The sequence below is a fragment of the Chlorocebus sabaeus genome, chromosome 12 (genome assembly GCF_047675955.1).
Source record: "Chlorocebus sabaeus isolate Y175 chromosome 12, mChlSab1.0.hap1, whole genome shotgun sequence".
Taxonomy (NCBI): domain Eukaryota; kingdom Metazoa; phylum Chordata; class Mammalia; order Primates; family Cercopithecidae; genus Chlorocebus; species Chlorocebus sabaeus.
In genome coordinates this window covers 63,692,213-63,759,584 of record NC_132915.1, presented here as the reverse complement: position 1 = coordinate 63,759,584, position 67,372 = coordinate 63,692,213, and the positions used below count along the sequence as shown (strand labels likewise).

The following is a 67,372-nucleotide window of genomic DNA, read 5'->3' as shown; positions in this document are numbered from 1 at the left end:
TTCCTCAGGACTGGGGTGGTTTGTGTGAGTGGGTGGGGCATGAAGAGAAAGGGCATCAGTTTGCTGTGCTGAGACTGGAGGATATAGCCTTTCTGCTTTGGTACAAGGCAGCAGGGCGTTCGAATGCCTGGAGCTATCCTCTGATATGGATATGAGTGAACAACAGTCATCAGAATTATAGAGCTGCAGAGGCCCTCAGCAGTAATTGTTTATACAAACCCCTTATTTTACAGTTTTGGAAATTTATGGCTAAAGAGACTGTGATTCCCCAGATGTCACAGTGAAAGGGCAGAAGATAGGATCCAGATCGCCTGATTGCTGTTCACTCAGCCCAGGGCCTGTTGTTTTCTTCAGTCAATGTTTATTGAACATTGCCAGGGACTCATGTTGGCTCTGTGAATATGAGCACAAATGAAACAAAGTTGCTGCTCTCATGGAGCTTCTATTCTAATAAGGGGAGAAAGAAATCATATAGGGGGAGGGAGAAGTCAGGTAGTGATAACTGCCATAAAAAAAAAAAAAAAAAAAAAAAAGCATGGTAAATTTAGGGCAGGAAGGTAAGGCCTCTTTTTTTTTTTTTTTTTTTTTTGAGACACAGTCTCAGTCTGTCGCCCAGGCTGGAGTACAGTGGCATGATCTCAGCTCACTGCAACCTCCGCCTCCTGGGTTCAAGCGATTCTCCAGCCTCAGCCTCCTGAGTAGCTGGGATTACAGTTGCGCGCCACCACACCCAGCTAATTTTTGTATTTTTAGTAGAGATGGGGTTTCACCATGTTAGTCAGGCTGGTCTCGAACTCCTGACTTTGTGATCTACCCACCTTGGCCTCCCAAAATGCTGGGATTACAGGCATGAGCCACCGTGCCCAGTAGTAAGGCCTCTTGGTTGTACCCTGCTGCTTTCCCAGGGTGTATTGAGGCCTGGAACATCTTTGATCCTTCACCCTGAACTATTGTCCTCTGACCTTTGTAGGTAACTAAGGCCTGGCCTATGGTAGTGGCAGAAAGATAGGATAAGGTGGGGTTGCTAAGGGATATTTTTTTTCCTACAGTGTTCTATGTCTCTGTTTTCCTAGTAAGTTTTTATTAAGGCAAGTAGGCTCTTACATTGATACACTGTAATTTTGACAAGGGCATTGAAAATTTCCTTAATCCTGTTCTTTACACTAGGGAACCAGCAAGGAAGTCAGTCCTCTTGAAAAAGATGGTCTAGGGTGAGGTAAAGAGAAGGGAGCTTAGAGGGACTGTTACTTGCTTGTGTCTCCTAAGTCTAGGAATGAGGGACTGGGGGGAAGAGGAAGGAGCCTCTTTTTACCATCTAGTAATAGAATCTCAGGACCCTGGGGGGTCCACAACACAGGCAAGGCAGAAACAAGGACCTTGGTCTCTCTGTAGCCTCTGAACTGCAGAAGAATGGACTTTCCCTCTTTGGCTCTGATGTTTGCCTCCTACTTCTATGAAGGACCGGGAGAAAAAGCTTCCTAAGACCCAAATTATCTGACTTGCTGACAAGTGCAGAGGGCAGGGGAGACAGGACTATTGATTTTCTTAGGTTGCCTCTAGAGTACCCTCTAGAAAGTGTCTTTGAATGCTCAATCCTTGCAAAGGTTTCCATCCTGGTCATTTAAAGAGTAGGAGGACAAGGGTTAGGGATGCTGGTTCTGCTGCCATTTGATTTGACTGGGTCTGAACTGGGCTGGGGCCCAGTGACTCAGTGGGAGGGTGGATAGTTTTGAGGGAGCTGTGAGTCATGGGGTTAAGCTCTATCACAAAAGTTGGGCTCATTTCCCACATTCTGGGCAGAAGCCCTCCTATCCCACTTCCCTGTGTGCTCTGTCTCTTTGAACATGGGCCTGTGAGTAGAAAGAGTGCTAGCAGAAGGGATGGGGCAGCCTGATCTCAGAAAGGGAGTTTACAGGCACAAAGAATAATGTCCCTGAAATTAAAATGTATCCCTATCTTAGGAATCCGGGGGCTCCTCTAAAGAAGGCAGAGTAAGAGTGGGAAAAATACCACTTCTTAGCATGGAAGGAGATAGGGTCTCACCTCAGGCCTTTTTCGTCTCTGGCATGAAGGAAGCTTCCTGGGCTTCACTAGTTCTCCAGCTCTTAAGCTCTGGTTTGGAAGGTGGGGAAAGACAAATGGGAGTGAGGATATTTGGGGTCTGAGGTCTGGTATAGACAGCAGGCAGACTTTGAGGGTTGTCAAACTGTGTCTTTAAAGCCCTCGGGCTTCCTATTAATCGGCCTGGAAGGAGGAAGGGCGGGGGAGTAGGGTGGAGGGGTAAGATGTGGGAGGCCTACGCCTTTGAAAGGGTTAAATGGCGGGGCAGGGTGTTGCTTTGGACTCCAGCAGCTGACGGGTTAAAGAGACAGGCGGAGCGACCTTGGGTAGGCCTACCCCCTTGTGGGCCAATAGGCGTGTGCCTCTTGGAGGGGGCGTGCCTCGCACTTGAGGTTGCGAGGAGGCTGGCTTCCTATAGACCAATGAGCATGGTCGCTTTCCAGGGAGGGCGTAGCCTAAGGGGGGCGTGGCGGCCGTGGCTGCCGCGGCGCGGGTGGTGGGGCGCTGGGCGGGGCGGGCGGCCCCATCAGCTGGTAGGAAATGGCCTGTGAGTCAGAGGGGCAGCGGAGTCGGCGGCGCGGAGCCGGGGCGGCCCCGGGGAGGGACCGTCGCAGGGAGGGGCGCGGCAGCGGCTGGGGGTCTGCGGGCGCCAGGGCCCGCTAGTGTTGCACACGAAGCTGAGCAGCGAAGAGCCTAGCAGAGCAGGGCTCAGCCTGAGCCACCCTTTGTCTGGGTTGGGGGCCCGTGGAAGGGAGGACCGGGGATCCAAGGGGAGGGACCGGGACGGGACGGAAGGGCCCGGAGCAGCGGCCACCTCAGCGGAGCCGATTTGGGAGCGGGGTGAGTGTGCTAGAGGGAAAGAGCAAATCTCCGAAGCTCCAGTACAGTATGGGGCCTGTCCCAGGCTGTGGGGAGGAGAGGAGTGAGAAAGGACCTGGGAGGCTGCGCAGGGGGTAAGGGATCGTCCAGAACAAGGAGTCCAGGAGTCAGGTGAGTCTGCCCGGCTTAGTTTAGAGAAGCTGCTAAGATCTCCTCCCTCCCCTCTGAGGGTAGAGGGCTCTAGGCTGGGGGCCGAGGGGTTGCTAAGAGAATAAGGTCGACCTTCCTACCCACAGTGGTGGCCTGTGGGAACAGCCCCCCTAGCTTGTGTGGATGTATGTAGGGACAAAATAGAGAGCAGCTGGCAGCAGTTCTCTCCGCACAGGATGAGGGTGGAAAGCACATGGATAGGAATTCTTCCTGTCACTCTCCTTGATCATGGCATGGTAGAAATGGAAATCTTTAATACTGAAGGGAAGGGGAGAATGAGCCTCGAAGTTGATACCTATACCAATACCCACCTCACCCACCTCCCAGGCCTCAAAAGTGTCTGAAGGTACAGACGTATTCTGGGACTTGTTGTTTTTGCTGGCCTTGCTCCCTTGGCATGTTGGGAGCTGTAGTCCTTGCCAGCCACAGCCTGGCACAGCTGTTTGATGCCAGTTGCTGCCCACCCCCTGCACAAAGAGTGAGGTTTGGCTTACTCTGCCCTGCCCCCCTCCCCTGCAGTCCTGCCCCATGAGTCAGCTTGAAGCCATGGTCTAGAGCCAGACTGGCTGGGTGGCAGGGGAGTGAATCTTAGAGCGTCTTGTTGACAGGGTGGGAACTGAGAGGGCTCTGGGATTAATGAGCAGATGCCAGGTATGCTGGGGTCAAGTAGGGCATCATGTCATCCCCTGGCTTCCTCAGGGCAAGGGGTCAAGAGGGCAGCTGGGATGACCTGGAAGTGGTGGTGCTAAGGAAAAGGCCCTTCCTGAATCTGTGTGACTTGGGTGGAGGAAAGAAGGGGTAGAAATTAGTGCAGGTTGTACCTTCTGACAAAGTTGGTTACAGATAGGTTAGTGCAGGTTGCCATTGGTGTTCTGCCCTTTCCAGCCATCCCACCCACCACAGGGAACCAGGATTTTCTTGGGGATCCCAATTCTTAGGAGAATTTGGTGAAATGGGATAGTGGGGTACAATGATGGGAACTTGGTGTAGGACAGTTTTTCAGTCCCTAGGTACAAATCTCTCCTTTCTGCCTGCCCTCCCCCCTACCCCCCACCGCACCTCCACCTCTCTTCCTGATTCTCTCTTGTACAATTAATTCTCTATTTCTCTCATCTGGGAAATTTTTCTCTCCACTGTCAGGACTGCTGCCCAGATTTCTGGGACTTACATTCTACTTTTTTTGAGCCCTGCTGTGTGCTTACCCCTGTACTTGGGGTTGCATGGAGGGGTGAGACACAGATCTGTCCTCAGGAACTCTATGATCAGTCTAGAAGATGCCTTACCCACAGGAGTGAGCAGAACTGTTATTGAGTTTATAGGAAGTAGTAACACTGCCATAGGTGAGGTCTCAGAGGAGGGAGAGATGCTTATGGTCTGGGGTGGACAGAGCAGACTTTCTGGAGGAGATGGCATTTGGCCTATCCAAGGAGGAAGAGTCTTGGGTAGGCATTCAAAGGGTACTCCTTGAAGGGGAAAGGGCTCTGTGAATGTCAGACAACATAGGCTAATGTGCAAAGGAGAAGGCTGACCCTGGGGGCAGTTGGCTTTCAACTTGACATTCCCCTCACCCTAGTATGGGCTGGAATAGTTAGTGAAGACCATGTTATGCACCAGTGGTTTGGGGTTTTGGTGTTGGGTGTGTGAGCACTGGGGGAGGGGCGTGGAGAGGTACTCCCTAGTTGCTTCCAGCTGACTGACTGCTGAGGCCTTATCTCTAGTTTGCAGGGCCTTGCAGGAGGGCCCTGGAAAGTGCCTTCTGGCAGTGACCCATTCCCCTTCCCCCTCTTGTTTTTGGTCGGATTTGTTGCCTCTTGTTAAAGAGACAGGCTGCTTGCTGGAGGTAATTTGGAGTTCAGGGCTGAAGGGCCGGCTTTGAACTGACTTGAGGTTTGTACCTCTGAGGACCGCTGATGGGGTGTAACTGTGTGTGAGACCTCTGCCCTTAGTGCCCTAGGATGGCACTTGTCTCTTTGGAGATAGACATATAAGAAGCAGTTGTGCAATTTGGTGGCTTTGAGTACGACAGCTGAATTCTTCCCCTGGCCACCTCTTAGCTGGCATGGTCTTTTGGATCTTGGGGGTCTCTCATCCCTTCCTCCATGTAGGGCAGGAGTCCCCAAATGGTGGCCCTGACAAGTAGTTATTCTACATCAACTCACTTGTCACATCTTTATTATACTGAGCCAAGACCTGCCTCTCTGGCTCCTTAGATAGCCCAACTCTGCCATCTGGGCCCTGGACCCCAAACTTACCCTTTCTGTTCCTGAAGAGCCTCTCATATGGGAGAAGGATGTCCTGGGGTATACTATATTAGCCTACAATTGGTGACAGGCCTTACTGCTGGCTCCAGTGATCCTGGCTTATGTCTGTTCTTCCCTCCTCAGGGTCCTGCTGAGCTCAGGAGCTGCACGGAATGGTGGCAGTCACCTTGCCAGTGCAGCAGGCATGGATCAGACTGCAAGCTAGGGGCACAAGGCATCAGTTGGGAAGAGGGAACGCACAGCTAGGCTCGAGGCCTCTTCATCGGGGTAAGTACCAGGGAGAAGGTGGGGAAGAAGCCTGAGCTAAACCTGTCACCCTCTCAGGAGTTCTGAGAGTGGTCTCTATATTCCATTAGTCCATCCAGGGATTTGTACACATTCATCCCTGGGAACCCATCAAAGTCACCCCTTCAGGCAAGGAGAGGGTCTGAAACTCAGCTGGAAGGAAGAATACTCATTGATTCCCCTGACCACCTTTTCTTCTCTTCTCTTACACAGATGTCCCCAGCCCAGGCCCAGCATAAAGGCCGTGTTGGGGGGCCCCCCTGACCCAAGGGGGGCTTCATGCGCCACGTGCAGGCGGAGCCGTCTCCATCCTCAGAGCCAGAGGCTGGCCCTTCACAGCCTCCAGTCAGGCAGGGGGCCCTCCAGGGTGGCCTGCTCATGGGCTACAGCCCAGCAGGGGGGGCGACATCCCCCGGGGTCTACCAGGTATCCATCTTTTCCCCTCCGGCTGGTACCTCTGAGCCTCATAGGGCCCTGAAACGACAAGCCCCACCCACTGAGGGTCCCCGGGAGCTGAAGAGAGGCCCTGGGCTGGGGGCCAGAGAGGGACTACCCCCTGAAGAACCATCTACTGTGGGGCTCTTGGGCCCAGAGGGACTGGGGCTGGGACTAGGTGTGGCCAGCCAGCATTTCTCCCACCGTGGCCTCTGTGTTGTGGAACAGAGAAGTAGTGTCACCTCATCTTGGACTTTAGGGACCTGGAGTCCCCCCTGCCCCCCATCAAATGCTTCCTGCAATACTTTGCACACCAGAGACTGGGCCTCCCCAGATCCAGGGGGACAGGGGTCCCTGGGGGAGTCCCCAGGGCCAGCCCCTCCAGGCCAGCTGCACACACTTGACACTGATTTGCACAGTCTTGCACAAATAGGGGGCAAGAGCCCAGTGGCTGGGGTGGGCAATGGGGGTAGCCTCTGGCCTAGGGAGTCCCCTGGCACTGCCAATGGGCACAGTCCCGAGCACACACCCCCTGGCCCTGGACCTCCAGGCCCCTGCCCCACCAAGCGAAGGCTGCTTCCTGCTGGAGAAGCCCCAGATGTCAGCTCTGAGGAAGAGGGGCCAGCCCCCCAGAGGCGCCGGGGATCCCTGGGCCACCCTACTGCTGCCAACAGTTCTGATGCCAAAGCCACATCCTTCTGGAGCCACCTGCTGCCTGGGCCCAAAGAGCCTGTTTTGGTAAGCCAATAAAGGAGTTCATTTACTTTTTTTTTTTTTTTTTGAGATGGGGTCTCACTCCATCATTGCTGGAGTGCAGTGGCACAATCTCAGCTCAATCTCAGCTCACTGCAACCTCCTTCTCCCAGGCTCAAGCAATCCTCCAACTTCAGCTTCTCGAATATTTGGGACCACAGGCACATGACATTGCACCCAGCTAATTTTTGGTAGAAATGGGGTTTCGCCATGTTGCCCAGGCTGGTCTCAAACTCCTGAGCTCAAGTGATCCACCCACCTCGGCCTTCCAAAGTGCTGTGATTACAGGTGTGAGCCATTGCGCCTGTCCTTCATGTACTCTTACGTGGATATTTGTGTGGGTAAAGGTAGAGGCCCAGGGGGCGGGGTGTTCCTTTGAGAGTTTGTGATGAGCTTCTGCCCCAAAACATACGTGGCTTTCACCCTGTCTCTTTTCCCAATCATTTCTCTCCATAGGACCCAACAGACTGCAGTCCCATGGGGCGGAGGCTGAAAGGAGCCCGTCGCCTGAAGCTGTAAGTGACCAGCTTTTTGCTCTACCCTGTCCCTGAGAATGGGGACAGAAGTCTGTAATCTTTCCAGCATTGGAGTAGGGGACCCCAGGGCAGAAGCCCTAGATAGTGGCAAAGGGTGGAGTTCAAGGACATGAGCAGAAATCCCAGAATACCTCAAGCCAACCCCCTGTGTGTCCCTTCCTCTACCAGGAGCCCCCTTCGAAGCCTCCGGAAGGGGCCAGGCCTGCTGAGCCCCCCCAGTGCCTCCCCTGTTCCTACCCCTGCTGTCAGCCGTACCCTGCTGGGCAACTTTGAGGTAGATCCCCTCGGGCTTTGTGATTGTGGGGGTCCTGGGAGAGGTGGGATGGTGGAACGTGGCTTGGATGGATAAGGAAAAGAATTGGCATCTCTCTCATAATGTGTTTTCCCTACCCTGATCCCAGGAATCATTGCTGCGAGGACGTTTTGCACCATCTGGCCACATTGAGGGCTTCACAGCAGAAATTGGAGCTAGTGGGTCATACTGCCCCCAGCATGTCACGCTGCCTGTCACTGTCACATTCTTTGATGTTTCTGAGCAAAATGCCCCGGCTCCCTTCCTGGTATGCCTTGACTCCAACCCCAAAGTCAGCTCATCAGGAGGATAAGGAATTGGGGCGGGGCTGGGGGCAAGAGGTATTTTTTACTTACTCCTCACCTAGGAGTGAGTCAGGGCCAGGTGAGGAGAACTCTAGTGTAGGGCAGGGGCAGGTTCAGGGTGAGAGACTGTGGAGAGGGACATGTATTTAGGGCTCAGAGTTTTCCTAGTCCCCACCTTGACTGATGGCTCCCTGGCCTTCCCAGGGCATCGTGGATCTGAACCCCCTGGGGAGGAAGGGTTACAGCGTGCCCAAGGTGGGCACCGTCCAAGTGGTGAGTTTGCCCTGAGGGAGTGGGAGTGGGGAGAGAGGAAAGCAGCCCTCAGGCTGTACCAACCTTGACTGTCCTGTCCCCAGACCTTATTTAACCCCAACCAGACTGTGGTAAAGATGTTCCTCGTGACCTTTGACTTCTCGGACATGCCTGCTGCCCACATGACCTTCCTGCGCCATCGCCTCTTTTTGGTGCCTGTGGGTGAGGAGGGAAATGCTAACCCCACCCACCGCCTCCTCTGCTACTTGCTGCACCTCAGGTGAGGAGAGGGCTCAGGGATGGCTGGGGAGGCCCAGGTATCCCTTCCCTGAAGAGGATCTCTCCTTGCTTCGATACTGTTTGGATTCTTGCTTGGTTTATTTTTAAATTTTTATGTATGTGTGTATATATATGTATATATTTATTTATTTATTTATTTTTAGAGACAGAGTCTTGCTATGTTGCTCAGGCTGGTCTCCAACTCCTGGGCTCAAGCTGTCCTCCCACCTGGACCTCCCAAAGCACTGGAATTACAGGCATGAGCCACTGCGCCCAGCCTGGATTCTTACTTTGATAACATTGTCCTCCTCCAGGTTCCGGAGCTCCCGCTCAGGCCGCTTAAGCCTGCATGGAGATATCCGCCTGCTTTTTTCCCGCCGGAGCCTGGAGCTGGACACAGGGCTCCCTTACGAACTGCAGGCTGTGACCGAGGCCCCTCATAATCCACGTTATTCACCTTTGCCCTGATTGCCAGCACTCTGAATCCATGCGGCCTAACGACCTGCCCATCCTGCTCCATCTTAGAGAACACATATGGAGAGACAGCAAGAGACCCTTCAGGCTTGAATTAAAGCCCTCACCATGCTCTTGCCCAAACGGATTATTTGGGTGTTTAAAGCTTCTGATCCTTACTACACCCTGCCCTACTCGGGTACTCCATGTGCCTGTCCCCTCCCTTGGGTTTCCCAGGCCAGCTTAGGTAGGGAGGAACCAGAGCTACCCTGAGGTTGTCCCAAGTTCCCAGGCAAGTTATGCCAGCCTTGCCTCCCCATCCTGGGCAGGGGCCACTTATTATTTTATTTATTTTTAATTTATAATTTATTCAAATTGGATTGCCTTGGTAACCTCCCACACCTGATAATTGGCATCACTCCCCTCCCTTCCCACTCTCAGATATTGCTCCAACCTCAAGAGTTGAAGAGGCTTACGCCGGGGGTAGGAGGAGAACTGCTCTCCCTCAGCTGAGGGAAGAGGGGCTATTCCAGAGGGACTGAGTCAGTAGCCAAAGACTCAGCTTCCCCTGTCCTTCCCCTAGTCCCTTCACTTCCCCTACCCTCTGACCTATCTCTGAAAGCCAAGTTATGCGTTTGTGTGTGTACACAGGCTTGTCTTTGTGTGGTGTGTGTGTGTGAGAGAGTGTACATGTATGCACACACACAGGGGTTAACCACCCCTCACCTAGGGCTCCAGACTCCAGTTGTCCCTCTCCTCCTGCCTGTGTCTCCTTGCTTTGGGGTCCTGACTGAAGAAGGTGTCCAGGGGGCAGAGTCAGGGCCAAGCACTGGGGTGCCTCCACTCACCTGGCCAGACTCTGACCCACCTACCTCAGCTGGGGTGAGGGGCACCCCTCAAACTCAGTCATGTGGTTCCAAACTACCCCATTCCCCACTCCAGACTCTGACCCAGCCTCAGTCCTGACTCCTGAGGCTGGGCTGAGGGGAACAAGCATTTGCTGAAACTTGAAAAAACAAAGCAAATCAGAAACAGGAAAAAATTGTACCTGGTACTTTTTTTTAGAAAAAAAAAGATTAAAAAAGAAAGAATAAATTCTTGTTTGGAAACTTGAACTAAGCTCTACTTTTGTTGTTGTTGTTGTTGTTGTTGGGGAGAGGGTGCGAAGGGGGATAGAGGGCCTTCCTGGAGCTGGGACTCAGCCCTTTCTACCAGAGAGGAGGCAACAGGCCTGGGCCCATGAGGTCTTAGGCTAGTCCCTGCTGATTCCTGGGGCCTGGTCTTGCTCCTTTCGGAGGGGTTGGTGGGTAAAGTTGAGTCGTAGAAGCTGAATTCTGAATTGTAGATCAGGATTCTGATACTGGTTCTGTTAATGACTTTAGCCCTTCAGAACTTCAGTGCCCTCATATGTAAAATGGAGGGGACTACGGAGGTCTCTTGACTACCAGAACGTCAGGGATGTGTGCAAGGTGACGTGCTCCAGACAAGGTTGAACGCTGAGGCTGTTTGCTGGACTCGGTATTTAAGACCGGGGATACCAAACCTTGCTTGGAAAGAGAGGGAACGAGCTGTAGTGTCTTTGAGGAAAGAGGGGAGGGGAAAATCTCGTCCCAATCGCCAGGCAATGTTAGGCCCAGTTTCCATGGCAACGGGATTGGGGTCAGTCCCCAGTGGGAGTCCTGGGCACAACACCGCGGGACTACTATAGAATGTCACTATGGCAACCATGGCAACGAGTCAGCTCAATCCACTAGTCACTATGGTGACGGATGGGGGCGATTCTACGCTCTGGTGGGCAAACTGAGTCTCGGGTGAGGGTGAAGAATTCAGTGCGTGGTGTCCGAGTGATATGCACGCGAAAAATGGTTTGGCCATCAGGCCGGGGATCTTGGTCGCGAACAGCTAAACCCAGAGCAACCGCAGCCTTCGGCCTTCTCTTCAAGGTCTGTGTTTCCCAGGGAACAACTTGATGCGCTGTTCGACCAGGTAACGCTGATTGGGTGAGTGTTGAAAGGAGTAGGGAACGGCCGGAAGTACATTCGGGGGAGCGGAACTGCAAGAGGAAAGGCTCGGGTAGGCTTCTGGGAGCGACCGCTCCGCTCGTCTCGTTGGTTCCGGAGGTCGCTGCGGCGGTGGGAAATGCTGGCGCGCGCGGCGCGGGGCACTGGGGCCCTTTTGCTGAGGGTGAGAGCGAGGCAACCTATCCAGAGGGTCGGGACAGAGATCACCTGGGTCCTCCGCTGGGAAAGAGCGAACTTCCAACTTTCGGAGAGGACTGGGGTCAGAGGTCATGGTCCCCATGTGATTCTCTCTCCGAGGATCCAGAGGGTCGTGGTTTATGGAGATACCTTCAGGACCGAGGGGCGGCGTGTTTGGCCAGATGGGATCTCTGCTCACCCTCTTCTTTCTTTCAGGGCTCTCTGCAGGCTTCTGGTCGCGCTCCGCGCCGCGCCTCCTCTGGATTGCCCCGAAACACCGTGGTACTGTTCGTGCCGCAGCAGGAGGCCTGGGTGGTGGAGCGAATGGGCCGATTCCACCGGATCCTGGAGCCTGTGAGAACCTCTTCTGCCCATCCTGGGCCAGCCAGATGACCAATCCCTCACGACATGGAGTGTCAGGAGGACCTCTTTTGGGCCTGCCCGCACTGTTAGCTCCCGACTCTGTAGGCCAGACCTGACAGGGCCGAGGCTGCTGACCATCATCCCCATGTTACCACCTTTTCCTATGCATCTCACAGTCCCCATTCTTGGGAATCTCCTCTGCCCACTCAGCCCTACCTCTCAGTCTGCATTGAGATGGCTATTCTGCCGGCTCCGATTCTCATGACTCTCCCTTCCATTCGGGGGCCTAGTCTTGCATTCCTATTCTCTTGGGTTTTCTTACCAGTGACACTTCAGCCTTATGAGGACTTATTTCTTGGTAGCAGCTGCTGCTTTTCTGGGCATGTTCCATGTGTTGACTCCCTACATACTCCAGGACTAGCTTAGGTCTCAACCCAATAGTTCCCATCCTTCTGAGGACCCATGACTCCTCTTCCCAGGGTTTGAACATCCTCATCCCTGTGTTAGACCGGATCCGATATGTGCAGAGTCTCAAGGAAATTGTCATCAACGTGCCTGAGCAGTCGGCTGTGACTCTCGGTGAGGGGTTCAGGGTGACATGGGTGCTCTGAGGCTATTAGGATGTGGTTGCTGTAGAGCCAAAGCTTAGGAGAGAGAACTGGTTGGGACCTAGAGGCCTGACTTTCCTCCTTTTCTCTCCTGGTTCTACAGACAATGTAACTCTGCAAATTGATGGAGTCCTTTACCTGCGCATCATGGACCCTTACAAGGTATCTGCCCCCTACTTTATCTAGCCTTTTCAGTTGCCCTCTTCACTAAAATCTTGTGCCCAAGCTTCTTACACTATCCGTGTCCGTTTCAGGCAAGCTATGGTGTGGAGGACCCTGAGTATGCCGTCACCCAGCTAGCTCAAACAACCATGAGATCAGAGCTCGGCAAACTCTCTCTGGACAAAGTCTTCCGGGTAAGCAGATCTGAGCCAGAGTTAGGGTTTGAAGACACAAACCTGACACTCAATCTTTTCTGAAGGTCAAGATCAGTCCCAGGCCCTTCTCAGTGTAGGCCCTTGATAGGTAAGTTGAAGCTGTGGGGCTTATACCTCTGTTTTTCCAGGAACGGGAGTCCCTGAATGCCAGCATTGTGGATGCCATCAACCAAGCTGCTGACTGCTGGGGTATCCGTTGCCTCCGTTATGAGATCAAGGATATCCATGTGCCACCCCGGGTGAAAGAGTCTATGCAGATGCAGGTGGGAGCCAAGGAGGGGTAGGAAAAGGACCTCAGGGTGCTCCAGTCCCAGGAGGATCCAGACTTCCCTCCTGTTATGATGGGTAGAGTTGCAGGTCTGTATAACTTTCCCTTGGCTTGTTGATTGGGATTGTTGCGGGCTTCCAGGTGGAGGCAGAGCGGCGGAAACGGGCCACAGTTCTAGAGTCTGAGGGGACCCGAGAGTCGGCCATCAATGTGGCAGAGGGGAAGAAACAGGCCCAGATCCTGGCCTCCGAAGCAGAAAAGGCTGAACAGATAAATCAGGCAGCAGGTCAGGAGAGGGTAGAGGCTGAGGGAGGAGCAAGGCGTGGGCCTTTGAAGATTGGTGCTGGGGCAGAATCTTTGGGTACTTTGACTTCATGGGTCAAGCAAGCTCTGTCCCTTCTCTTGCAGGAGAGGCCAGTGCAGTTCTGGCGAAGGCCAAGGCTAAAGCTGAAGCTATTCGAATCCTGGCTGCAGCTCTGACACAACATGTGAGAGGCCCCTGGGTGGGAATGGGGGACAGGAATTGACAGTGGAAGGGGTTCTCTTATCTATGCCTAAGGAGAGTTCCTGCCTCTGTGGGCTCTGTTGAACCAGATTACATAGTCCTTTTTATTGTGAACTGCTTTCTTCATTCCCCATCCACCCCTTCTTCTCCGTATCTATAATCTCTGATTTTTATCCCCCTGTGGTCACAGAATGGAGATGCAGCAGCTTCACTGACTGTGGCCGAGCAGTATGTCAGCGCGTTCTCCAAACTGGCCAAGGACTCCAACACTATCCTACTGCCTTCCAATCCCGGCGATGTCACCAGCATGGTGGCTCAGGTTAGAGCTCTCTGAGGACCCAGCACAGAGCACCTGTGCCAGGGACGGAACTGAGACCCCACCACCGTCATCAACACTTAGATACCGTAAAGGTCTTCAGAATGCCTTGGCCCTAGACATCCCTTCATTCTTTGTGGAGATGGAATCTAAGAATGAAACATCTCCACTCAGTCCTGCAAATATGGAAGTTCTTGAGATACCTTTTTTTTGTAGATACCTGTGCTGGTATTCTGAGAGTCACTTTACTCTGATGGTTTGTAAGATTCCTAAAATCAACCCCAGAGCTTACAAGACAGGTTTGAGAGAGGGAGAAAGGAAAACTAACTCACTGGCCTCCATGCCATCTTTTCCCTTTTAGCCATTGGTGGGCTGGGCTGCACCTCTGTCAAGTGTCCTCATGGTACTCTCTCTGTTCCTCTCCTCAGGCCATGGGTGTCTATGGAGCCCTCACCAAACCCCCAGTGCCAGGGACTCCAGACTCGGTCTCCAGTGGGAACAGCAGAGATGTCCAGGGTACAGATGCAAGTCTTGATGAGGAACTTGATCGAGTCAAGATGAGTTAGTGGAGCTGGGCTTGGCCAGGGAGTCTGGGGATAAGGAAGCAGATTTTCCTGATTCTGGCTCTAGCTTCCCTGCCAAGATTTTGTTTTTTATTTTTTTATTTGAACTTTAGTCATGTAATAAACTCACCAGTGGCAAACCAAAACCTGTCCTCTTTGATTGGGGAATGAAGTTGGTAAAGTCACTAGCATTTTCCTTGGATCCAGTCCTGTCAGCATGATGCCTCCATGAACAAGAGTGAACTTCTTGTAAAGTGAAACTATATTTTTTGTCTTCAAGAGAAACTGTGGGATAGGGTGGAAGAGTTAAACCACATGTTCACTGAACTGCTGGCTGGGAAGTGAAGTCCCCTTCCTGCTAAGTGTGGGGCTGTACGTTTGAGGCAGGTGTGTGGGGTTTTTTCATGGGAAAGTACTACCCTGCACTGGCATACTTAAAGGGTTTTCAGGGACTGAGGGTACTCCTCATTCATTTATTCAAAAACATTAAATGTCTACCAAGTGCCAAGCTCATTACTAGACACTGGATTACAAAAATACTTGAAACCCAGTGGTCCCTGCTTTCACAGAATAGAAGGTCAGGTAGGGAAGACAGACAGGAAGCAGTGATAGAAAGTGATAAATGTGGCTGGGCGCAGTAGCTCACGCCTGTAATCCCAGCACTTTGGGAGGCCAAGGTGGGCGGATCATGAGGTCAGGAGATTGAGACCATCCTGGCCAACATGGTGAAACCCTGTCTACTAAAAATACAAAAATTAGCTGGGCATGGTAGCATGTGCCTGTAGTCTCAGCTGCTTGGGAGGCTGAGGCAGAAGAATTGCGTGAACCTGGGAGGTGGAGGCTGCAGTGAGCCGAGATCATGCCATTGCACTCCAGCCTGGTGACAAAGTGAGACTCTCTCAAAAAAAAAAAAAAAAAAAAAAAGGCGTGGTGGCTCACACCTGTAATCCCAGCACTTTGGGAGGCCGAGGCGGGCGGATCACAAGGTTAGGAGATCAAGACCGCGGTGAAACCCCGTCTCTACTAAAAAAAAAATACAAAATATTAGCTGGGTGCGGTAGGGGGCGCCTGTAGTCCCAGCTACTCAGGAGGCTGAGGCAGGAGAATGGCATGAACCCGGGAGGCGGAGTTTGCAGTGAGCCGAAATCATGCCACTGCACTCCAGCCTGGGGGACAGAGCGAGACTCCGTCCAAAAAATAAAAAAAAGTGATAAATGCTGTGGTAGAGGAAAGTTCTGGCTGAGGGATCTTGGTGGGAGGAGCATATCAGCTTATGAATAGCAGCGTTGCTGACTGCCATTGAGCTCAGGCTGGAAGAGTTAGCAAGTTTTCACCAAGTCAGGTCCTTGACTATATACAAAGGCTCACTGCTTGAAGAAGTTGGCTGAAGGGTATAGTGTTAAGGGGGATGTGACTACATGGCTAGGGCCAAGTCACAAGGAGCGAAATTCTTGTTGAAGGGGTTGGACGTTATCGCTAGGGTAATAGGTTTTTTTTGTTTTGTTTTGTTTTTTGAGACAGTGTCTTCCTCTGTTGTCCAGGCTGGAGTGAATTGGCGCGATCTTGGCTCACTGCAACCTCCGCCTCCCGGGTTCAAATGATTCTCCTGCCTCAGTCTCCTGAGTAGCTGGGATTACAGGCATGTGCTACCATGCCCGGCTAATTTTTGTATTTTTTGTAGAGACGGTGTTTCACCATATTGGTCAGGCTGATCTCGAACTCCTGACCTCGTGATCTGCCTGCCTGAGCCTCCCAAAGTGCTGGGATTATAGGCATGAGCCACTGTGCCCAGCCTATGAAGGGTTTTTTTTCCCTTCCCATGAAGAATTTTAAGATAAAACATCACATTGGCCAGGCACAGTGACTCATACCTGTGATCCCAGCACTTTGGGAGGCTGAGGTGGGAAGATCACTTGAGCCCTGGAGTTGGAGACCAGCCTGGGCAACATGGTAAGAACCTATCTCTACAAAAAAGAAAAAAAGAAAAGTAATCACATCAATGTTTTAGTTAGAGCTGTCTTGCTGCAATGTAGCGAAGGGGTAGTAGGGAGAGAGAGGAGGCTGGGAGGACAGTGAGAAGGCTGCCTCAGTGATCCTGGAGAAGGGATGAGGCCTGAACTGAGATAAGGGGCTGTGGGGATGAAGGTGGAAGAATAACTCAACATTTTTTTGAATTAATGTATTCCTTTATTCATTTGGTCAGTATCTGAACCTCAAATCTATGCTAGGTGCTGAGGATATAGTAATGAAGAAAACAAAATTCCCTGACTTCAATGAGCTCACATTCTACTTGGAGGGGACAAACCATAAATATGTGTAGAACTTCAGATGCTGATGAGTTGTGCTATGGAAGGAATTAAGGAAGTGAGAGGGAAAATTTTTCCAGGAGTTGTGGTGGTGGGGGGTGCTGTACTAGTAAAGTAGGGGATTCCAGGAAGCCTCCCTGATGTTACAGTTGAGCTTCAATATTAAGGTGATGGAGATCTATTTCGGCATTGGGAATTGAAGCTGACAGAGGAGATGGCAAATGCAAAGGCCCTGAGGCAGAGCTGCTACAGATGGAACAGAGTTAGTGAAGCAAACAAGTGGCAGTTAGATGAATCAGAAGGTGAAGAGGCAGATAGTGTGCAGGCCCATGTAGAGCCAATGCAAGAACTTTTACTCTGAGATGTGAAACCAGTGGACAGGCTTTGTTTCATTTTGAGACGGAGTCTCGCTCTGTCACCTAGGCTGAAGTGCAGTGGCATGATCTCGGCTCACTGCAGCCTCTGCCTCCTGGCTTCAAGCAATTCTCCTGCCTCAGCCTCCTGAGTAGCTGGGACTACAGGTACATACCACCACACCTGGCTACATTTTGTAATTTTTAGTAGAGTTGGGGTTTTACCATGTTGGCCAGGCTGATCTCCAATCCCTGACCTCAACTGATTCTCCAGCCTCAGTCTCCCAAAGTGCTGGGCTTGCAGGTGTGAGTCATCGTGCCTGGCTTTTTTTTTTTTTTTTTTTTTTTGAGAGGGAGTCTTGCTCTGTTGCCCAGGGTGGAGTGTAGTGGCACAATCTTGGCTCACTACAACCTCCGCCTCCTAGGTTCAAGTGATTCTCCTGCCTCAAACTCCTGAGTAGTTGGGATTATAGGCATCCACCACCATGCCCAGCTAATTTTTGTATTTTTAGTAGAGACGGGTTTTCATCATGTTGACCAGGCTGGTCTTGAACTCCTGACCTCAGGTGATCTGCCCACCTCGGCCTCCCAAAGTGCTGGGATTATAGGCATGAGCCACTGTGCCTGGCCGGCCTTTTAAGACAGGGCCTCACTCTGGTGCCCAGACTGGAGTGCAGTGGCCTGATCAAGGCTCACTGCAGTCTCTACCTCCCAGATTAAGCCATCATCCATCTCAGCCTCTGGTGTAGCTGGAACTACAGGCTCCTGCCACCATGTCCACCTAAATTTTGTATTTTTTTGTAGAGATGGAATTTCACTACTTTGGCCTGGCTGGTCCTGAACTCCTGGACTCAGGGGATCTACCTGCTTTGGCCTCCCAAAGTGCTGGGAGTCCGTTTTGTTTTTTAATAGTGGCTTTATTGAAATATTCACACATCAGGCTGGGCATGGTGGCTCATGCCTGTAATCCCAGCACTTTGGGAGGCTGAGTCTGGAAGGTTGTTTGAGCCCAGGAGTTCGAGATATAACTTACATATCATACAATTCATTCATTTAAAATATAAACGTAGTAACCTTTAGTATATTCACAGAATTGTGCTACCACCATGATTTTAATTTTAGACTGCTTCACAGCCCCCCTCCACAATATTCCATTGTATGAACACACCATTTTTTATTTTTCCATTTGTCAGTAATGGACATTTGGGTTTCCACCTTTTGGTTATTATAAGGCTACTATTTTATTTATTTATTTTTTGAGAAAGGGTCTCACTCTGTCACCCAGGTTGGAGTGCAGTGGTGAGATCACAGCTCGCTGCAGCCTTGACCTCCCCAGGCTCAGGTGATCCTCCCACCTCAGCCTCCTGAGTAGCTGGTACTACAGGCACATGCCAGCACACCTGGGTAAATTTTGTGCTGGGATAACAGGTGTGAGCCATTTACCCAGCCACGAATAAGGCTACTATGAACATTCATGTACAAGTTTTTGTTTGGACATAAGTATTAATTCCTTTTGGGTTTATACCTAGGACTGAAATTGTTGGGTCATTTGATAATTATGTTTATCGTTTTGAATTGTCTGTTTTTACAATCCACCAGCAGTGTATAAGGGTTCCAATTCCTCCTCCTCATTGCCAACACTTGTTGATTATAGCCATACTGGTGGGTTCAAAGCAGTATCTCCAGCATTTCCTGATGGCTTATAATAAGCCTCTCTCCATGTGTGTCTATTGGCTATTTGTATATTTTCTTTGGAGAAATGTCTAGTCAAATCCTTTGCCCATTAATTGGATTGTTTTTCCCTCCTCCACTCTTTTTTTTTTTTTTTTTTTTTTTGAGACAAGGCCTTACTTTGTCGCTAAGGCTGGAATGCAGTGGTGCAATCTCGGCTCACTGCAACCTCTGCCTCCCGGGGTCGAGTGATTCTCCTGCCTCAGCCTCCCAGGTAACTGGGATCACAGGCGCCTGCCACCACGCCCGGGTAACTTTTGTATTTTCAGTAGAGATGGTGTTTCGTCATGTTGGTCGGGCTGGTCTCGAACTCCTGACCTTAGGTGATCCATCTGCCTTGGCCTTCCAAATTGCTGGGATTACAGGTGTGAGCCACTGGCGCCCAGCCTCCCCTCCTCCACTCCGAAGGATTATTTGCTTAATTATCCAGTTGTAAGATTCAGAGGCTTTGAGAGGAGAATGAAATCTCAGTTGGACTTAGCTAAGCAAAAAGGGAAAAATAAGTATTATCTCCATTTTACAGATGAGGTAATGCCTAATAATGACAATATGTGCGGCCGAGCTAGGATTCAAGTCAAGTTTGACTCCAGCAGCCGTGCTCTTAGTCGTAACCATGAATGGACAGTGGTTCCGTGAACTCTTCCTCCAGCTTGGTCCCTTGTTCCCAATTTTCAATTATTAAATCTCCCATCAAATTCTCTGGCCAGGCCCACGCTCCTGGCCAAACTTCCACTGAGATGCCGGCAGATGGCGATGGAGCCACCGGCGGGCCTCTCTGGCGCGCGCATCTCTGTGGTGCCCGGCCGCAGGCGCCGCCGCCGCCGCATTTCCGGGTGCCATTGCAGGTGAGCCAGGGTCTGCCGAGAACCTCAACCCCACATATTCCCCTCACCCTGAAACAAGGGAGTCTTCCTCTTTCCCTTAGCTCCCAACCAAGGGTGGTCAGTACCGCGGCTAGGGTGCCCAGCGGGAGGCTGGGTAGCTACCGGAGGAGGCAGAGCCGGTCGCACGCCTGGGTTCCAGCGAGGCCCAACGGACTCTCGACCCGCGCCCCAGCCTCGTTGCGTGGCGGAGGTCATGCTTCAGGTCTCCTGGCGAACCTAGCCTCCCGGAAGCGGAGCGTGACTCCTCCCCTTCGGTCCCCTCGGTGCCCGCCAGGCGGCGTCGTTGGCTGGGCCCGGGTTTCCCTGCGGCTTTGATCCCTTTCCACCCTAGTGGGTGTTGAGATTGGCGAGGGGAGAGGTGCAGAAACGACCTGTAAGAGAGCCTGGCTACCGATTGGAATAACTTTCCCTCGTGACTGTGTTTTCAGCATTAGCATTTCCTGCGTGTACATGTGAACATTCCTATGCTCTACCCCTCGAAGATCCTGATTCAGTAGATCTGGGGTGGGGCCTGGAAATAGCTTTTTAATTTTTCTGAGACGGCGTCTCCCTCTGTTGTCCAGGCTAGAGTGCAGTGGCGCAGTCTCTGCTCACTGCAACCTCCGCCTCCCCGATTCAAGCAATTGTCCTGCCTCAGCCTCCCCTATAGCTGGGACTACAGGTGCCCGCCACCAATTTTTGTATTTTTAGTAGGGACGGGGTTTCACCATGTTGGCCACGCTGGTCTCGAACTCCTGACCTCAGGTGATCCGCCCGCCTCTGCCTCCCAAAGTGCTGGGATTACAGGCGTGAGCCACCACGCCCAGCCTGGAAATAGCAGGAGAGTAATATTGCGAGGGGTTGGCTATGGGACTGTTTATCTCCAGGAAAGTTTCCGGGAGGAAGTGATTCTAGCTGGGCTTGTATTCAGGGACTAGAATATCCACTGGTTCTTTGCCCCACAGTAATGAATTTCCTTCCCCACCCCTATCAGGATGCAGAAAGCCTCAGTGCTGCTCTTCCTGGCCTGGGTCTGCTTCGTCTTCTACGCTGGCATTGCCCTCTTCACCAGTGGCTTCCTGCTCACCCGTTTGGAGCTCACCAACTATAGCAGCTGCCAAGAGCCCCCAGGCCCTGGGTCCCTGCCATGGGGGAGCCAAGGGAAACCTGGGGCCTGCTGGATGGCTTCCCGATTTTCGCGGGTTGTGTTGGTGCTAATAGATGCTCTGCGATTTGACTTTGCCCAGCCCCAGCACTCACATGTGCCTGGAGAGCCTCCTGTCTCCCTACCCTTCCTGGGCAAACTAAGCTCCTTGCAGAGGATCCTGGAGATTCAGCCCCACCATGCCCGGCTCTACCGATCTCAGGTTGACCCTCCTACCACCACCATGCAGCGCCTCAAGGCCCTCACCACTGGCTCACTGCCTACCTTTATTGATGCTGGTAGTAACTTTGCCAGCCACGCCATAGTGGAAGACAATCTCATTAAGCAGCTCACCAGTGCAGGTCAGTGTGGGCCACTTTGAAGGCCAGAAGTACCCTGGCAAATTTCTTCAAAATTTGAAGTCAGGGAGTCAGACCTTTGGGTGCCCAGATGCACATTTGACTATAGTGTAGGGGAACAGAGGAGAAGAAAGAGGCCAGGGCCCTGCTTGTGGGGAGCTTAGTTTGGGGGACAGAGGAAAAGGGATCTGGGCTTTAGTCCTATGAAGCTTCTAATCTGAATGGAGTGCAAGTTTTATTCTTGGGGACCTCTCAGTAAAAGGTAGAAGGGAAGAAGAGAAGATGTGGATCTTGGCTTGCAAGTGTGGAGAAGGAAGCAGAGAAATACAGGCCCTGTTCATTCATTGGCTTGGAAGAAGCAGGATACACCCAGGAAAAACAAATCAGTAGAGATACCCAGATACAGAACTAGCAGAGCGTTTTGTAGGAAGGGTAAGTGTGAGGTCTGGGTGGAGTATGGTTATCAGGGAAAGCTTCCTGGTGGAAAATGTTAGGCCCTGAAGGATAAAGATTGCTGTATGGAATTGCTGTACTTCTTAGGTTACATGTTTGGAACTTCTGATGGGTCTTTCAAGGACCTCTTTTCCTGTTTTCTCCTGACCCTGACGTTTGCTCAGGCTCTGACCTCTCTTTCATGTCCCTGCAGGAAGGCGTGTAGTCTTCATGGGAGATGATACCTGGAAAGACCTTTTCCCTGGTGCTTTCTCCAAAGCTTTCTTCTTCCCATCCTTCAATGTCAGAGACCTAGACACAGTGGACAATGGCATCCTGGAACACCTCTATCCCACCAGTGAGCATGGGGCCAGAGCACGTAGTTCTAAGACTGGGAGCTGGGGAGGACTGCTTTAGTCCACAAATTCCAAGCCTCCAATGGGTGTAACAGCCTGGGCTTGTATCCCTGGACATAGAGGAGTGTCAAAGCCTGGCTGAGGTTGAGGAGTGGGTCTTAGTCTTCTGTGCTCATTGTTTTCCCCTTCACAGTGGACAGTGGTGAATGGGACGTGCTGATTGCTCACTTCCTGGGTGTGGACCACTGTGGCCACAAGCATGGCCCTCACCACCCTGAAATGGCCAAGAAACTTAGCCAGATGGACCAGGTCATCCAGTGAGTGTGGGGTATTGGCTGGGGGAGTGGGTTTGTATCTGAGAATCTCAGGATATGTGGTCCCAGGAGAAGCAGCTCTTAGAGCTTCTTTCCTGGCTGAATTCTGTCTTCTCTAGGCCTTCTGCTAAAGCTAGAGGCCCCATCCATCTTGATTAACTCAATGTGTAGCTTTGTGCATCAGGATCATGGCTGAAGACATGTCTCTTTGCCAAAGGTCTAGGCCTTACTAATGGAGTTATAGCTGGGGATGAATAGGCCCCTGAGAAAAATCTTTTTTCTTTTTGAGGAAAATATTTATTCGTTTCTATTCCTGACACATTTCTTGGCCCCCAGGGGACTTGTGGAGCGTCTGGAGAATGACACACTGCTGGTAGTGGCTGGGGACCATGGGATGACCACAAATGGAGACCATGGAGGGGACAGTGAGCTGGAGGTCTCAGCTGCACTCTTTCTGTATAGCCCCACAGCACTCTTCCCCAGCACCCCACCAGAGGTGAGGCCTGGGATGTTCCTCATCTGTTCTCCCAGTAATCAGCCCATGTTACCATCACAGCATCCTCATGAATACCTCTATTATAGGCCCCCAAATCCATTATCCTGGGTATCCTCCACTCTCATTTCTTACCTAGGCCCCTATGTCTCCCATCCCAAACATTGACTTCAGCTTTGTAATGAATCTGTCGACCACTGTCATTTCCCTTTAGGAGCCAGAGGTGATTCCTCAAGTTAGCCTTGTGCCCACACTGGCCCTGCTGCTGGGCCTGCCCATCCCATTTGGAAACATTGGGGAAGTGATGGCTGAGCTATTCTCAGGGGGTGAGGACTCCCAGCCCCACTCCTCTGCTTTAGCCCAAGCTTCAGCTCTCCATCTCAATGCTCAGCAGGTAGGTAAGTGGGCTGGGTTTCCAGGTGACAGAGCGAGGGTGGGCATGAAAGAAGCATAATGAACCACTCTGTTGTCCTTTGACTAGTCTTAGTCCCACCTTCCATACCTATCCCTCTTCTGTTATCCCTCCCTTCCCCCATCCTGGGCAAAGTTTGGGTCTTTGACTTCCACGTACCCCCTTTTGTAATACCTATTCTTGCCTTTGCCCCAATTTATGTCTCTGACCCCAATTTATGTCAATTTATGTTATCCCTCCCTTCCCCCATCCTGGGCAAAGTTTGGGTCTTTGACTTCCACGTACCCCCTTTTGTAATACCTATTCTTGCCTTTGCCCCAATTTATGTCTCTGACCTGTTCCCCTTGGCCTCTGACCTTTTCTTTGCCAGGTGTCCCGATTTCTTCGTACCTACTCTGCTGCTACTCAGGACCTTCAAGCTAAGGAGCTTCATCACCTGCAGAACCTCTTCTCCAAGGCCTCTGCTGACTACCAGTGGCTTCTGCAGAGCCCTAACGGGGCTGAGGCGACACTGCCGACTGTGATTGCTGAGCTGCAGCAGTTCCTGCGGGGAGCTCGGGCCATGTGCATCGAGTCTTGGGCTCGTTTCTCTCTGGTCCGCATGGTGGGGGGTGCTGCTCTCTTGGTTGCTGCCTGCTTTATCTGCCTGCTGGCATCTCAGTGGGCAGTATCCCCAGACTTTCCATTCCGCCCTCTACTTCTGATACCCGTGGCCTGGGGCCTTGTTGGGACCATAGCGTATGCTGGACTCCTGGGAATTATTGAGCTGAAGCTAGATCTAGTGCTTCTAGGGGCTGTGGCTGCAGTGAGCTCATTCCTGCCTTTTCTGTGGAAAGCCTGGGCTGGCTGGGAGTCCAAGAGACCTCTGGCAACCCTGTTTCCGATCCCTGGGCCCGTCCTGTTACTCCTGCTCTTTCGCTTGGCTGTGTTTTTCTCTGATAGTTTTGTTGTAGCTGAGGCCAGGGCCACCCCCTTCCTTTTGGGCTCATTCATCCTGCTCCTGGTTGTCCAGCTTCACTGGGAGGGCCAGCTGCTTCCACCTAAGCTGCTCACAATGCCCCGCCTTGGCACTTCGGCCACAACAAACCCCCCACGGCACAGTGGTGCATATGCCCTTAGGCTTGGAATTGGGTTGCTTTTATGTACAAGGCTAGCTGGGCTTTTTCATCGTTGCCCTGAAGAGACACCTGTTTGCCACTCCTCTCCCTGGCTGAGTCCTCTGGCATCTATGGTGGGTGGTCGAGCCAAGAATTTGTGGTATGGAGCTTGTGTGGCAGCACTGGTGGCCCTGTTAGCTGCTGTGCGCTTGTGGCTTTGCCACTATGGTAATCTCAAGAGCCCCGAGCCACCCATGCTCTTTGTGCGCTGGGGACTGCCCCTAATGGCATTGGGTACTGCTGCCTACTGGGCATTGGCGTCAGGGGCAGATGAGGCTCCCCCCCGTCTCCGGGCCCTGGTCTCTGGGGCATCCATGGTGCTGCCTCGGGCTGTAGCGGGGCTGGCTGCTTCAGGGCTCGTGCTGCTGCTTTGGAAGCCTGTGACGGTGCTGGTGAAGGCTGGGGCAGGCGCTCCAAGGACCAGGACTGTCCTCACTCCCTTCTCAGGCCCCCCCACTTCTCAAGCTGACCTGGATTATGTGGTCCCTCAAATCTACCGACACATGCAGGAGGAGTTCCGGGGCCGGCTAGAGAGGACCAAATCTCAGGGTCCCCTGACTGTGGCTGCTTATCAGTTGGGGAGTGTCTACTCAGCTGCTATGGTCACAGCCCTCACCCTGTTGGCCTTCCCACTTCTGCTGTTGCATGCGGAGCGCATCAGCCTTGTGTTCCTGCTTCTGTTTCTGCAGAGCTTCCTTCTTCTACATCTGCTTGCTGCTGGGATACCCATCACCACCCCTGGTAAATATCTCAGCTCTGATTCACCTAAAGACAATAGTGATGTGAGTTCGGCCCCTCTTGTTTTCAAGGAGGTGTTGTTCCTGATGTTCCTGAGCTTGACAGAGGGTCCCATACCCCACACAGCTGGGAAGGTCTTGGTGTCCTCTTATCTGCCATAGCCAAGTGAATCGATCCCTCCTGTTGGTTCCCAGGGTTCATGGAGAGGGGAGACAAGGAGTCCTCTAAGATTCCTTGTGGAAATGCTGCATCCTTATGAGCACATTTCTTGATTTTCCAGTGATAGAAGTAGTGAATTGTGAATATATAATGGCACAGTGAGCTGTATGTGTTTGAGAGAAAGAAAAGAGATTGACCACAGCAGGGTTCAGATAAGCGTGATGGCGCTTTTGTACCACAGAGAGAATTAGAATAATTAGAGTGTGCACTGTGAGGATGTTGGGCTGATGGGCATGTGAGTGTGTATGAGAATTGATACTGAAGTAGTAGGAGTATATGACTATGGAGCAGTAGCCTATGGATTAGGGAATAAGAAGTGACTGTAAAGTGGCATATCTTTTCTTCCAGGTCCTTTTACTGTGCCATGGCGGGCAGTCTCGGCCTGGGCCCTCATGGCCACACAGACCTTCTACTCCACGGGCCACCAGCCTGTCTTTCCAGCCATCCATTGGCATGCAGCCTTCGTGGGATTCCCAGAGGGTCATGGCTCCTGTACTTGGCTGCCTGCTTTGCTAGTGGGAGCCAACACTTTTGCCTCCCACCTCCTCTTTGCAGGTACCCACTCCTCCTTCACTTGCTTCCATTATTTACTCTGGCTTTGTGGAAAGGAAGGAAACCCCTGGATTTGAATGGAGAGATGTGGGTTTGTTGGATCTTTGGCACCCCTTGGCCTAGGCTAATTGGAACCTGAGCCAGCCAGGGTGACCCATTGATTCCAGCCATACCCTCTCCCGAGGCAGTAGGTTGCCCACTGCTCCTGCTTTGGCCTTTCCTGTGTGAGAGTCAAGGGCTGCGGAAGAGACAGCAGCCCCCAGGGAATGAAGCTGAAGCCAGAGTCAGACCCGAGGAGGAAGAGGAGCCACTGATGGAGATGCGGCTCCGGGATGCGCCTCACCACTTCTATGCAGCACTGCTGCAGCTGGGCCTCAAGTACCTCTTTATCCTTGGTGTTCAGGTGGGTGTAGGAGAGAGATGAGGAAGTGGTGCTCTTTCTCCATGGGTGTGTATCAGTTTCTTTCAGACCTTCAAAACCATGGGAGAGAACCTTGACTGAGGTACACATAAGTGAAGTGGTTGCTCAAGCCCAGTGGCCTCAAATGGCAACTCTGAGACTTGAACCTGGGTCTCCTTAATCCTAGTCCTGGATTGTTTCCTCTCTACAACCTAGATCTGGACCCTGCTAGTTGCATTTGAGGATTACTCTATCAGTGGACAGACTGGAAAAACTGAGGTGATAGCCAGGATTTTCTTCCCAAACTGTGGTCATGGATCCTCCTCCTTTCCTCTAGAAGCAGATGTGGCACTGGTATCTTCCTCCACCCTGGGGCCAGAGCCTGAGTATTAGCATTACAGATGGATAATGACTTGCCCAAAGTCACATAGTGAGTCAGTGCTTGGGGCAGGATGGGAAGTAGGTCTCCTAACTCCTAGCCCAGGACATGCACTATTTTTTCCACTGACACGCACTATTCTCCTATTTCCATTTTTTACAGGGGCCTATAGCAACTCTCCCTTTGCCCTGCTTCCTCCTCCCCTTCACAAGTAACGTGGCCCCTCCTCTCCTCCTCTAGATTCTGGCCTGTGCCTTGGCAGCCTCCATCCTTCGCAGGCATCTCATGGTCTGGAAAGTGTTTGCCCCTAAGTGAGTAGATTTGCTTGAGAAGTAGAGGTGGTGGGGAGGGAGAAACTTGGAACAAAGTATGAAGATCCTAAACATCCAGGATGGCCAAGGTTTTGCCTCTACAGGGAAAAGGCAGTAGACCTACTCTGTTCCCTGAGATTCTCCACCTTTCTTTGCAGGTTCATTTTTGAGGCTGTGGGCTTCATTGTGAGCAGCGTGGGACTTCTCCTGGGCATAGCTTTGGTGATGAGAGTGGATGATGCTGTGAGCTCCTGGTTCAGGCAGCTATTTCTGGCCCAGCAGAGGTAGCCTAGGCTGTGGTTACTGGCACATGGCTACAGAGAGTGCTGGAGAACAGTGTAGCCTGGCCTGTACAGGTACTGGATGATCTGCAAGACAGGCTCAGCCATACCTCTTACTACCATGCAGCCAGGGGCTGCTGACTTCTAGGACTTCATTATTCTATAATTCAGGACCACAGTGGAGTATGATCCCTAACTCCTGATTTGGATGCATCTGAGGGACAAGGGGGGTGGTCTCTAAAAGTGGAATAAAATAGGCTGGGCGTGGTGGCTTACCCCTGTAATCCCAGCACTTTAGGAGGCAGAGGCGGGAGGATTGCTTGGTCCCAGGAGTTCAAGACCAGCCTGTGGAACATAGCAAGACCCCGTCTCTACTATTTAAAAAAAGTGGAATAAAATGATAATACAATTATATGTGTCTGAGATGTGGGGGAGCCCCACTGTTCTACAGGGGTTGTGAGGAGGATCAGTCTCTCTTCCCACCAGGCACAGATGAGATCAGTCATCAGATGCCTGGCTGTGCCTGAGAACCTTTAGGAAGTGGTTGGAGTTGTCTGAATTAACTGCCTCCACCTCTTCCCACATCAATCCTATTATCCCACCACGATTTTCCTTTGCCATGCAACACATTTTGTTAAGTTCCTGTTCTTTGTCTGATAAAGAGAGAAGACTGAGAAGACAAGCCCAGGCATCATGCAGCACTGACTTTAACTGTCTGAGGTCCCAAATACTGCTATGCCCCCACTCCACTGGGCCTTTTCACTATAGAGCACCCTTTGCCCTTCCCTTCTGTGGAAGCCTCCCTTGTTTCCCAACCTGTGTCACTCTTTATCAGATCTACATGCCCATCTTATGTAGCATTCCACCTTGTCCCATTCATTATTCCTGACTTGAAGTCAAAATTGTGTGAATCCACTGGTTCTCTTCTCGTGTATTTTTGTGCCCTCTGTTCACCCCACCACTCCTTTCATGTTTGAAATACTGGCGTGAAATCCTCCTAGAGATGTCCATCAAAAGAGTTGGGTAGAGGCCCTGGAGAGAAGCATCAGGACTGAGATTTGAGGTTTGACCATACCTTGAACAGGAGGAGCTGATACCACTGAAAAACAGAACAGATGTTAAAACCATGGGATAGCACCTACTTTTAATTGGTAGAAAGTAGAGAAGCTGAGTAGTAATGGTTGTGAAGTATAAACATTCACTGCTGTGGTAGGTAGCTAAGGGAAGAATTGAAATTATTTTTAATGTTATTATAATTTTAAAGACATATTTTTGCTCTGTTGCCCAGGCTGGAGGGTGGTGGTGCAATCATAGCTCCCTGTAGTTTCAAACTCCTGGGCTCAAGTAATCCATCTCAGCCTCCTCAGTATCTGGGACCATGCCTGGCTAACTTTTTAATTTTTGTAGAGACGGTCTAGCTACATTGCCCAGGCTGTTCGTAAACTCCTGGCCTCAAGCGATCCTTCCACCTTGGCCTCTCAAAGCACTAGGATTGCAGGTGTGAGCCACAGCACCTGGCTAAGTTCAAATTTTAATGGCTAGTGGTCCCTAGTGTTACAGATGCCAAATAGTAAGATGATAAAAAGTATGTTTCAGTGGGGCATGGTGCCTCATGCCTGTAATCCCAGCGCTTTGGGAAGCCAAGGTGGGTGGATTACCTGAGGTCAGGAGTTTGAGACCAGCCTGGCCAACATGGCGAAAACCCATCTCTACTAAAAATACAAAAATTAGCTGGTGTGGTGGCATGCACCTGTAATTCCAGCTACTTGGGAGGCTGAGGCAGGAGAATCGCTTGAACCTGGGAGGCAGAGGTTGCAGTGAGCCAAGATCACGCTACTGCACTCCAGCCTGGGTGACAGAGCCAGACTCCCTCTCAAAAAACAGAGAAAAAGGATAGCTTGTTGTTAACCATGGTAGAAAGAGGTTTAATAATGCAAGGGGGTGAAGTTGGCCCCAGCTGGCCTGTAAGATGAATTAGAAAAACACCTCTCCCCAAGTCTGGTGGACACAACTCCCAAGCATGGTTCGGTGAGCAAATAGTGTCTTTGTGAGAAAGGCCAAAACAAAACAAAACAAAAAAAGCCCCTTTCCTCCATCCCTAGCACCCATGGAACGATTTTAGGCCCTAGTTCCTCTACTTCTTAGCCAGGTGCCCTGCACTTTTTGCAGTAGCACTAATTTGTTCATCTGCCAACCACTGTCTATTCTTTCTCCTGGTATATCTATAAGATAAAGACATTAGTACATTGATTTAAACTATTAAAAATTCTTTCTAGCCAGGCACTATGGCATGTCCCTATAGTCCCAGCTACTTGGGAGGCAGAGGCAGGAGGATCACTTGAGGATAGCAAGACTCCATCTCTACAAAAATAAAAAAAAATAGCCAGGCATGGTCCCAGCTATGTAGGAGGCTGAGGTGGATCACTTGAGCCCAGGAGTTTGAGACCATAGTGCACAATGAATACACCTGTGAATAGCCACTGCACTCTAGCCTGAGCAACATAGTGAGACCCTGTCTCTCTTAAAAAGAAAAATTATTTCTTATCCTTGCCTTTTCCTTGAAATCAGAGTCTATTCCACACTAACTCAATGATTCTTTTTTCTTTCTTTTAATTTTTTGTAGAGATGGCATCTTGCTGTCTTGCCTAGGCTGGTCTTGAACTGGCCTCATGCCATCCTCCTGCCTCAACCTCCTAAAGTGTTGGGATTACAGGTGTGAGCCACTGCACCCAGCCCTGATTCTTTTTTAAAAAAACTTTATTGAAATACAATTTACCATAAAATTTACCCATGTAAGGTGTAAGATTTAATGGTTTTTGTGTATTTACAGAATTGTACAACCATCACCAGAATCAATTTTAGAACATTTTCATCAACCCCAAAAGAAAAATCTACTCTTTAGGTATCACCCTCCAACGCTCCCTAACCCCTGGCTACACTAATCTGCTTTCTGTCTCTCTATATATTTGCCCATTTTGGATATTTCACAGAAATGGGATCATAATAATATGTGGTCTTTTGTGACTGGCATCTTCCAGTTAGCATAATGTTTTCCAGTTTCATCTATATAGCAGCACACAGCAGTACTTCATTCTTTTTCTTTTTTAAAATTGAAGTAAAATTCATATAAAATTCACCATTTTAAAGTGTATAATTTAGTGGCCATTAGTATATTCACAACGTTGTGCAATCATCATCACTATCAATTCCAGAATGTTTTCATTACCCCAAAAAGAAACCCTATGCCCTTAAGCAGCCATTCCTTCTCTTCCCCTTAACTCCTGGTACCACTCATTTGTTTTCTGTCTGTATAGATTTGCCTGTTCTGGACATTTCATATAAATGGGCTCATACAGTAGTGCCTTTTTCTGTGTTGTTTTCCTTTACTCAGCCTACTGTTTTCAGAGTTCATCTATGTTGTAGCATGTATTGGTACTTCATTCCTCTTTATGGCCAAATAATACTTCATTGCATGGATATACCACATTTTGTTTTCCGTTCATCCATTGAAAGCCATTTGGGTTTACACATTTTGGTTATTATGTAATGTTGCTATAAACATTTGTGTATAAGTTTTTGTTGAGACGTATGTTTTAATTTCTCTTGAGTGTATACCTAGCTGTACACTGAGCAACTGCTGGGTCATAAGGTAACTCTGTTTAATCTTTCAAGGAACTGCCAGCTGGTTTTCCAAAGTTGCTATATCGTTTTACAGTCCTACCAGAAGTATATATGGGTAACGATTTCTCCACATCCATGTCAACACTTGTTACTATCTGTCTTTGATTCTAACCATCCTAGTGGGTGTGAAGTAATATCTCATTGTGGTTTTGGTGTGCATTTCCTTAATGATTAATGATGCTGAGCTGAGCATCTTTTCTTGTGCTTATTGGAAAAATGTCCATTCAGATTCTTTGACTATTTTTAATTGGATTATTATTATTCTTATTCTTGGACCAGGGTCTTGCTGTCACCCAAGCTGTAGTGCAGTGGCATGATCATGGCTCACTGAAGCCAGAACCTCCTGGGTTCAAGCAATCCTCCTGTCTCAGCTTCCTGAGTAACTGGGACTACAGGTGTGCACCACCATGGCCGACTAATTTTTTATGTTTTTGTAGAGACAGGGCCCCACTCTGTTGCCCAGGCTGGTCTTGAACTCTTGGGCTCAGGCAATCCTCCTGCTTCAGCCTCCCAAAGTGCTGGGATTACAGGTGTAAGCCAGTGTGCCTGGCCAGCATTTTTTTTTTTTTTTTTTTTTTTTGAGAAGGAGTCTTGCTCTGTTGCCTAGGCTGGAGTGCAGTGGCGCGATCTCTGCTCACTGCAAGCTCTGTCTCCCTGGTTCACACCATTCTCCTGCCTCAGCCTCCCAAGTAGCTGGGACTACAGGCACCCGCCACCATGCCCGGCTAACTTTTTGTATTTTTAGTAGAGACGGGGTTTCACCGTGTTAGCTAGGATGGTCTCGATCTCCTGACCTCATGATCCGCCCACCTCGGCCTCCCAAAGTTCTGGGATTACAGGTGTGAGCCACTGCACCCAGCCCTGGCCAGCATTCTTTATACATGCTAGATACAGGTCCCTTAACAGATATATGATGTGATATATGATTTACAAATATTTTCTCCATTCTGTGGGTTGTCTTTTCATTTTCTTGATAATATCCTTCAATGCACAAAAATTCTTTTTTTTTTTTTTCTTTTTTGTGATGGAGTCTTGCTCTGTTGCCCAGGCTGGAGTGCAGTGGCAATGTCTCGGCTCACTGCAACCTCCGCCTCCCGGGTTCAAGTGATTCTCCTGCCTCAGCCTCCCAAGTAGCTGGGACTACAGGCGCACGCCACCATACCCAGCTAAATTTTGTATTTTTATAGAGACGAAGTTTCACCATGTTGGCCAGGATGGTCTCAATCTCTTGACTTTATGATCCACTCACCTTGGCCTCCCAAAGTGCTGGGATTACAGGCGTGAGCCACTGCGCCCGGCCTACACAAAAATTCTTAATTTTGAGAAAGTCCAATTTATCCTGTTTTTTTCTTTCATTGCTTATGTTTTTGGTGTCATATGAAATAAGTTATTGCAAAATGCCACAACTTAATTTTAGAACATTTCTATCACCCCCCCCAAAATTCCCTACATTGATTCCCTAATCCCACCCCAGACCAATGATCTGTTTTCAGTCTTTCATTTATTTATTTATTTATTTAGAGATGGAGTTTCACTCTGTTGCCCAGGCTAGAGTGCAGTGGCATGATTTCTGCTCACTGCAGCCTCTGCCTCCTGGGTTCAAGTGGTTCTCCTGCCTCAGCCTCCCAAGTAGCTGGGACTATAGGCACATGCCACCACGTCTGGCTATTTTTTGTATTTTTAGTGGAGATGGGGTTTCACAATGTTAGCCAGGCTGGTTTCCCGCCCTCAGGTGATCCGCCCGCCTCAGTCTCCCAAAGTGCTGGGATTACAGGCATGAGCCACTATGCCTGGCCTGTTTTCAGTCTTTTTTTTTTTTTTTTTTTTTCCCTTTTTTTTTTGAGACAGAGTCTCTGTTGCCCAGGCTGGAGTGCAGTGGCGCAATCTTGGCTCACTGCAACCTCTGCCTCCCAGGTTCAAGGGATTCTCCTGCCTCGGCCTCCCAAGTAGCTGGGATTACAGGTGCACCATGCCCAGCTAATTTTTGTATTTTTAGTAGAGACGAGGTTTCACCATGTTGGTCAGGATGGTCTCAATGTCTTGACATCGTGATCCACCCACGTTGGCCTCCCAAAAAGCTAGGATTACAGGCATGAGCCACAGCACCCGGCCAGTTTTCAGTCTTTATAAGTTTGTAATCCCAGCATTTTGGAAGGCTGAGGCCAGTGGATTGCCTGAGCTCAGGAGTTCGAGACCAGCCTGGGCAACGTGGTGAAACCCTGTCTCTACTAAAACACAAAAAAATTAGCTGGGCGTGGTGGTGTGCGCCTGTGATCCCAGTTACTTGGGAGGCTGAGGCAGGAGAATTGCTTGAACCCAGGAGGCAGAGGTTCCAGTGAGCTGAGATCATGCCACTGCACTCCAGCCTGAGCAACAGAGCGAGACTCCGTCTCAAAAAAAAAAAAAAGTTTGTTGGTGCACTGTTTTGCCCCTTTTTATTGCTAAATCATTGGCTTTGACCAACTGATGGACATTTTGATTGTTTTCAGTTTTTAGCTATTATGAACATTTTTAGCTACAATGAATATTTGCAACAAATCTCAGTTTGGACGTATGTTTTCATTTCTCTTGGGAGTATTCTTTGGAGTGGAATTGCTGGGTCTTATGGTAAATTTATGATTGACTTTTTTTTTTTTTTTTTGAGATGGAGTCTCGCTCTGTCACCCAGGCTGGAGGGCAGCGACGGGGTCTTGGCTCACTGCAAGCTCTGCTTCCCAGGTTCATGGCATTCTCCTGCCTCAGCCTCCCGAGTAGCTGGGACTACAGGTGCATGCCACCATGCCCGGCTATTTTTTTGTATTTTTAGTAGAGACAGGGTTTCACTGTGTTAGCTAGGATGGTTTCGATAACCTAACCTCGTGATCCACCTGCCTTGGCCTCCCAAAGTGCTGGGATTACAGTCATGAGCCACCATGCCCAGCCTATGATTAACTTTTTAAGAAACTGCCAAACTTTTCCAAAGTGAGTGTACTATTTTATATTCCCACCAGCAGTGTATGAGGGTTCCTTATACACATCCTCACCAACACTTGGTGTAATCTTTTTTTATTGTAGTCATTTTATGTACGTATGTGTGTAGTGTTTTTTTTTTTTTTTTTTTTGAGACGGAGTCTCGCTCTGTCCCCCATGCTGGAGTGCAGTGGCCGGATCTCAGCTCACTGCAAGCTCCGCCTCTCGGGTTTACGCCATTCTCCTGCCTCAGCCTCCCGAGTAGCTGGGACTACAGGCGCCCACCACCTCGCCCGGCTAGTTTTTTGTATTTTTTAGTAGAGACGGGGTTTCACCGTGTTAGCCAAGATGGTCTCGATCTCCTGACCTCGTGATCCGCCCGTCTCGGCCTCCCAAAGTGCTGGGATTACAGGGTTGAGCCACCGCGCCCGGCCGTGTGTAGTGTTTTTATTTTTATTTTTATTTACTTATTTTTGAGACAGAGTCTCACTCTGTCACCCAGGCTGGAGTGTAGTGGCACAGTCTCAGCTCACTGCAACCTGTTTCCCAGATTCAAATGATTCTCGTGCCTCAGCCTCCCGAGTAGCTGGGATTACAGGTGTCTGCCACCATGCCCAGCTAATTTTTGTATTTTCAGTAGAGACAGGGTTTTGCCCTATTGGCTTGGCTGGTCTCAAACTCCTGGCCTCAAGTGATCCACCTGCCTCAGCCTCCCAAAGTGCTGGAATTAAAGGTGTGAGCCACCACGCCCAGCTGTGTATAGCGGTTTTTTGTTTTTTGAGATGAAATCTCGCAGTGTCGCCCAGGCTAGAGTACAGTGGCGTGATCTCAGCTCACTGCAACCTCCACCTTCCGGGTTCAAGCCATTCTCTCACCTCAGCTTCCCAAGTAGCTGGGATTACAGGCATGCGCCACTATGCCGGGCTAATTTTTGTATTTTTAGTAGAGACGGGGTTTCACCATGTTGGCCATGCTGGCCTCCAACTCCTGACCTCAAGTGATCCACCCACCTCGGCCTCCCAAAGGGCTGGGATTACAGGTGTAACATGGCCCGGCCCTGGCCATGTTTTTAACTGCCTTTCTCTAATAGCTAATAATGCTGAGCATCTTTTTATGTGTTTCTTAGCCATTAGTGTATCTTTTTTGGTAAAATGTCTGGTTTTTTTTTTTTTTTGGTCCATCTTAAAATTGTTTTTAGTTTTGTTTTGAGAGAGGTTCTCACTTTGTTGCCCAGGCTAGAGTGCAGTGGCACAATCATGGCTCACTGCAGCTTCGACCTCCCTGGGCTCAGGTGATCCTCCCACCTCAGTCTCCCGAGTAGATGGGACTATAGGCGTGTGTCACCATGCCCAGCTAATTTTTGTATTTTTTTGTAGAGGTGGGGTTTTGCTATGTTGCCCAGGCTGGTCTTGAACTTCTGAGGCTCAAATGATCCACCTCAGCCTCCCAAAGTGCTGGGATAACAGGCGTGAGCCACCACACCCAGCTAAAATTGTTTTAAAAATCTTTTTCTTGAGTTTTGAGAGTTTTTATGTGTTAGGGATACCAGTTCCTTATGAGGTATATAATTAGCAAGTAGTTTCTCCCACTCTGTGACTGTGACCTTTCTTTTTTTGAGGCAGGGTCTCACTCTGTTACTTAGGCTGGAGTGCAGTGGTGTGATCATGGTTCACTGCAACCTGGAACTCCTAGGCTCAAGGGCTTCTCCCACCTCAGCCTCCCAAGTAGCTGGGTCTACAGGTGTGTTATTGTGCCAGGGTTAATGTTTTGCATTTTTCGTAGAGATAATGTCTCTACAAAAGACACCATCTTTGTTGCTGAACTCCTGGCTTCAAGGAATCCTCCAGCCTCAGCCTCCCAAAGTGCTGAGATTACAGCATGAGTCACATCCAGCCTATGACTTTTCTTTTCTTTTCTTTTTTTTTTTTTTTTTTGAGACGGAGTCTCACTCTGTCGCCCAGGCTGGAGTGCAGTGGGGCGATCTCCACTCACTGCAAGCTCTGCCTCCCAGGTTCACGCCATTCTCCTGCCTCAGCCTCCCGAGTAGCCAGGACTACAGGCGCCCGCCACCGCACCTGGCTAATTTTTGTATTTTTTAGTAGAGACGGGGTTTCACCGTGTTAGCCAGGATGGTCTCGATCTCCTGACCTCGTGATCCGCCCGTCTCGGCCTCCCAAAGTGCTGGGATTACAGGCGTGAGCCACCACGCCCCGCCAACTTTTCTTAATGATACCTTTGTAGTAAAAGAGTTTTTAATTTTAATAAAGTTAACTTTTTTGTTTTATTGTTCAAGCTTCTAGTGCTGTGTCTTAAGAACTCGTTGCCATAAAGCTGTTCTCTTACCTTTTTTTTTTTTTTTTTTTTTTTGAGATGGAGTCTCACTGTGTCACCCATGTTGGAGTGCAATGGCACGATCTCGGCTGACTGCAACCTCTACCACCCTGGTTCAAACGATTCTTCCGCCTCAGCCTCCCAGGTAGCTGGGATTACAGGCGTACGAACCACGCCCGGCTAATTTTTGTATTTTTGTGAAGACGGTTTCACCATGTTGGCTAGGCTGGTTTACGTTTTCTTTTAGAAGTTTTGTATTTTTGGCTCTTATATTTAGTTTGTGATCCAGTTGATGTTATGTATGTATGTATGGTAGCGTTCTTTCCTGTCTTTTTTCTTTCTTTTTGCATATGAATATTCAATTCTAGCTCCATTTAATTTGAAAGGATTGGGCAGGTACCTTTGAGCAGTGCGAGTACAGAGCGGCACTGCCAGCAGTCAGACTACACGCGGTAGAGAGCCGACCGTGGTGAGCATGTTGGTGCTCGACAGTGAGCAGAGACACGATGGACAATTACGGAGCGCGCTCGTCTCCAGTCACCGTTTTCTGGAAATACCGTCCGCTAGGGCGGGGCTGTTCCACGCCGTGGGCGGCGGTGGGGGGGTTGTTCCACGCAGGGGCGGGGCTCTTCCATGCCGGGGCGGTACTACGACTCCCAGCATGCACCTCGCGGCCGGCCCTCAGTGGAAGCGGGAACCCAGGCGGACCTGGGAGTGTGGCAGCGAGGGAGGGGCAAGCCACGGACTGTGGAGCCGAGACTCACTCCCGCCACCCTTTCTCGAGGCTGTGGCCTCCGCGAGGGCCGAGCGGGCCGCACCGCCGGCCGTGCGACTGCTCCAGACACGGCCCCTGCTTCTAGCCCGCCTAAGCCTACCTGTTGGGGGTTGCTGACTTGTTTCCTCCCCGAGTTTCCCGCGGGAACTAACGCTTGAAGAGGACCAACCGCAGCCCAGAGCTTCGCAGGCCCTGCCAACCACAGGCGAGGTTGAGAGCCGGGCGGGCCGCGCTGAGAGAGCGTCCCATCTGTCCTGGAAAGCCTGGGCGGGTGAATTGGGACCCCGAGGGAAGCAGGGGAGCTCGGCGGGGTGCGGAAGTGCCCAGGCCCCTCCCCGCTGGGGTTGAGAGCTTGGGCGTGCCAGCTTCACCGTTCCCAAGTCCGCTTCAGGTGTCTGGGCCCAGCCTCGGCCACCATGTCCCGCCAGACCACCTCTGTGGGCTCCAACTGCCTGGACCTGTGGAGGGAAAAGAATGACCGGCTCGTTCGACAGGCCAAGGTAACACGGTTGGTGGCACCCTCGGTTTGCAGCCCCAAGATCCCTGAAAGCGGGTTTGCAGTGGATTTACCCCAACCGATGGGGAGGGGCTGAGCTTGACCAAAGAGCCAGAAATGACTGGAGAATGCATCCCTTGCCACTGCTGCAAGGGGAGAAAAAAGGATTGATCCTCAATGACAACCCCTCCCTCATGTGGCAGGTGGCTCAGAACTCCGGTCTGACTCTGAGGCGACTGCAGTTGGCTCAGGATGCACTGGAAGGGCTCAGAGGGCTCCTCCATAGTCTGCAAGGTAAGCAGGTCCTCCCCTTACCTGCTTACCTTGCAGACTATGGAGGTCAGGTAAGCAGGTAAGGGAAGTTCCCCTCCTCCATAGCCAGAGACTCATCTGCTCCTGCATTTCTGGCATCGACAAAATTACTTAGGGGGCAGGGAGTCCTGTTTAAGGCACAGAGGGGGCTGGAGTGAATCATCTTTGTACAGGCAAATTCCTCTCTCCCTTACACACAGAGTGGCATTTGAAAAATGATTTCCAGGATGGTCTGATCTGGATAACTTTTTTGCCCTTTCCAGATTCTCTGTCCAAAGGTTGGGTTCTTTTTTTTAATCCTTAGCGAATCGGCTGGAGGGTGGGTTCTTTATTTTGGCCGTTTTTGGTTGGAGTGGGGTGATCTCTGGGTTGGTATCTTATTTGGAGGATCTTCCATGGGGGAGCAGTCTGTAAGACCAACGTTGTTGCTCCAGGGCTCCCTGCCGCAGTTCCTGTTCTTCCCTTGGAGCTGACTGTCATCTGCAACTTCATTATCCTGAGGGCAAGCTTGGCCCAGGGTTTCACAGAGGATCAGGCCCAGGATATCCAGCGGGGCCTAGAGAGAGGTGAGGGCCAGAGATTGTTCCCAATTCCCCTGCCAGCTTCAGTCTGGGTTTAAGTTATTGTAGGGGGATGGGAGGATCAACAACATCTGTCACCTCCATGGAGAGAGGTGCCCTTCTCTGTGCTCCTCAGACCAGGTTGAGCTATTATTGTGACCTTTGGGGTCCTGCAGGAGAGGAAAGCCAAGAGTGTGTGGGGAGATGGAGGATGAGGTCCTACCTCAGCTGTGTGTGTCTGTGTGTGTGTGTATACTCTACAGTGCTGGAGACACAGGAGCAGCAGGGGCCCAGGTTGGAACAGGGGCTCAGGGAGCTGTGGGACTCTGCCCTTCGTGCTTCCTGCCTTCTGCCAGAGCTGCTGTCTGCCCTGCACCGCCTGGCTGGCCTGCAGGCTGCCCTCTGGTTGAGCGCTGACCGTCTTGGGGACTTGGCCTTATTGCTAGAGACCCTGAATGACAGCCAGGTAATAGGGAAAGTGACCTGAAGCTGAGGGTCTCCTCCTTCCTTCCTCCTCCTTTCTCTCCAGCTGCAGTAGCATCATCATGTACTGGACAGGCGGCTGGGTTGGTGGTCAGAAAACCTGGATTCTCTCTGGGACTCTTGGGTGACCTTGCCCTGGTTGGTCTCTCATTGTGGGGATTCTCTTAGGAGTGTTTTTTAAAAATGGGACAGGCATGGTGGCTCATACCTGTAATCTCAACACTTCGGGAGGCTGAGGTAGGAGGATCACTTGAACCCAAGAGGTGGAGGCAACAGTGAACTGTGAGCTATGATCACACCACTGCACTCCAGCCCTCTAGCCTGGGTGACAGAGGGAGACCCTGTCTCAAAAAAAATAAAATTTTTTGCGGGGGATAGGGATAGGGCTCTAGTGATCTTACTGAAGTCACTTCTCAGCCTTAGTCTCCTTACTGGTAACTCAAATATGGTCCTTGCCCTGAGTGAGGAGCCATGCTAGAATAGATCATCACTGCCCCAGGTTTTTCTTTCTTTTTTAAATCCTTGCCTCATAGCTGTCTATCTCTTAGAATTGGGGGAAACCACAGGTATTATGCATAGCTTCTTGCTTTGTAAGGGTAGCTGAGGCCTGTGTCCTCAAGGATCAAGAGGACCCTTGAGCTCAAGGTCTAGCCATGATGGAGATAGGAGAAGACAGGGAGGTTGTAGGCTTGGAGCTTCTGGTTGTCCTTCTTTCCCCAGAGTGGAGCCTCTGAGGATCTGCTGTTACTTCTGAAAACTTGGAGTCCTCCAGCTGAGGAATTAGATGCTCCATTGACCCTGCAGGATGCCCAGGGATTGAAGGATGTCCTCCTGACAGCATTTGCCTACCGCCGAGGTCAGCTAGCGACCTGACTCATCTCTTCCTCTCTTAAGTGGTCCTCCAGACTCATGCCCTCTCTCGTACCATTCAGTTCCATGGGCTTCTTAGACCCTTGTCCCCCATCATGACCCCTGCTCTATAGGCCTCTCCAAGCTCACACCCTGATTGTCCTCAGGTCTCCAGGAGTTGATCACAGGGAACCCAGATAAGGCACTAAGCAGCCTTCATGAAGTGGCCTCAGGCCTGTGTCCACGGCCTGTGTTGGTCCAGGTGTACACAGCACTGGGGTCCTGTCACCGTAAGATGGTAAAGACAGTCCTAGGGTGGATTGGGGAAACCAAAAGCATTATGTATAGCTTTTTGCTTTGTAAGGGTAGCTGAGGCCCGTGTCCTCCTATCCCTCTAGGGAAATCCACAGAGAGCACTGTTGTACTTGGTTGCAGCCCTGAAAGAGGGATCAGCCTGGGGTCCTCCGCTTCTGGAGGCCTCTAGACTCTATCGGCAACTGGGGGACACAACAGCAGAGCTGGAAAGTCTGGAGCTGCTAGTTGAGGTAGGGAATTGCCAGATGAAGATATAGGGTGGAGAATTCCTGAGGTGCTTGTGTTGGGGTGACTTGACTAGTCAAGATCCAAGTATAAGGAAGTATGGTTCCCAAAGATTATAGATACAATTTTTTTCTTTCTCTTTTAGGCCTTAAATGTCCCTTACAGTTCCAAAGCCCCACCGTTTCTCATTGAGGTAGAATTACTACTGCCACCACCTGACCTAGCCTCACCCCTTCATTGTGGCACTCAGAGCCAGGCCAAGCACGTACTAGCAAGCAGGTGCCTACAGACGGGGAGGTGAGGTTCCCCTTGCTCACCTGAGCTTCTCTTCCCACTTCTGATGCCTCCCCTGGGGTGTGACTCTGCTTTTGTTCTTGTGACTTGGGGGATGAATGAGGCAGTGGGAGGACATAGGTCACCACTACTCAGCCTCCTACCTTGCTTCTAGACCTGAACTGAGGACTCTTCACTAAGACATTAACCCCCACTATCTTTGACACTCTGAAGTCTCTTCCCCAGTCAATTCTGTAACAGGTAGATCTATACTGAGCCAGAATTGGAGCCCTAAGACCTTCCCTTCCCCTCTCCTTCTCAGGGCCCATGAGCATCCCTCTGTTAGCTAAGAGAGAACATTCTCAGGACCCTTGCAGGGCCCTGCTAGGGCCTAGGGTGAGGCTTGTGGGCTCTGACTCCTTAGGGCAGAAGACGCTGCAGAGCATTACTTGGACCTACTGGCCCTGTTGCTGGATAGCTCGGAGCCAAGGGTGAGTGTGTCTTCAAGCTTCTCTGCAGTGGGGTAGAAGGGTTGGTGTCCCCTTTGGAATAGAGGGGGATTTTGTTTTTCCCTTTTTTTTTTTTTTTTGCAATTTTTTGTTTTTCCCTCTTTTCTGTCTGTCCAGTCTGGGGGCCCAGGACTCTGCATAGTACCAGAGCCTGGTGAAGAGGTTGGGGATGGTGGCTTATGCCTTTGAAGACACTGCCTCTTCTTCCCACTCCAGTTCTCCCCGCCCCCCTCCCCTCCAGGGCCCTGTATGCCTGAGGTGTTTTTGGAAGCAGCGGTAGCACTGATCCAGGCAGGCAGAGCCCAAGATGCCTTGACTCTATGTGAGGAGTTGTTCAGCCGCACATCGTCTCTGCTACCCAAGATGTCCCGGCTGTGGGAAGATGCCAGAAAAGGAACCAAGGAACTGCCATACTGCCCACTCTGGGTCTCTGCCACCCACCTGCTTCAGGGCCAGGCCTGGGTACAACTGGGTGCCCAAAAAGTGGCAATTAGTGAATTTAGCAGGTGAGCCCGGGGTCCTAGAAGGGGTGTGGAGGGATGATTTTCTGATTGGGACCTGAGTTGGTGAGCTCCGTGTTCACCTGCTCACCCTAGAGTTTCTGAAATTGATTCCTCTTCACCCGTTCCGTGTCCTACTTCAGGTGTCTTGAGCTGCTCTTCCGGACCACACCTGAGGAAAAAGAACAAGGTGATCTAGACTTTCAGTTTTCCTCTTACCTCCTGGAAGTGGTAGTGGTGGAAGTGGGTTTGCTTTAAGGTGTCCCAGCCCACCAGGAGACTTAAGAGAAAGGGACTGTGGACACAAGAAGAAATAGAGGAGGATTTAGGGTTTTGGTGACTGTGAGGCTGGGAAGACACTTCTTGATTTTGGGAGTGGTCCCCAGGGGCAGCTTCCAACGGTGAGCAGGGATGTAAGTCAGATGTGGCACTGCAGCAGCTTCGGGCAGCCGCCCTAATTAGTCGTGGACTGGAATGGGTAGCCAGCGGCCAGGATACCAAAGCCTTACAGGACTTCCTCCTCGGTGTGCAGATGTGCCCAGGTACGTATACTTGCATGACATCAGCTATGCGTAAATGTGCAAGGACAGAGAAGCCCATGGGAAATACTTGGGCATAAGTGTACGAGTGATGTTCTCAGACAGGAGGGGTGATTTGGGTTGTGCTATATATACCTAGGGATATATCCAGGTGTTCAAACATACACTGTGTATGCAGGGCTCCCAAGAGTTCCCTGGTTTCCCCAATATCCTCAGACACAAAGACCATGACTCTGCTGGGGTGGGTTGCACAGAAGTAGGGGGCAGATGAGGGACACTGGGATGGGAATGGTTGTGAATGATCTGCCCCTGCTTCCATATGTGAGTGTAGGCAAGATACTTCCTCTCTCTAGGCCTCAGTTTCCCTTTTTATAAAACAATGCCTAAGATTATGTTAAGTTCTAAGATTCTGTACTCTGGGTTGGGGCTACAGGTAATCGAGACACTTACTTTCACCTGCTTCAGACTCTGAAGAGGCTAGATCGGAGGGATGAGGCCACTGCACTCTGGTGGAGGCTGGAGGCCCAAACTGAGGGGCCACAGGAAGATGCTACGTGGTGAGGCTCAGGCCTGCTGGCTTGGGGCTGAGGGGCAGTTGGTGTCCTAGAGTCCTTGGACCTATTGTGGGTGGTGAACACTGAAAGAGGGGGCATGGCTGCCCAGCTTTCTGCCAATGTTTCACCCTTAGGCATCATCCTTCTTGCTCTCCAGGTCTCTCCCCTTGTACCTAGAAAGCTATTTGAGCTGGATCCGCCCCTCTGATCGTGATGCCTTCCTTGAAGAGTTTCGGACATCTCTGCCAAAGTCTTGTGACCTGTAGCTGCCACGTTTCCAAGAGCTTGAGCTGGGGCCCCATTGGGCTGTCTCTCTGTGGGGAGGGCTTTCTGCTTCACCATCGTTAGGAATGTGACCATTCCTATATAATTCCTGGACTGGTGAGGTTGGTGGTAGGCCTGTGAAATTTGCCCTAATTACTACCATTCTGGTTTTGGAGGAAACAATCTCTGCCACCACCAAGTCATTGGCTTCGCTCGAGGCACCTTTTTTCCTGTTTCCTCTTTTCTTTTGTCGAGTAAAATTTCATATTTATCTCTTGTCTGCCTACTACATATACTTGGGTGGGAAGGCTCATGACCGTCTAGGTCAGTGCTAGTTGTCTATGATGCCCTTTCCTGACATCGTCTACCTTACAAACTTGAAGTCTGGGTATGAGGAAAGGGCTACAATAATCCTTACTTAGGAGGCAGTGGCTTTAGTCCTTCACATTGCCTAAATGCAGAGCCCCAAAGCCCAGGACAGTGACAATGAGTTGGGTCTGAAGGGTGGTCTAGATAGGCTTCTCAGTACAAGAGCAGGTAGCTGATAGTTAGAGACAGGCAGATTTCTCTCAGAGTGACTCTCATTCCCTTCCTAATTCCAAATTCTAGAAATTGGACTCATCTCAGTCAAATGTGTCTCTGTGGCTAGAAGTTGAAAGGTGAATTGAGTCGGCATACCACCAACAGCTGCCTGTTGACTGCAAACAGGGACCCCTGTTATTTGGGGCTTAAGGATTTTCAAGTCCCAACATATGCAGTTTTCTTGCTAATTTGGGTTCTACTGAATTGGCTGTGTGTTCTGTGGTTGTCCTTTGACTTCTCTGGATTTGAGTGCCTTATTATAATGTATTAATATTAATGACGGGAGGAAGAAAGGCACAAGCGCTGAGAAACTGCAAAGGTATGGGATTGGGGTTACCAGAGGGTGCAATGACAATGGGGTAGGAGTGGGGTGCTAGTCAGAAAGTTCAGAGTAGGGGTGGTTGGAGGCAGCGTTGGAAAGGAGCAAGAAGGGTCAGGGTGGTGATGGCATCTTAGAGGATCCCCAGGTTTTGGGAAAAGATGGATGTATAGGTTACCACAACTGGACTAGACTAATACAAGGGTTCAGTCTATTGTGCCACGTTCTTCTAGGAGGATAAACTCCGGAGCCAATGAACTGAAGCCAAGTGGGAGAGTCCGCCTCTAAGGGATTAAAGGGTCTCCTTTCACAAGTCGATCTCGCCCAATTCCTTTCGTTGATTGGCTGAGAATTCCAATCCGTCGAGGAAGCGTAGCGTTGCGGCCAATTGACGTGGCGTTACTAGGCGTGTCGCATCACTGAGGCGGGAGCCAGGCCGCAAGCGAATTTCCTGATTGGTTGCGGTCTGCGGGTTGCTGGGGAGAGGCACGGAGAGGCGGGCGAGAGTCCGCAGGGCAGACACTGATTGGCTGAGGTGGGAGCAGCTTCCCTTCCGATGATTCGGCTCTTCTCGGCTCAGTCTCAGCGAAGCGTCTGCGGCCGTCGTTTGAGTCGTCGCTGCCGGTGCCACTGCCACCTCGCGGATCAGGAGCCAGCGTTGTTCGCCCGACGCCTCGCTGCCGGTGGGAGGAAGCGAGAGGGAAGCCGCTTGCGGGTTTGTCGCCGCTGCTCGCCCACCGCCTGGGAGAGCCGAGCCCCGGCCCAGTCGGTCGCTTGCCACCGCTCGTAGCCGTTACCCGCGGGCCGCCACAGCCGCCGGCCGGGAGAGGCGCGCGCCATGGCTTCTGGAGCCGAGTGAGTGTGCGCGCGCCGTCCGCTTGCTGCGGCGGCGCGCACCGGGACCCGCGGCGCTGGGTAGGCCCGGCGGGGCCTGGCCGTGGGCGCGTCAGAGAGGTGGAGACCAGGAAAGAGGGAAGGGGAACTAGGGAGCGAGTGAGGGGCCGTGGACCCGGCAGCCCCGGCTGGGCCAGCTGCGCACCCGCGCGCCCCCTAGGCGGGGCTTGCGCTGGGCCCGGGTCGGAGCCTGGGGCCGGATCGTGCTGTGTCATGCAGGCCCCGGCCCGCCCGATTGGCTCCCTTGGAATGGCCGTCCGGGCCTGACGAGGTCTTCCGGCCCACACTGCCGGCGCGGAACCCCGGGGCCTTGGGGCGCCAGTCTGCCGTCCGGCCTACCACCCGCCGAAGGCCTTTGGTCCCTGGAGAGAGCAGGCCCCACGAGCCCGAGGCCCCAACCGGGCCCGGTGGGCGTGGACTTTGCGCCATGTGAAGGCCTCAGGAGCCCTGCCACCGAGGCGGAGGCCGGGGTCGGGGAAGGCCGGGCGAGCTCAGGGAAGCTCACAGCCGCCTTTTTGGAGCCGGGTCGGCCGGTACAAGGTGGGCATCCTGTATGTGTGATCTGAGTAGTGAGGGACTGTTAGGGAGAGGGCGAGCCCTACCTTTCGCTTCTGGTGTTCTTTCTTTAGGCCTGTTGTTCATATTAGAAAGTTTGAGCCACTTTTCCTTAATGTTATGATTCGTGGGTGGGGAGAAAAGAATTTTTCTTTAACATTTTAGGTTCTTGCTAAAGTTGGAATCTCAGTTCGTGTTTTGTGCGCCTTTCCATATTTCCAGCTTTCGTGGTGTGCAGTTTAGAGTTGCACTAACTCTTCAAAAGCAAACGTGCGCGCACCGCTTTACTCAGGTAGCTGTATTGAGAAATTATCCAGGCTATGGGGCTTTCTGACACCACCTCCATCCTTCAAGAAAGCGTCAGATAAAACTTGGCTACCTACCTCAGCCCATTCAATTTAGAATAGAGCTTTTAGAGGCTGAAAAAAAAAAAAAAAAAAAAAAACCAGCCCAAGGAAACTCTTCTATGCAAATTACCTTCCTTCCTTGAAGAGAGTAGTTTTTTGAGGTGTGTTCCTTTTTTTCAAGTTTCTGAATTGGGATAAAGTATTACTCAGTTGCTTATTTAAAAGGGTCACTTACTCTGAAAGTGTTCTTTTGGTTTATATGCAGTCAGCCTTTTGTTTTCAAAAGTAAAAATCTAAAATTCTTGGAACCTGAAATCATCAGCTGTTTCTAACTTCTTGGTCACCTTGATGACTCTTAGCTGAACCCCCTCCAAGTCCCTTGGAGTCCCCTGTGCAGTTCTGGAAAGGGATTGACTCATACAGAAGACAGTGGAGAATGGCTACAGAAGACAGTGGAGAATGGCCCCAAAGAGTGTCCAGAACTGCTGTTGGCCCATGGTCAGGCTGAATTCACTCTTTTAGAGATTAACACCTCTGATCTCACTAGATAGATGGGGAATTAGAGGCTTTACCTTAAGAAAAGGGCATACCACTCATCTCCAGAGCCAGAGTCCTGGCTATCGCCATCCTACCGGGATGGTAGGCAGAATGGAGGTTTTCCTAGGATGCAGCTTTGAGATTAAAATACAAACTGTTGGCTGGTCACAGTATCTCAGGCCTGTAATCCCAGCATTTTGGGAGGCCGAGGCAGGCAGATCACCTGAGGTCGGGAGTTCAAGACCAGCCCGGGCAACAAGGAGAAACCCCATCTCTATTAAAATGCAAAAATTAGCCAGGCGTGGTGGTGTCGTACACCTGTAGTCCCAGCCACTCTGGAGGCTGAGGCAGGAGAATCACTCGAACCCAGGGAGGCAGAGGTTACAGTGAGGGAGATTGCACCACTGCACTCCAGCCTGGGCAACAGGGAGACTGCATTTCAAAAAATAAAAAACTATGATGACTAGAGGCATCTGGCATTTTATTTTTCTCCAGTCCCAGTTCTATAAGTCAAGCAAGACGATGGCAACCCCTGAAAGAGTATTTTAATGGGACAGGATTGGGAGCGCTCATGGGTTTACATTGCTCTCAGCTGTCGCATTGAGCATGCTTGGCCTCCAGTGTGTTGATAAGCATTGGGAAAGTCTGCCTACTCAGCAGCATCGTGCCTAGAGTGGCACACTTTTGGAATGGGGGAAGCAAATTTGAGCAGAGGAAACTGTCATTAGAAACTGTCATTAGAAACTAGTTTAGAGGCAGTGGTTAAAAATGCAGCCTATGTGTGAGGGTTAGCAGAAGGCCTACCATTTTGTTCGATGAATGGGGTTTGTTTTTCTCTTGGGTGTAGCAGGACCCAGATATGTAAGAACCCCACAGCTTCCTAGCTGAGCACAGTGTCTTTTCTCTGTCTTTTGGAAATTGTGAGAATATTTCCAATGGGAATACTATTTTGTGTTGTTTTGTTGACTGCAGTATCCCCAGCCCTTAGAACAATGCCTGGCACATAATTGACACTCATGAATTTGTTGAATGAAGAAATTCCTTTTAAAAATTAATTTTCTTTGGCTTCCTTCATTGTCTAGCCTTCCTACTTTGGTTAATGCTTATGTTTTCCTGAGCCTTACTAACAGGAGGCAGCTCTTAAAAGAGAGAGAGAGTGCTGGGTTCGGTGGCTCACGCCTGTAGTCCCAGCACTTTGGGAGGCCGAGGTGGGCAGATCACCTGAGGTCAGGAGTTCGAGACCAGCCTGACCAACATGGTGAAACCCCATCTCTAGTAAAAATGCAGAATTAGCTGGGCGTGGTGGCGCGTGCCTGTAATCCCAGCTACTGGGAAGGCTGAGGCAGGAGAATCACTTGAACCTGGGAGGCGGAGCAGAGATTGCAGTTAGCTGAGATCCCTTCATGGCATTCCAGCCTGTACAACAAGAGTGAAACTCCATCTCAAAAAAAAAAAAAAGAGAGAGAGAGAGAGAACTTGAGTCTACTAAGTGACAGCTGGAGATGGGCTAGGTAATAAGTTGGTGTCACTGTCTGGTGAATGACCCTGTCTTGTAGGAAATAACAGACTGAGTATAGACCTAGTCGACTTTGATTTGGATGAGAGGGATTTGTATTTGCACAATGTTTCAGCATTTCTTGGTTTTGGTTTTTTGAGCCAACTTTATGGAATTGTGTGCTTTTGCAGAAATTACTGTGAAGTTCCTTTTGACCTTGAGCCTCTTTCTGGCGGTTTCATGTCTGTTAGTGTTGTTTCCAAATATGATGGTCTTTATGCTTGGCATTCCTTTGGTACTATGGAATGCCCTGGCATCAGTAGGTTTAGCCTATAAGGAGGGTAGCGCCAATAATTCTGCTTCATTGTCCCCAGGCTTGCTTGGTAGGACTTGAGAGCTCCCTGAGCCTCAAGGGGAGTTGTCTGGCTTACTTCATTCCCTGGAAAGTTAGCTTATGCTTTATACTGTTAATCATGGTGACCGTTAAAATCATGTGCCAGCTATTATGTTAAGCATTTTACATTCATTATCTCCCTTAAGACAATAAGCCTCTGAGGTAAGTATTATAGTCTCTCTCTTATAGAGGAGGACATCAAAGTTCAGAGGTTAGGTAACTTGCCCAAGATCACAGTTAAGCAGTGGCAGAATTGGAATTCAGACCCAATGGGTCTGACTATTATAGAGTTCCTGCTCTTAACCACTCTTCTGTAAGTCTAAGACTGTTTTTATTTCTTTAATAACTTTTCAGTCTCCATTTCTATTATGTCTTCTTGGGGCAGTATCACTCACTTGGAGCCTTATAGCTGGGACCCTGATGCTCCAAATACCAGGAGCTGCCGGAATGGGTATTGTAATATGTATGCTAGATACTGCTCCTCGTGACCTTGGCTGCCTTTCCTTCATCCGAGCTCTCTGGTCTAGGGACAGCTTCATCTATTCACTGCTTCTTTCCTAAGTATGAGTTTTAGAGACTGGTGAGGCCCTTGGGGCAGGAGTATCTACTGGGACTGACTCCGTTTCCTGCTTCTAGTTCAAAAGGTGATGACCTATCAACAGCCATTCTCAAACAGAAGAACCGTCCCAATCGGTTAATTGTTGATGAAGCCATCAATGAGGACAACAGTGTGGTGTCCTTGTCCCAGGTAAGCTGGGGCCACAGACTAGTCTTTCCTTACTGCACTTACTTGAGGGATTTGCCCAGGTTTCTTTTCTCATTTTGCAGATATTTCTATTTGCAGACTGCAGATAGAGTGGGGTTTACTGGGAATCCCAATCTCCAGGGCTGTTGCTTACTCCCCTTCTGCCCAGTGACCCAAAGGCCTTAACTTTCTTTCCTCAGCCCAAGATGGATGAATTGCAGTTGTTCCGAGGTGACACAGTGTTGCTGAAAGGAAAGAAGAGACGAGAAGCTGTTTGCATCGTCCTTTCTGATGACACTTGTTCTGATGAGAAGATTCGGATGAATAGAGTTGTTCGGAATAACCTTCGTGTACGCCTAGGGGATGTCATCAGGTGTGTGGGGTTTTTGGCTCCACAGGGATGGGAGACCAGAGATAGCCTGCATTACAGGCAGTACCCATGTATTACAGGCAGGACCAAGTTCTTGGAACCTGTCGATGCAGGAAGCCTGCTGGTCATGGGAAGACTTATGCTTCGGGATTGTCTTTAGGTTTTGGTTCTGCCTTCCTGGGACTTCAAAATCCATTTCTGCAGGTCACTTGAGACAAATTGGCTTTCCTGTAACTTTCTTGGTGCCTTTATTTTTTCCTACTAGAAGTGTAATTTATCATACTTATAGCCTAGCTTAGGATACCACTCGAGGGTGTGTATGTATCTGCCAAATAACCTCCTCACTACTCTCACTAGTATGTCCAATTAATGGCTTGTGTTGGGGTTGGAATGAGGTGGGGATATGGACATGGAAGGTGAGCTGCTAGCAGGCCTTTTAAGCCCCTAAGTGAACCCGGGAGAGAGGAATAGTTGGAGCCAGACCCAGGATAGTTCTCAATGTGAGTGATTTTGCTTGTTCTTGCATAATTTTAGGCAAGAGGTTGCCCCATCTTGGAGTCATCTCTAGCCACTCTTACCCAACCAACCATCACCTGGCCAGCATCATCTCAGGCTTTTGATTCTTTTTGATGGAGTCTAAGTTTCATGTAGCTTTCTTCTTGGGGGTGCTTAGTCACTTCCTCAAGGTGTTCTGAACACCTGGCTGAGATAATTTTGTTTTTTTCACTTCTGTTTCACTGACCCTGACAATTGTTAGCTTAAGACCTTCCCTTGTAATATTGAGTCACCAATATTAGCTAGAAGGGGATCATCCTTGGATATCTCACTGAAGACCTTGCATATCTTTGTGGGGTTTCTAAATGTGTGGCTTTTGATTTTGACTCACTGATTAGAAGTGAGTGGGGCTGTTCCTTTGCCCTCACTTCCACGGTGTTTTCCTTCCTCTCTTCACCTAAAGCCATCCTGCCTTTTCTTTTTCACTTACTATCAGCTATCTGTGCCAGACCCTTTTGGACACCCAGTGCTTGGGCCCGAAGTGTGGTTGGTAATATGGAGTCTGCTTGTCATCCTCAGCATCCAGCCATGCCCTGATGTGAAGTACGGCAAACGTATCCACGTGCTGCCCATTGATGACACGGTGGAAGGCATTACTGGTAATCTCTTTGAGGTATACCTTAAGCCGTACTTCCTGGAAGCTTATCGACCCATCCGGAAAGGTGAGAGCTAATTCTGAGCTTAAGGATTGTTGACTGTGGGGAATAAACCTTGGAACATCTTCGTCTCGTTGTTTTTTTTTTTTTTTTAATCTTTTATGCTTTTCTCCTGTATTTATTTATTTATTTTTTAAGAGATGGGGTCTGCTGGGCACCGTGGCTCACACCTGTAACCCCAGCAATTTGGGAGGCTGAGGCGGGTGGATCACTTGAGGCCAGGAGTTCGAGACCAGCCTGGCCAACATGGCAAAACCCCATTGTGGGCACCTGTAATCCCAACTACCTGGGGGGCTGAGGCACGAGAATTGCTTGAACCCAAGAAGTGGAGGTTGCAGTGAGCCAAGACCAGGCCACTGTACTCCAGCCTGGGTGACGGAGCAAGACTCTGTCTCAAAAAAAAAAAGAAATGGGGTCTCACTATGATGCCCACGCTGGTCTCAAACTGCTGGGCTCAAGTGACCCACCTGCCATGGCCTCCCAAAGTGCTGGGATTACAGGCATGAGCTGTCATGCCTAGTCTCATTTTCTTTTCTTTTTTTTTTTGAGACAGAGTCTCGCTCTGTCCCCCAGGCTGGAGTGCAATGGTCCAATCTCAGCTCACTGCAGCCTCCTCCTCCTGGGTTCAAGCAGTTCTCCTGCCTCAGCCTCCTGAGTAGCTGGGCTTATAGGCGTCTGCCATCACGCTCGGCTAATTTTTGTGTTTTTAGTAGAGATGGGGTGTCACTGTGTTGGTCAGGCTGGTCTTGAACTCGACCTCAGGTGAGCCACCGTGCCCGGCCGCTAGACTCATTTTCATATATTTGTATACACAAGCATGCAAACCCTGCACACATATTCATATGTCTTACTCTGCTCCTTTCCTCCATCCTTCCCTGGCTCCCATCTCTCCCCTTCTCTGTTCCGGGAGAGTACGCTATCTTTATGGATCTTTGAAGGAGAAGGTGGTCCATTTTGGCTGAGTCAGGGTCCAGAGTGCACAGTTCTACCATTGGTGGTTGTAGTGAAAACTAGGGCTACTTACATGGCAGAAGTCAGAACTTGATAGTCTTCTGACATGTCAGGTTTTGTTGACTGACCTCTTGAGCGTCAGAGGGACTCTTCACAGTTTACCTTTCTCCTCTTACCTGCTGCTTATTAAGACAGGTGGAGTTGGGGAGAAATAGGGCAATATCTAATGAGTTTGGCATTTTGACCCCAGGGTCTGATGAGTTCTCACTTTGTCTTGTAGTTGATGCCCCTAACTGTGCTTGTACTGCTTGCTCTCATAGGAGACATTTTTCTTGTCCGTGGTGGGATGCGTGCTGTGGAGTTCAAAGTGGTGGAAACAGATCCTAGCCCTTATTGCATTGTTGCTCCAGACACAGTGATCCACTGCGAAGGGGAGCCTATCAAACGAGAGGTGAGTTTTCTCCCTGATTCCAGTATCCAATTTCATGATTACTCAGTGTGGCATCATGTGGTAACTGTCAAGACTGGGTGCTCGGCCAGCTGCGGTGGCTCACACCTGTAATCCCAGTACTTTGGGAGGCTGAGGTGGGCAGATCACTTGAGGTCAGGTGTTCGAGACCAACCTGGGCAACATGGTGATACTCCATCTCTACTAAAAATGCAAAAATTAGCCAGGCCTGGTGGTGCACATCTGGAATCCCACTACTCGGGAGACTGAGGCAGGAGAATCGGTTGAACCCAGGAGTTGGAGGTTGCAGTGAGCTGTGTTTGTGCCACTTCTCTCCAGCCTGGTTGACAAAAAAAAAAAAAGAGACTGGGTGTTCTTTGGAGAACCAACCATCTTTCAGGGATGAGAAACCTGCCAGCTATTCATTTCTGGGCCTAATTGTTTGTTGGATGTACCTAATGTCAGGAATTTCAAAAACCTAGACTGAATCCAAAATATATAAGTGATTGAAACCATTTTTGAAGTAAAGCTGATGGTGGCTTCAGGCCTCTGCCCATTCCCAGGGTTTCCAGCTTCAGATTTTAGAGACCCTTTCTCAGTAAGACTACGAGTAATGTGAGAGGCAAAGACTGTGCTGGAAATCTTTGCCTTGGGATTTTTGTGGTTGTTCTTTGAGGCTGGATCCCTTTAGAGGAGAATCTTCTTTTTTAAATTTAATTTAATTTTTGATGAGATGGGATCTTGCTGTATTGCCCAGGAACAACTGGACTCAAGCAGTCCTCCCACCTCTGCCTTCCAAAGTGCTAGGATTACAGATATGAGCCACCGTGCTGGGTTGAGAATCTTCTTATACTCATACGCTAGGTTTTTGCACACTAGGTAGTGGAATGATTTAGAGAAACTCAACTTTTGCTGATATAATATTTTTGCCTTCTCCTTTCTTTCTCTCTTCCACATTCAGGATGAGGAAGAGTCCTTGAATGAAGTAGGGTATGATGACATTGGTGGCTGCAGAAAGCAGCTAGCTCAGATAAAGGAGATGGTAGAACTGCCCCTGAGACATCCTGCCCTCTTTAAGGCAATTGGTGTGAAGGTGAGCATCCTGGGCTCTGGGATCAAGTCTAAAGTGGTGATTAATATCCAGTGTCTAATCCTGGGATTGTTTTCATACATGGCTTTCATTATTGCCTTGGATTAGAGGGGCAATAATATATCCTTTAGTTTACCTAAGGCTCTAAATTCATTAGAGCTGATGGTCTAGACCAGAGTAGGCTAATTAAATTGTCTGTCGTGTGCGTGTGTGCACAAAACACACACACATATATGGGTTTTTTTCCCACAACTCTTAGAATATAAAAGCCATTATTGTTTCAATGGACCCCGTAAAAACAAATCTCACGATAGTTTGCCAGCCTGTCTAGAGCAATGTCACCCAATAGAAGTAAGGAAGTTAAGGAAATTTTCAGAGTGTTAAAGGGTTTTGAGTCTAAAACATTTGAGAACTATTGGTCTAGAGTGTAGCTTCCCAATCTTTTCTGTATCATGGAACACACTGAAGATGAAGTTACTCATTTTCCTAGTAGGTATCACACAAATTCATCTTCTATGTGGACAGTTTACATGTCCTGCTTGTGGATAGGGCCATAGAAAGGATAGTGTCAAAGAAGAAAATTGATGATTGTAAGAAACACCATTCCAGTGTGATAAATTCTGGAGGGCATGGTTATTGCAGTGAGTGATTCTCTGGCAATGAAGAAAATAGACCCTGCTCTCTTAAATGGCTTAGCTAGTCTTTGGCCCTTGGTCTGTCTAAAATCGAGCCCTTAGTGTAATGGCCTCTTGCCTTTCCCTAGTCATGTATCTTCAAATACATTTGGACTAGAGTTTCTCTGCCCTTAGTCTCCTATGCAAGTTACAATCATAAATATTGCCCACTTTCTAGCAATATTTTCCCTGCTAGTAATAGAAATGATTGTGGCCTAAGGTAAATCGTCTGCTTAGCATTTACTACTGAGGGCTTATTCTTAATATTGTCAGGGATGAAGCCTGGTTCTCCCCGTCTCTGGAGCCCTAGTTAAGCCATTTTAGAGTTTGGGAGAAGGTGGGAACGTAATCACACTCTGCATTGGTCCACAGCCTCCTAGAGGAATCTTGCTTTACGGACCTCCTGGAACAGGAAAGACCCTGATTGCTCGAGCTGTAGCAAATGAGACTGGAGCCTTTTTCTTCTTGATCAATGGTAAGATACTTGGTTCATCTTATGTCTGGCTAGACCCAATTTTGAACTGGGCTCATGAGCTGGAGCACTCATGGACACATCCTTTTTGCACCCATGCCCTCCTGCACCTTTATAGCATATTTCTTTTGCTTGGGTATGTTACAGACAGATGAGCAATAAAGGGAAGATATTTTACACTGGTGCTGCCTGTCCTGCCCCCCTTGAGAAAGATTGTGGACAGACTGAAGAGCAGGAGCAAGCTAGAACGAGAAATCAAAGGGTGAATGCTTAGTGATTTGAGAGAGTTTGGGGAAAATGAACTTCGATCACTGGCTCTTGGAGAATGCTATTTAGTGGTGTGCCATCTCTCCTGCTCTGGCTAGAGCGTTTGTTGTCACATTTACACTTCTAGTTCAACTGTGAGAAGAGTATACTGAGTCCCTGGGCTTGTCTCCAGCCTTGCCTGGTGGCTGTCCTGGGATAATGGCTGGTAGAGGATATGAGAAGTAGACATAGGTTACCACCTTCTCACCCAGGACCTGTCTCTGGGCCAAACAAGCAAGATAACTGATTTTTGGGGGGAATTGGGAAAGACTGTCATTTTGTTATTGCTTCCATTCTGTATCCTTTCAGGTCCTGAGATCATGAGCAAATTGGCTGGTGAGTCTGAGAGCAACCTTCGTAAAGCCTTCGAGGAGGCTGAGAAGAATGCTCCTGCCATCATCTTCATTGATGAGCTGGATGCCATCGCTCCCAAAAGAGAGAAAGTAGGAGCTTACCTGAGGGGATAGTGGGGGGTTGAAAGGCCCTGACTTCACTTCTGACCAGACATCCTGTTCTGGCAGACTCATGGTGAGGTGGAGCGGCGCATCGTATCACAGTTGTTGACCCTCATGGATGGCCTAAAGCAGAGAGCACATGTGATTGTCATGGCAGCAACCAACAGACCCAACAGCATTGACCCAGCTCTACGGCGATTTGGTAAGGACTCCAGATGCTTTTGACCATGTCCTTGCTTAGGTCCTGCCTCTCTCCTTCATCTAAGTCACCTAATCCTCTTGAAGCCCTTCACAGTGATTGGATCTGGGGTTCTTTTTCCTTTATCCTACGTCCTGTCTAGAGTGACCATCCACCCCGGTTTTCCTGAGACTGAAAGGTTTCCCAGGGTTGAGACTTTTTCATTGCTACCATTAGGACAATCCTGTGCTAGCTGAGATGGTTGGTCACCCTAGGCCTGTCTCTTACCTCTGGACTAGAAACGAGCCCTGTCTATGTTCATGCACTGTCCCACAGGTCGCTTTGACAGGGAGGTAGATATTGGAATTCCTGATGCTACGGGACGCTTAGAAATTCTTCAGATCCACACCAAGAACATGAAGCTGGCAGATGATGTGGACCTGGAACAGGTGAAGTGATGATGAGGGCTGACCAGGCGTTATAATATCTCTAGGCAGTTGCTGGGAACTGGCTAGAGACATAAGGTTTTGATGTGAGGAGATGGGTTTTTATTTCTGGACAGGGGAAAGGAGGTAATCTGAGATTAAATCCAGGAAATTGGAGTTGGCATTTTTCTCACTTGACGCTGCATTTAGAGTAAATCAGAATTGTTGGAGCAGCTTTATTTCTAGGTCCCGAGTCCAGGATTAAGTACTTAAAACCCAGCCCATAAAGGTATTGGTAGTATATGTATTCAAGGAAATTAGAGGACGCAGGGATAGCAGTCAGGGGAAGCATTCTATTGTGTCTGAGCCTCCTGCGGCAGCTGGGTCTTTGAGGCAGCACAGTAAATAGATCTTTCTCTGCAGGTAGCCAATGAGACTCACGGGCATGTGGGTGCTGACTTAGCAGCCCTGTGCTCAGAGGCTGCTCTGCAAGCCATCCGCAAGAAGATGGATCTCATTGACCTAGAGGATGAGACCATTGATGCCGAGGTCATGAACTCTTTAGCAGTTACTATGGATGACTTCCGGGTAAGGACCACACCCCTGCCTCAGGTACACACATATGTGCTTTGACCCCTCCCCTGGTAAGTTTCATCCCCAGTTTTCCCTCCTTTTCTAGTGGGCATTGAGCCAGAGTAACCCATCAGCACTGCGGGAAACCGTGGTAGAGGTGCCACAGGTAACCTGGGAAGACATCGGGGGCCTAGAGGATGTCAAACGTGAGCTTCAGGAGCTAGTCCAGGTAGGGTAACTTGGTCCAGGGTGAGTCACTGCCTCAGTACATTGTAATTGACCTTGGTGATCTTAGGGTGTCAACACGTTTGCTGCAAGAGATGTGAGAGCATGACTTAGGAACCTATTGTTCTTAGATTTGACGCACTAAGGAGTCTGCTTCTAGAGAACCTGGATCTGATACCATTGGGTACACCATGAAGTAATGGAGGGCATGCTTCTGTTTAGTTAGGTTTCTTTCACAAGGTGGAGGTAACCTTCAGCCCTCTTTCCTTTTCCTCCTAGTATCCTGTGGAACACCCAGACAAATTCCTGAAGTTTGGCATGACACCCTCCAAGGGAGTTCTGTTCTATGGACCTCCTGGCTGTGGGAAAACTTTGTTGGCCAAAGCCATTGCTAATGAATGCCAGGCCAACTTCATCTCCATCAAAGGTCCTGAGCTTCTCACCATGTGGTTTGGGGAGTCTGAGGCCAATGTCAGAGAAATCTTTGACAAGGTGAGCTACAATAGGCTGAGCTATCTATTGATTTGCCTGGGGACAAGGAATAGAGGCTGTTTTTCTTTAAGACGGTTGAAACATTCTTATTGCTGGCTGCTCAACTGGATAGCAAGTCACTTGATTTTCTTTCTGAGGTGTGAGAGAGCTGGTTTTTTTTTTTTTTCCCCTTAAATTGAGACAGGGTCTGGCTCTGTTGCCCATGCTGATTTTGGATTTCTGGCCTCAAGTGATCCTCCCACTGTGGCCTCCCAAAGTGCTGGGAATACAGGTGTGAGCCACCATGTTTGGCCGAGAGATCTAGTTTTGTTAATGCTTGAATCGGCTTCCTCCTACAGGCCCGCCAAGCTGCCCCATGTGTGCTATTCTTTGATGAGCTGGATTCGATTGCCAAGGCTCGTGGAGGTAACATTGGAGATGGTGGTGGGGCTGCTGACCGAGTCATCAACCAGATCCTGACAGAAATGGATGGCATGTCCACAAAAAAAAATGTGTTCATCATTGGCGCTACCAACCGGCCTGACATCATTGATCCTGCCATCCTCAGACCTGGCCGTCTTGATCAGCTCATCTACATCCCACTTCCTGATGAGAAGTCACGTGTTGCCATTCTCAAGGCTAACCTGCGCAAGTCCCCAGTTGCCAAGGCAGGTGCAGGATCATGGGCTGTGGGAGACTTGTATGAGTCCTCAGTCTGGTATAGAGTGCTCTTTGGGTTCTGAACAAGATTGCTTTGGGGTTAGGGTTGGTCTAAAGGGAAGGTAGAATTTTTGAGGGTATTAAGATAATCTAGAATCAGGAATAAAATGGGGTGGCCAAAGAAGGGGAAAACTAGTTGGGAGTGCTTGGATGGCCCAAAGATCTGTGTATCTCAAGAGAGAAGAGGCTAAATGCTAAGGTAGCTCTGCTGCTTCTTTTAGGATGTGGACTTGGAGTTCCTGGCTAAAATGACTAATGGCTTCTCTGGAGCTGACCTTACAGAGATTTGCCAGCGTGCTTGCAAGCTGGCCATCCGTGAATCCATCGAAAGTGAGATTAGGCGAGAACGAGAGAGGCAGACAAACCCATCAGCCATGGTGAGTCTGTATCCTTTCCCCAGATGTGCCAATCATGGGGAGCCAGGCAGCAGCCACCACCATGCCCTGGAGTTGAGAGTAGAAGTTGTTGAAAAGATCATCTGAGAAGAATGTTAATAGGGCATCAAAGATAAAGAATACTGAGGTGAATCCATTCAATTTGGAATAAGGCCAAGAAGAGATGGGCAGGCTCCATTCTCAGTCTAAACCAAGCTCCATGAGGGAAATCAAAGTATGAGAGTGCACCAAACAGAGCAAGGTTTTTGTTCTTGTTTTTGTTTTTTTTGAGACGAAGTCTTGCTCTGTTGCCCAGACCGAAGTGCAGTGGCGCGATCTCGGCTCACTGCAACCTCCGCCTCCCAGGTGCAAGCCATTCTCCTGCCTCAGCCTCCCGAGTAGCTGGGACTACAGGTGCATGCCACCACGCCCGGCTAGTTTTTTGTATTTTTTTTTTAGGAGAGATGGGGTTTCACCGTGTTAGCCAGGATGGTCTCGATCTCCTGACTTTGTGATCCGCCCGCCTTGGGCTTTCAAAGTGTTGGGATTACAGGTGTGAGCTGCAGAGCAAGGTTTTGAACTGAGATGAGACCCATATACCTATCCCTGATGGTTGGGGAAGGGTTGGGGTCCACAGACCTCCCAAAATGAAAAGACAAATTCATGTGTGTGTGAGCTCCATAAAGGTAGGATCTCTGTCATCTCACTTGTTTTCCACTATGTCCTGTGTTACCCTTAATTAATTCATTAAGTTCCAAACATGGGACTTAATGAATGAGCAAATAAATGGCTTTCTTTCTGTTTTGAAGGGTCTGTGACCTTCTCTCTCCCATAAAAGCTTAAAACTACTGATGAACTAATCCTAGGAAGCAGTCTCATAAGTCACAGCAATTGGCCTCTCAATGGAAGAGATAGGTTTTGAGCTGGGCTGTGAAGAGAGTATAATTTGAATAAAGGGAATAAGCAGCCCAAATAATGTGCTCTAGTAGTAGGATTGCCATCATTGGGAAACCCTGGGTATATTTAAGAGTATATATGTCACTGAAAGTGAGACCACTGGGTAGGATGTAATCCAAATGTGGTAAGCACTGAAAGCCATTGGCATTTCCTTTTAAAGTATTAAGCCCTAGTGATCTGTGTTTACCAACTATAGGAGGTAGAAGAGGATGATCCAGTGCCTGAGATCCGTCGAGATCACTTTGAAGAAGCCATGCGCTTTGCGCGCCGTTCTGTCAGTGACAATGACATTCGGAAGTACGAGATGTTCGCCCAGACCCTTCAGCAGAGTCGGGGCTTTGGCAGCTTCAGGTAACTTGGTTGGGAGCCTTAGACAGTGCTTAAGTTACTTTGGGGACCTACACCAAAAAGGGAATGGGAGTCCTAAGGAAGCTAGAGGGGTAGTTGTGGAAATCTTACACAGGCTCTGTCCTAACTGTCTTTTTTGGCTTTACTCTTGTACACAGATTCCCTTCAGGGAACCAGGGTGGAGCTGGCCCCAGTCAGGGCAGTGGAGGCGGCACAGGTGGCAGTGTATACACAGAAGACAATGACGATGACCTGTATGGCTAAGTGGTGGTGGCCGGCATGCAGTGAGCTGGCCTGCCCGGACCTTGTTCCCTGGGGGTGGGGGCGCTTGCCCAGGAGAGGGACCAGGGGTGCGCCCACAGCCTGCTCCATTCTTCAGTCTGAACAGTTCAGCTACAGTCTGACTCTGGACAGGGGGTTTCTGTTGCAAAAATACAAAACAAAAGCGAAAAAATAAAAGCGATTTTCATTTGGTAGGTGGAGAGTGAATTACCAACAGGGAATTGGGCCTTGGGCCTATGCCATTTCTGTTGTAGTTTGGGGCAGTGCAGGGGACCTGTGTGGGGTGTGAACCAAGGCACTACTGCCACCTGCCACAGTAAAGCATCTGCACTTGACTCAATGCTGCCCGAGCCCTCCCTTCCCCCTATCCAACCTGGGTAGGTGGGTAGGTGCCACAGTTGCTGGGTGTTTATATAGAGAGTAGGTTGATTTATTTTACATGCTTTTGAGTTAATGTTGGAAAACTAATCACAAGCAGTTTCTAAACCAAAAAATGACATGTTGTAAAAGGACAATAAACGTTGGGTCAAAATGGAGCCTGAGTCCTGGGCCCTGTGCCTGCTTCTTTTCCTGGGAAGAGCTTTGGGCTACCCACCACTCCCAAGGCATTCTTCCAAATGTGAAATCCTGGAAGTAAGATTGCACCTTCTTCCTTTCCTGATCAACATCAGTATGATGTCTCCTGTTGCCTCACCCTGTGTCTGCAGTATCACTGGATAGGACTGGTGGAAAGGGAGCAGCCTGACAGAGCTCCAAATGTGGAGAATATGGCATCCCTCTACTTATATTTGATGTGAACGGTAAGGCTAGGCCTGCAGAATCCCTTATCCTGACCAAAGACTGTGTTTAGGAGCCATTTGAAAATCATAGGGTTGCAAAAAAATACAATCTTATTTGCAGGTGGATATTCTCTATACTCCCTTTTAATGCATCTAAAAATCCCAAACATCACCTGGTTGGTGATCACTTAGCGTTGTGCCCACCTTTATTTTATGTACTTTGTTTGATTTAAAAAAAAAAAAAAAAAAAAAAAGCTTTTTGTTAATATAAGATTTTAGTATTGAATTTTTTTTTCCAAACAGAAAATAGACTGTCCTTTTCAATCACTTAGTGCTTCTGGGGTCAGTACAATGATGCCTCACCCAGAGGGAGAGTAGTGCAGAGAAAATAAATTACTAAATATATGTTGATTGGGTTTGGGACATAAAAGACAGTCCTGAACACCATAATTTTGAATAAAATACTGTAGTCTCCAAAGATCAAAATCCCTAAAGTCTAAAATTCTGAAAATCACAATCCCAAAAGGTCAAAATCCTAACATACAATTCTGGAAGAAATGCTAAACATTCTTCGAAAATTTACTTATATTTAAAAACGTGTTTATTTGAGAAACAACACGACAGAACATTTCATAGGCCACTTTACACGATAAAATAGGGAATAGTAATATTTTTGCAAGGTAAACACTCAGGTATACCAACAACAGTTGCACAGATATAACGGTGATGAGCAGATGAAACATATTCATAAAGAAATAGGTTCAGAAAGTGAAATGTGTAAATGCTTGTCACTATGCTTGGTAATTGTGGGCACCTAGCTTTATAACTGTGGTCAACTGTAATACTGTGACAGAAAACCTAAGTCTCGATGAGATGGTTCAAAAACTGTTACGGTAACCACTGCATTGTCTCCCAAAGAGACGAGGTCTTGAGAACGTTTTATTCTTCACAAATGCACGTGTACAAAAAACAGACGTTTCTTCATTTATTGAGGAACTTTCAACATTTTTATGCACACATACAATGCTCACACACACAGTCAACATTGTGGTCATGGAGTCAAATTTTTAATGTCCAAGGCACCAGAAGAAAAATCTGTCCTAGTCTGGGCGTGGTGGCTCGTGCCTGTAATCCCAGCACTTTGGGAGGCTGAGGCGGGCGGATCATCTGAGGTCAGGAGTTTGAGACCAGCCTGACCAACGTGGAGAAACCCCATCTCCACTAAAAATACAAAATTAGCCAGGCGTGGTGGCGCATGCTGTACTCCCAGCTACTTGGGAGACTGAGGCAGAGAATAGCTTGAACCCGGGACACGGAGGTTGTGGTGAGCTGAGATCGCGCCATTGCACCCCAGACTGGGCAACGAGTGAAACTCCATCTTAAGAAGGAAAATCTATCCTAGCTCTTACAGACCAATTGCCTTTTGTATTCTCTCTGGGACCCCGCCTGTTGGATAGTACCCAACAACATCGAAGGCAGGTCCTGCCCACTGAGCCCACTCAGACTTACAAACTAATCTCCAGAAACAACCTCACAGACACACCCAGATAATGCTTTGCCAGATTTCTAAATACTTAATCCAGTAAAATTGACACCTAAAATTAAGTCCACAATTCTGCTCATTGGCAACTTGGCACCCTGATGTGTCTCTTTAAACCATACTTAAGACAATAACAAGGTAATAGTTCTGTATAACATGATGCAACTATCTTGTTTACAACCAAAAACGTACTAATCCCTTCCCCAGAATTTGAAATTTTATGTTGTCCAGCTTGTGATTTTAGGGATTTTGATCTTTTGGGACTTCAACATTTGGGATTATGGTGTTTGGGATTGTGTCCTTCAGAATTATGATCAACACTGGTATTAGTCATCCTAGACTTTATAAGAGGCAAGACCAGGCTCCCTTTTGGTCTACATAGATAATCTTTAAGGATGCATGATACTTATATTGGTTGATTAAACTGGAGCAGCTCTGGAACTCATGATGCGAAATGGATATTTTTGCACTTTTGGTATTTGTTATTTCAGTAGGTTTTTAGGGAACAAGTGGTGGTTGGTTACATAAATTCTTTAGTGGTGATTTCTAAGGTTTTGGTGCACCTGTCATTTGAGCGGTGTACACCGTACTCAATGTGTAGTCTTTTATCCCTCACCCCCCTCCCACCTTTTCCCTGAGTCCCCAAAGTCCATTGTGTCATTCTTATGCCTTTGCATTCTCATAGCTTAGCTCCCATTTACAAGTGAGAACATACGATGTTTGGTTTTCCATTCCTGAGTTACTTCACTTAGAATAATGATATTCTGGTTGCTGCAAATGCCATTATTTCGTTCCTTATGGCTGAGTAATATTCCCTGGTATGTATATATACCACAAATTTTTTTTTTTTTTTTTTTTTTTGAGACGGAATCTCCCTCTGTCACCCAGGCTGGAGTGCAGTGGCATGATCTCGGCTCACTGCAACCTCTGCCTCCCGAGTTCAAGCCATTCTCCTGCCTCAGCCTTCCATGTAGGTGGGATTACAGGCACATGCCACCACACCCAGCTAGTTTTTGTATTTTTAGTAGAGACGGGGCTTCGCCATGTTGGCCAGGCTGGTCTTGAACTCCTGACCTCAGTTATACCACAATTCAATTTATCCACTCATTGATGGGCATTTGGGCTGGTTCCATTAGTTTTGCAATTGCAAATTGTGCTGCTATAAACGTGCGTTTACAAGTATCTTTTTCATATAATGACTTACTTTCCTCTGGGTAGATACCTAGTATTGGGATTGCTGGAATAAATGGTAGTTCTACTTTTAGTTCTTTAAGGACTCTCCACACTGTTTTCCATAGTGGTTGTACTAGTTTACATTCCCACCAGCAGTGTAAAGTGTTCCTGATCACCACATCCACACCAACATCTTTTATTTTTTGACTTTGATTATGGCCATTCTTACAGGAGTAAGGTGTTATCACATTGTGGGTTTGATTTGCATTTCTGTGATCATTAGTGATGTTGAGCACTTTTTAATATGTTTGTTGGCCATTTGTGTATCTTCTTTTGAGAATTGTCTATTCATGTCCTTAGAGCACTTTTTGATAGGATTGTTTTTTTCTTGCTGATTCATTTGAGTTTCTTGTAGATCCTGGATATTAGTCTTTTTTGGGTGTATAGGTTGCAAAGATTTTCTCCCACTCTATGGGTTGTCTTTTTACTCTGCTGATTGTTTCTTTTACTGTGCAGAAGCTTTTTAATTTAATTGAGTTCCATCTATTTATCTTTGTTTTTGTTGCATTTACTTTTGGGTTCTTGGGTCGTGAAGTCTTTGCTTAAGCCAATGTCTAGAAGGGTTTTTCTGATGTTCTAGAATTTTTATGGTTTCAGGTTTTAGATTTAAGTCTTTGAACCATCTGGAGTTGATTTTTTTTTTTTTTTTTTTTGAGACGGAGTCTCCCTCCGTCACCCAGCCTAGGAGTACTCCATCTCAGCTCAATGCAACCTCTGCCTCCCGGGCTCAAGTGATTCTCCTACTTCAAGCCTCCCAAGTAGCTGGGATTGCAGGCATGCACCACCACGCCTTTGGCTAATTTTTGTATTTTTAGTAGAGACGAGGTTTCACCCATGTTGGCCAGGCTGGTCTCAAACTCCTGACCTCAGGTGATCCTCCCACCTCGGCCTCCCAAAGTGCTGGGATTTCAGGCATGAGCTGCTGCACCTGGCCTCGAGTTGATTTTTGTATAAGGTGAGAGATAAGGATCCAGTTTCATTCTTCTACATGTGAGTTGCCAGTTATACCTATATAGCTGTGAACAAGGTGATAGCTCTTTTGGGGCCTCAAGTTTCTTAGTCTGATAAAATGATTGAAAAATGCTTTCTAAACTGCAGAAACCTGCATACTTAAACCAAGAGGCAAATTGTGTAGGCAGTCCATCTTTCCCCTCACATTATTCCTAGAAAGAAATTGGAATGTGATCTTACTGTAGCTGATCACTTTATAGAGGGTAAACACTGCGATTAGAGGTTGGATTTCTGACCAAGAATATGGTATCAAATAGAGGACCAGCAGTATGCCATAGAGGCAAAAACAAAGATGGAACAGTATACCTAATATCTTAAAACATGTTTACGTCTGGCCAGGCGCTGTGGCTCACACCTGTAATCCCAGCACTTTGGGAGGCCGAGGCGGGTGGACCACTAACTAGGTCAGGAGATTGAGACCATTCTGGATAACACAATGAAACCCTGTCTGCACTAAAAATACAAAAAATTAGCCGGGTGTGGTGGTGGACACCTGTAATCCCAGCTACTCGGGAGGAGAATGGCATGAACCCAGGAGGCGAAGCTTGCAGTGAGTCTAGGCGACAGAGCAAGACTCCGTCTCAAAAAAAAAAAAGCTATCTATCTATATGTATATATAGATAGATTGATCTAAGGTACTGATCCTACAAATTCCCCTGAAAGTCCAGTGGACACAATGCCCATGAACGATGCAGGTCTTCCATTTCAGCTGAACTGTGGCAAATGTCAAGTGCTTTGCTAACCCTTGCTCAGCCCTACAACCCACTAAGGGCTTTAAAATACTTAATATAGGATTTGGATTTTTTTTTTATAAAGCTACTCAGAGAAGTATGGACTCATGTTCCCATGTAAAATGGAAATTCAGAATTGCATTGTCTTTGGAGATCATAGTAGTGGGAGAGGGAAAGTACCTTTAGTTCCACCCTTGGCCAGCAGGTGGTGAGTTTGGGACTCAGACCCTATAGACAGGTTTGGGCTAAATAAGCTTTGGAACAGAACAGTGACACAAGGAAGCAGCATGTACCTTCTGACTGGTTGATTCTCAACCAAATATACAGACTAGAGGGAATATGATGGAGTGGAAAGAACACTGAATTGAGAATTTGGGCTTGACCTCAGAGAACCTCATGTTAAAGCCTTACTATCAGGAAACAGGAGTTGTCAACAAGGCACACAGTGTTTCAGTGGGACTGCAGGGAAGGCAGTACCATATAAAATACAGTTTCTAGGCCTTAAAGGAAGGTGGGAAACTTGACGTGGAGAAGTGGAGGAGAACAGTTTGAGGCACAGGTCAGAAAGTACAGCACTTGCTCATAAAGCTTAAAGTTAGACTAGCAAGAGAGTCCTGTGGTAAATTTGGAGAGATCAAGTACTATGTTGTGAAGACCCTTAAATGCCAGGACTGAACTTTCCTACAGGTGTGGGTCATCTGGAGGATTCAGGCAAGAAAGTGACTTAGATTTCGGTGTTAAAACAATTTAATTTCTTTCTTGTGGCAAAAAAAAAAAAAAAAATTCAAGTAATTCATCCAACAGTTTCCAAGTGTACAATACAATATTATCAATCACATGTCTATGGTTATGCATAGACAATTTATATTAAATAACCTTTTATTTTTATAGAAGCAGTAATGTGCATTGTAGAAATTTAGAAAAATAGGCCAGGGCATGGTGACTCACACTGGTAATCCCAGCATTTTGGGATGCCGAGGTGAGCAGATCACTTTAGCTTAGGAGTTCGAGACCAGACTGGGCAACTTGGTAAGATCTCATCTCTACAAAAAATACAAAAATTAGCTGGGTATGGTAGTGTGTGCTGGTAGTCCTAGCTACTTGGGAGGCTGAGGTGGGAAGATCACTTGAGCTCAGGAGGTAGAGGCCACAGTGAACAGTGATCATACCACTGCACTCCAGCCTGGGTGACAGAATGAGACCCTGTCTAAGAAAGAAATTGATTACAAGCAAAATTTAAAAAATATTTCTAATATCCGAAGGTTATCACTATTTTAATAACTTTAGTGCATATGTTTCTGGATCTTTTTTGTGTATGTGTCTATACATGTGGTTTTTTTTAAACCAAATTGAGATCAAACTGCATTATAACTTTTTGGTTTTGGTCAGTATCTTCTTTTTTTTTTTTTTTTTTGAGACAGAGTCTCGCTCTGTCGCCCAGGCTAGAGTCCAGTGGCGTGATCTCAGCTCACTGCAAGCTCTGCCTCCCAGGTTCACACCATTCTCCTGCCTCAGCCTCCCGAGTAGCTGGGACTACAGGCACCCGCCACCACGCCCGGCTAATTTATTTGTATTTTTAGTAGAGATGGGGTTTCACTGTGTTAGCCAAGATGGTCTCGATCTCCTGACCTTGTGATCCGCCCACTTCAGCCTCCCAAAGTGCTGGGATTACAGGCGTGAGCCACCGCCCCTGGTCTTGGTCAGTATCTGTACCTTTCCCTTTATGTAAATGTTCTTGGTTGAGCATGGTAGTGGTGGCTCATGCCTAAATCCCAGCATTTTGGGAGGTCGAGGCAGAAGGATTGGTTGAGGCCAGGAGTTTGACACCAGTCCAGGTAACAGAGTGAGTTCTCATTTCTACAAAAAATAAATTTAAAAAAAAAGTTCACTGGGCATGGTGGTACACAGCTGTAGTCCTAGCTACTCGGGGCTGAGCAGGAGGATCACTGAAGCCCAGGAGTTAGAGGCTGCAGTGAACTGTGATCACACCACTGCACCCTAGCCTGGGTGACAGAGCATGACCCTGTCTCTAAAAGCAAAATTCTAGAGGTCAAGAACCAATCTACATACCCATACCATATTCAGAGTTTCCCCCAACAGACCCAAATGTCATTCACAGCTATTTAGACCAAACCAATATCCAACTTAGGTCCACAAGTTGGTATCTGTTAGGTTCCTTTATTCAAACTTTTAAAAATTAGAGGATTTCGTTCTGTTGCTCAGGCTAGAGTGTAGTGGCTATTTACGGGTGCTATACCACTACTGATCTGTACAGGAATTTTATCTGCTCTGTTTCCTACCTGGGCCAGTTCACTCCTACTTAGGCACTAGTAGTCCCCCACTTCTGGAAGGTCACCATATTGATGCCAAACTTAACATCAGTCGGTTTACAATCGGCATAGCACACTACATCCTAGATTCAAGGGATTCTCCTGCCTCAGCCTCCCAAGTAGCTGGGATTTAGCGTGTACCACTACTCCTAGCCTTTTACTCAAACTTTATAACACTTGTTGAAGAGATGGGGCAGTTGATCTCCAGAGAATTGTAGCCATGTGCAGGATGGATTAGAAGGAATAGAGCAGCCAATTTACTGAGAAATAATGACTAAGACAATAGTGATGGTGGAAATGGAGAGGAGAAGATGGATTTGAAATACATTTCATAGGAATAATTGACAATTTTTTTTTTTTTTTTGAGATGGAGTCTTGCTCTGTGTCCAGGCTAGAGTACAGTGGCATGATCTCAGCTCACTGCATCCTCCACCTGCTGGTTCAAGTGATTCTTCTGCCTCAGCCTCCCAAGTAGCTAGGATTACAGGTGCACACCACCACCACACCTGGCTAATTTTTGTGTTTTTAATAGAGATGGGGTATCACATAGGCTGGTATCGATCTCCTGACCTCAAATGATCCTCCTGCCTCAGCCTGCCAAAGTGCTGGGATTACAGGCATGAACCACTGAGCTTGGCTGACAAGATTTGATGATGGATTAGATCAGGGAGGAAGGAGGAGTCAAAGCTTAAGTATTTAGATGGATGTCATGCCTTTTGATAGGAATGGGCATGTTGGAGGAAAAGGTTAAAGGGAAAATATGTTTTTGGACAAGTCAAATATGAGATGATGTCTG

General features: G+C 48.9%; 5 protein-coding genes across 19 annotated transcripts in view; all 5 read left to right on the top strand.

The window, feature by feature from the left end:
- The window catches only part of ATOSB (atos homolog B), a 12,143-nt gene extending 2,077 nt beyond the window's left edge, over positions 1-10,066 (top strand). For 4 of the 8 annotated variants that reach the window (XM_007968864.3, XM_007968858.3, XM_007968857.3 and 1 more), the window contains exons 2-9: positions 5,475-5,618; positions 5,850-6,809; positions 7,281-7,339; positions 7,529-7,634; positions 7,762-7,920; positions 8,162-8,230; positions 8,314-8,489; positions 8,803-10,066. In XM_007968864.3, the coding sequence (XP_007967055.1) occupies positions 5,916-6,809; positions 7,281-7,339; positions 7,529-7,634; positions 7,762-7,920; positions 8,162-8,230; positions 8,314-8,489; positions 8,803-8,956 (1,617 nt within the window). In that variant the 5' untranslated portion in view covers positions 5,475-5,618; positions 5,850-5,915 and the 3' untranslated portion in view covers positions 8,957-10,066. The other 4 variants (XM_007968861.3, XM_007968856.3, XM_007968859.3 and 1 more) reach the window with 4 other exon arrangements.
- A 921-nt stretch (positions 10,067-10,987) lies between these two features.
- Positions 10,988-14,285, top strand: STOML2 (stomatin like 2). The gene is made up of 10 exons (XM_007968865.3): positions 10,988-11,125; positions 11,356-11,493; positions 11,982-12,081; positions 12,214-12,272; positions 12,365-12,466; positions 12,616-12,750; positions 12,897-13,041; positions 13,164-13,243; positions 13,451-13,579; positions 14,005-14,285. The coding sequence occupies exons 1-10, from the start codon at positions 11,081-11,083 to the stop codon at positions 14,140-14,142; spliced, it is 1,071 nt and encodes a 356-aa protein (XP_007967056.1). The 5' UTR covers positions 10,988-11,080; the 3' UTR covers positions 14,143-14,285.
- Positions 14,286-19,300: 5,015 nt separating this feature from the next.
- On the top strand, positions 19,301-27,351 carry PIGO (phosphatidylinositol glycan anchor biosynthesis class O). Of its 3 annotated transcripts, XM_073021751.1 has the most exons (12): positions 19,302-19,374; positions 20,387-20,898; positions 21,542-21,685; positions 21,877-22,000; positions 22,334-22,493; positions 22,705-22,884; positions 23,273-23,497; positions 24,749-24,800; positions 25,365-25,571; positions 25,757-25,971; positions 26,588-26,658; positions 26,817-27,351. In XM_073021751.1, exons 2-12 carry the CDS (start codon positions 20,388-20,390, stop codon positions 26,944-26,946), a joined length of 2,019 nt encoding a protein of 672 aa, XP_072877852.1. In that variant the 5' UTR covers positions 19,302-19,374; position 20,387; the 3' UTR covers positions 26,947-27,351. The 3 variants fall into 3 exon arrangements, with proteins under 3 accessions (XP_007967057.2, XP_072877852.1, XP_007967058.1); XM_007968866.3 differs by having other exon boundaries at positions 19,301-19,374; positions 23,273-24,800; XM_007968867.3 differs by having other exon boundaries at positions 19,344-19,786; positions 23,273-24,800.
- A 9,233-nt stretch (positions 27,352-36,584) lies between these two features.
- On the top strand, positions 36,585-42,825 carry FANCG (FA complementation group G). 5 transcript variants are annotated; one of them, XR_012094829.1, is made up of 14 exons: positions 36,585-37,175; positions 37,375-37,465; positions 37,918-38,049; positions 38,307-38,509; positions 39,247-39,382; positions 39,543-39,673; positions 39,774-39,920; positions 40,061-40,212; positions 40,613-40,679; positions 40,914-41,203; positions 41,341-41,387; positions 41,584-41,739; positions 42,202-42,293; positions 42,448-42,825. XR_012094829.1 is itself a non-coding variant. In XM_007968870.3 (14 exons), the coding sequence occupies exons 1-14, from the start codon at positions 37,092-37,094 to the stop codon at positions 42,554-42,556; spliced, it is 1,851 nt and encodes a 616-aa protein (XP_007967061.1). In that variant the 5' UTR covers positions 36,585-37,091; the 3' UTR covers positions 42,557-42,825. The 5 variants fall into 5 exon arrangements, 3 of the variants coding, with proteins under 3 accessions (XP_007967061.1, XP_072877851.1, XP_007967059.1); XR_012094830.1 differs by having other exon boundaries at positions 42,202-42,290; positions 42,448-42,557; XM_007968870.3 differs by having other exon boundaries at positions 40,061-40,194; positions 42,170-42,293.
- Positions 42,826-44,033: 1,208 nt separating this feature from the next.
- Positions 44,034-59,488, top strand: VCP (valosin containing protein). 2 transcript variants are annotated; one of them, XM_007968871.3, is made up of 17 exons: positions 44,034-44,310; positions 48,314-48,425; positions 48,623-48,795; positions 49,867-50,009; positions 51,275-51,405; positions 52,364-52,495; positions 53,539-53,641; positions 54,254-54,387; positions 54,466-54,601; positions 54,914-55,026; positions 55,426-55,590; positions 55,682-55,804; positions 56,080-56,292; positions 56,631-56,939; positions 57,213-57,368; positions 58,519-58,673; positions 58,829-59,488. In XM_007968871.3, exons 1-17 carry the CDS (start codon positions 44,294-44,296, stop codon positions 58,932-58,934), a joined length of 2,421 nt encoding a protein of 806 aa, XP_007967062.1. In that variant the 5' UTR covers positions 44,034-44,293; the 3' UTR covers positions 58,935-59,488. The 2 variants fall into 2 exon arrangements, with proteins under 2 accessions (XP_007967062.1, XP_007967063.1); XM_007968872.3 differs by lacking the exon at positions 44,034-44,310 and adding an exon at positions 44,807-44,889.
- The last annotated feature ends 7,884 nt before the right edge of the window (positions 59,489-67,372 follow it).

Excerpts from the sequence above, each read along its gene's own strand:
- PIGO (XM_007968866.3), top strand. The coding sequence starts at position 20,388 with ATGCAGAAAGCCTCAGTGCTGCTCTTCCTGGCCTGGGTCTGCTTCGTC. Across the intron at positions 22,001-22,333 it reads CAGATGGACCAGGTCATCCA|GGGACTTGTGGAGCGTCTGG; the intron begins GTGAGTGTGGGG and ends CTTGGCCCCCAG. Across the intron at positions 22,885-23,272 it reads TCCATCTCAATGCTCAGCAG|GTGTCCCGATTTCTTCGTAC; the intron begins GTAGGTAAGTGG and ends TTTCTTTGCCAG.
- STOML2 (XM_007968865.3), top strand. The coding sequence starts at position 11,081 with ATGCTGGCGCGCGCGGCGCGGGGCACTGGGGCCCTTTTGCTGAGG. Across the intron at positions 11,126-11,355 it reads CTGGGGCCCTTTTGCTGAGG|GGCTCTCTGCAGGCTTCTGG; the intron begins GTGAGAGCGAGG and ends TCTTTCTTTCAG. Across the intron at positions 12,273-12,364 it reads GCATCATGGACCCTTACAAG|GCAAGCTATGGTGTGGAGGA; the intron begins GTATCTGCCCCC and ends TGTCCGTTTCAG.
- FANCG (XM_007968868.3), top strand. The coding sequence starts at position 37,092 with ATGTCCCGCCAGACCACCTCTGTGGGCTCCAACTGCCTGGACCTGTGG. Across the intron at positions 39,921-40,060 it reads GTCTGGAGCTGCTAGTTGAG|GCCTTAAATGTCCCTTACAG; the intron begins GTAGGGAATTGC and ends TTTCTCTTTTAG. Across the intron at positions 41,388-41,583 it reads ACCTGAGGAAAAAGAACAAG|GGGCAGCTTCCAACGGTGAG; the intron begins GTGATCTAGACT and ends AGTGGTCCCCAG.
- VCP (XM_007968871.3), top strand. Across the intron at positions 55,027-55,425 it reads ATGATGTGGACCTGGAACAG|GTAGCCAATGAGACTCACGG; the intron begins GTGAAGTGATGA and ends CTTTCTCTGCAG. Across the intron at positions 56,940-57,212 it reads GCAAGTCCCCAGTTGCCAAG|GATGTGGACTTGGAGTTCCT; the intron begins GCAGGTGCAGGA and ends TGCTTCTTTTAG.